This window comes from Diospyros lotus, chromosome 11 (genome assembly GCF_014633365.1).
Source record: "Diospyros lotus cultivar Yz01 chromosome 11, ASM1463336v1, whole genome shotgun sequence".
NCBI lineage: Eukaryota > Viridiplantae > Streptophyta > Magnoliopsida > Ericales > Ebenaceae > Diospyros > Diospyros lotus.
The window spans coordinates 316643-372613 of NC_068348.1; the positions used below are offsets into that span (position 1 = coordinate 316643).

The 55971-nt window shown below is 37.2% G+C and overlaps 4 protein-coding genes across 4 annotated transcripts; 1 reads left to right on the top strand and 3 right to left on the bottom strand.

Moving 5' to 3' along the window:
* The first annotated feature begins 10906 nt into the window (after positions 1-10906).
* LOC127813375 (phospholipase D beta 1-like) lies at positions 10907-32996 on the top strand. The gene is given in 11 exon segments (XM_052354320.1): positions 10907-11405; positions 11519-12560; positions 17209-17325; positions 17785-17979; positions 25896-26144; positions 26231-26299; positions 26401-26548; positions 26846-26994; positions 31413-31589; positions 31705-31902; positions 32411-32996. Coding segments are annotated over 10 exon segments (2553 nt in total). The 5' UTR covers positions 10907-11405; positions 11519-11615; the 3' UTR covers positions 32717-32996.
* Positions 32997-34059: 1063 nt separating this feature from the next.
* LOC127813419 (cucumisin-like) lies at positions 34060-37787 on the bottom strand. Its single transcript, XM_052354379.1, has 10 exons — positions 37677-37787; positions 37480-37571; positions 37245-37342; positions 36975-37121; positions 36777-36876; positions 36159-36669; positions 35787-36083; positions 35532-35660; positions 35199-35412; positions 34060-35022 (listed from the first exon to the last, which is right to left on the bottom strand). Exons 1-10 carry the CDS (start codon positions 37785-37787, stop codon positions 34352-34354), a joined length of 2370 nt encoding a protein of 789 aa, XP_052210339.1. The 3' UTR covers positions 34060-34351.
* Positions 37788-41354: 3567 nt separating this feature from the next.
* LOC127813377 (transcription factor TCP19-like) lies at positions 41355-42963 on the bottom strand. The gene has a single exon (XM_052354322.1). The coding sequence runs from the start codon at positions 42731-42733 to the stop codon at positions 41642-41644; it is 1092 nt and encodes a 363-aa protein (XP_052210282.1). The 5' UTR covers positions 42734-42963; the 3' UTR covers positions 41355-41641.
* Positions 42964-43765: 802 nt separating this feature from the next.
* Positions 43766-50107, bottom strand: LOC127813376 (hydroxymethylglutaryl-CoA synthase). Its single transcript, XM_052354321.1, has 12 exons — positions 49922-50107; positions 49105-49211; positions 48082-48214; positions 47439-47582; positions 46050-46208; positions 45577-45650; positions 45417-45492; positions 45245-45300; positions 45048-45135; positions 44697-44837; positions 44448-44597; positions 43766-44338 (listed from the first exon to the last, which is right to left on the bottom strand). The coding sequence occupies exons 1-12, from the start codon at positions 49991-49993 to the stop codon at positions 44126-44128; spliced, it is 1413 nt and encodes a 470-aa protein (XP_052210281.1). The 5' UTR covers positions 49994-50107; the 3' UTR covers positions 43766-44125.
* Between the last annotated feature and the right edge of the window lie 5864 nt (positions 50108-55971).

Below are 55971 nucleotides of genomic sequence, written 5' to 3' on the forward strand. Positions count from 1 at the left end.
TATCCAGTCAGCGATCTTCTTGTGTCTTTACAGCGAGCCCAGTTAGCATCACAAAAAGTCTTTAGTTCTAATGGTCCTTTGGAAGGTAAAAGAATCCCTTGGCCAGGTGCTTGCTTGATGTACTGCAATACCTTGTGTGCAGTTTCAAGATGAGATTGTCTAGGCTTGTCCATGAATTGGCTTAATATGTGAACAACGTACACAAGATCTAGTCTCGTAATTGTGAGGTATATTAGCCGCCCTACAAGTCTCCGATATTGGGATGGATCATGTAATAATTCACCATTCAACTGTGTTAATGACAAGTTCTGATCATTTGGGAAATGTGAGGGTTTCGCACCGAGAAAACTAGTATCTTTAAGAATTTTCAAGGTATATTTCCTCTGACACAATGTAATACCTTACTTAGACCTTGCAACCTCTATACCCAGAAAATATCTCAATTGTCCCATGTCCTTTAGTTTGAATTGACTAGAAAGAAACTGTTACAAACAAACAGAGATAGCAAAATCTCCAAACACAAACACACCGTCAAAATCTCACACAAATGAACTCACACGATCTGAAAAATTGAACGCAGCCAATATTGACAGTAATTTAAACATAAACCAGAAATATGAGGTGCAAGATTTTATAGTAGTTCACCCCAAAAATAGGGCTACGTCCACTTGAGCTCCGGTGAGAAGAGCTCACTTCCACTAATAGATTCAATCTGATTACAGCAAAACAATAACAAAACAACCCTGATTTTCTAAAACAGTAAGCCACGAAATCACTTACAGATTAGGAGCTTACCTTACACAAAACAAAATCAGGAGACGCATACAGAAGACCAACTATACAACATTTACAGAGAGAATGAGAGAGAGAGAGTAAAAATGAAACCCTAGAAAAATGACCGACCCTCTTCCAACCCCCTCATTCAAGCTCGTCTTCAATGCGATCAGAAAACAGCAATCTCGAGGCGAGATATAATCGAAATGAAAGGCTCGGATTGCCTCAGCAAAAGCAGCGCTGATGGTCTAGATTGAATCGTGCAAAAAGAGCAGCAACAGGCAAAACGACAAGAGACCAAGAGGTATGAGAAACAGGCTTGGCCCAAGCTGGCTGCATCTTGCGGCCCTCTAGTGGGCGCCCAAAAGGGCAGCCCAGGTTGCCACAAGAGGCCCCCCAGACTTGGGCCTCTTTTATGTTTCACAAAATATAACAAACTCCACCTTGAAACATAAAAAGACTAAGTAATCAGATATGAAAATATAAGTAAAGCATGCTACAATTCTCACCTTCATAGCTCTAGATGACCAGGAAATTAGCCATCATCAATATGCAACAATTTTAAGCAATGCTTAAATTTAGTTGCAGTTAATACCTTGGTACCCATGTCTGCTGGATTGTTGGCTGAAGATACTTTCTGAATTCCCATAGTTCCGTTGGATATCATTTCTCTTACATAGTGATACTTCACATCCACATGTTTGGTCCTATCATGATACACAGGATTTTTGGACAAGTGGATGGCACTTTGACTATCCGAGAAAACCATCACTTTGCTTTGAAGCAAGTGAATTTCTTTTAGTATGCCTTGAAGCCATATGGCTTCCTTAAAGGCATCTGTTACAGCCACATACTCTGCCTCTGTGGAGGACAGAGCTACAAGAGGCTGTAACTGAGACTTCCAGCTTATACAATTTCCACCCAAAGTAAAATAATAAGCAGTGGTGGATTTTCTGGAGTCTCTATCTCCAGCAAAATCAGAGTCAACATAACCAGTAAGATTTAAAGTGTCAAATCTTTTCTTAAAATTTAAACCAATGCATGCAGTACCATTTATGTACCTAAGAAAATGTTTTAAGGCATCCCAATGTGTTTTACCAGGGTTAGACATATATCGACTGAGTAATGAAATTGAATATGCAAGGTCTGGCCTAGTGCTTATCATTGAGTACATAATTGTTCCAATTACATTTGCATAAGGGACATTTTCTATTTCTATTATTTCAAAGTTGGATGTGAGACATTGTAATTTTGATAAAATAAAATGTCCTGCCAATGGAACTATGACAGTTTTACAGTTTCCCATTCCAAATTTGTGAACAGCTTTCATCAAGTAATCATGCTGATGTATCTTAAGGCTATTGTTGCTTCTATTTCTCTCAATCTTCATTCCTAGGATTTTCTTAGCATGACCTAAGTCTTTCATGTCAAAAATTGAATTTAACATAGATTTTAACTCATTAATCTTTGACTTAGATTTGCTAATAAGAAGAATATCATCTACATAAAGCAGTAGATAAACAGGAATTTCTGTAAGCATGAAATAGAAGCAATTGTCATATTGACTCCTAATAAACCCGGCCCCTAGAACAAAATTATCAAATTTTTTGTACCATTGCCTTGGGGCCTGTTTTAAGCCATACAAAGATTTTTTCAGCAAACAGACATGATCAGGTTTTTCAGACACAACATAACCATTTGGCTGAACCATGTAAATGTGTTCATCTAGGTCTCCATGCAAAAATGCAGTTTTAACATCCAATTGTTCAAGTTCTAAGTCAAATTGAACTACTACTGCAAGCATCATGCGAATTGTCTTAAATTTGACCACAGGAGAAAAAATTTCAGTGTAATCTATCCCTTCCCTTTGTGTGAACCCCTTAGCTACTAGTCTTGCTTTATATCTAATAGGGTCATCCAGGGATATACCTTCCTTTAACTTGAACATCCACTTACACTGGATCAGTTTATGATTTTCTGGACGAGGGACAAGAACCCAAGTTCCATTTGCCATCAGAGAGGCCATTTCCTCATCCCTGGCTTGTTGCCATTTTTTACTTTCTTTTGAGCTGACAGCCTCCTCATAAGAAGAAGGCTCACTGCTCCTCATCTCAACACCTGCCACTAGGGCACAAAACACCAAATCTGAGAAAGCATACCTAGAAGGTGGTCTAATAGACCTCCTGCTTCTATCTCGAGCAAGTTGATAGTTTTCCAGATTATGTTGAGGGGTGTCAAATTGCTCCACCTCAATTTCTGTTTCATCATTTTGTTCCTCATGATCAAATTCATGATCAGAGGTCTGGTCTTGATTTGATGTAGGGTCTCCTTCAGATTGAAGGACTAGTATAGTTGGAGCATTTGAAGGATTGTTATCTATAACTTGATGCTCCACCTCTATTTGGGTATCTCCTAAACTGGTGGATTTATCTATGTCATCAGTTTTAGATAATTTGCAAAGGAAGACTGATTCATTAAATATTACATCTCGGCTGATGATAATTTTTACACCCTTAGATTGCCTTTCCCATAGCCTATATCCCTTAGTTCCTTCCTGATACCCAACAAAAATACACTTAGTGGATCTAGGTTCCAGCTTACCTTCTGACTGATGAGCATAGGCTTCACAGCCAAAGGTTCTTAAGTAGTTGAAGTTTAATTTTCTTCCAATCCACTTTTCTTCAGGGCATTTTAAATTAAGGGCTGTGGAGGGGCTTCTATTTACTAGGTGTGCGGCTGTTGCTAAGGGCTCTCCCCAAAAGGATTTAGGCAAGCCAGATGTGAACAAAAGGCACCTCACTTTTTCAAGGAGGGTCCGGTTCATTCTTTCAGCCACCCCATTTTGTTGGGGTGTATTCCTAACAGTCTTATGCCTGCTTATTCCTTGGGAGTTATAGAAATCATCAAACTCTTTATTGTAGAATTCTAAACCGTTGTCTGTTCTAAGAGTTTTGATTCTTCTATCAGCTTAGTTTTCTATTAAGATTTTCCAGGTTTTAAATTTTTCTAGAGTTTGATCTTTTGATTTTAATAGAAAAACCCACACCTTCCTAGTATAATCATCAATGATAGAAAGGAAGTACCTGTTGCCACCATGGGTGGGGACTTGGGAGGGTCCCCACAGATCTACATGTAAGTACTCAAGGCATGCCTTCGCCAGGTGAGTTCCCTTATGGAAACTCATCCTGTGTAGCTTGCCAAGCACACATGGTTCACAAAAACTGAGGGTTTCAGCAGACACTGGACCAAGGTATCCTTGGTTTGACAGTGCCTGCATACCTCTTAGGCTCATATGGCCAAGTCTCAAGTGCCACAGATCAGTCTTATCAGTGTTAACATAGCATGCAGAATTTGATATAACAGAGGAATGAAAACAGCCCTTTAAAACATATAAACCATTTTTCTTTAAGCTAGTTAAGATTAATTCATCTCCTTTAAAAACATTCAAGGAACCATTTTCAGCTTTGTATGAGAATCCTAACTCATCAAGTGTACCAAGTGAGATTAAATTTCTTTTAAGATCAGGGACATATCTTACATCAGTAAGAGTTCTAATTTTGTTGTCATGCAACTTAAGAGTTATGTCTCCTCTACCCTGAACATTACAAGATTGGTTGTTTCCCATGTACACTATTCCACTTTCTCTGTTATTAAAGTTGTGAAACCAGTTAATATTAGGACACATATAAAAAGAACAGCCAAAGTCCATAATCCATTCATTTAAAACTGAGCTTGAGGAAACATTAAGCACCTCAGCCAAACAATTAGAACTACTAGCTGCTACTGTTACATTTCCCCCTTACTTTTGTTTTTTCAAGTAATCGTAACAGTATTTCTTTATATGACCTTCTTTCCCACAGTGGTAACATTTCCACTTTTGTTTTTGTTTTCCCTTCTTTTCCTTCTTTTTTCCCTTATACCCTGACCCATTGTGTTGTTCAGTATTCACAGTATAATTTCTTTTATCTGTATTTCCTTTAACAAACAAGTTGTTGCCAGATTTCTTAGATGTACTAAGTTCTAGTTCTCTAGCTTTAATACCAGATATAACAAGTTCCATATTAGGTACTATACCAGTGTAACGTAAAGCATGTTTCACTACATCATAATCATCAGGTAAGGAATTTAACAAAATCATTGCCTCACTAGTATCTCCTAAAGCCTGATCAGTACCTCTTAATAACAAAGTGAGTTTAGTAAATTCATCTATGTTTTCATCCATAGACTTAGATGTATTCATTTTAAAGTTAAACAACATGCCCTTTAAATAAACTAAATTTGGAGCAGACATTACAGAATATAAAGATTTTAATCTATTCCAAAGTTCAAGAGGTAGAGATATACCGTCAACCTTACGGATTACAGAGTCACCAAGATGAAGAAAAATCAGATTAAATGCCTCTTCTCTGATTTCATCAGTTCGGGCCAGCTGCTCAGGTGACCATTTCCGGTCATTTGTCTCAAGTGCTATAAGCACTTTGTGATGAGAGAGAAGAACCCTCATCTTCTTTTTCCAACTACCGAAATCCCCCTTTCCATCAAATGTACCGATTTCAAATCGGGTTGTTGTCATTTTCGTAATACACGAAAAATTTCACAAAAACAAAAAACCCTAGTTTACTGACTGAGACCCGTGCAGCAAACTCACGCTGACAGGCTTTCTTTAGAAAACCCTAGAGTTCTTAAAAAACAACACCGACACAGTAAGGAAAGGAAACCCTAGGTTTTCGAAAAACAGAGTCGGTCGAGATTTTGACCCTAAAATGTTGGATACGATAAACCAGAGAGCTCTGATACCACTGTTACAAACAAACAGAGATAGCAAAATCTCCAAACACAAACACACCGTCAAAATCTCACACAAATGAACTCACACGATTTGAAAAATTGAACGCAGCCAATATTGACAGTAATTTAAACATAAACCAGAAACATGAGGCGCAAGATTTTATAGTGGTTCACCCCAAAAATAGGGCTACGTCCACTTGAGTTCCGGTGAGAAGAGCTCACTTCCACTAATAGATTCAATCTGATTACAGCAAAACAATAACAAAACAACCCTGATTTTCTAAAACAGTAAGCCACGAAATCACTTACAGATTAGGAGCTTACCTTACACAAAACAAAATCAGGAGACGCATACAGAAGACCAACTATACAACATTTACAGTGAGAATGAGAGAGAGTAAAAATGAAACCCTAGAAAAATGACCAACCCTCTTCCAACCCCCTCATTCAAGCTCGTCTTCAATGCGATCAGAAAACAGCAATCTCGAGGCGAGATATAATCGAAATGAAAGGCTCGGATTGCCACAGCAAAAGCAGCGCTGATGGTCTAGATTGAATCGTGTAAAAAGAGCAGCAGCAGGCAAAACGACAAGAGACCAAGAGGTATGAGAAACGGGCTTGGCCCAAGCTGGCTGCATCTTGCGGCCCTCCAGTGGGCGCCCAAAAGGGCAGCCCAGGTTGCCACAAGAGGCCCCCCAGACTTGGGCCTCTTTTATGTTTCACAAAATATAACAGAAACTGTTTGGTGTCTGCGATGTCTTCCAAACTATTTCCTGCCAAGATCACATCATCAACATAAGCCAGTAATGCTATGAATATGTTTGAACGATTTTGGACGAACAATGAATAGTCTGACCAAGATTGATGAAACCCAGCAGATTTGAGGGCCGTTGACAGTTTAATAAACCATTGTCATGAGGCTTGCTTTAAACCGTAAATGGATTTGTGAAGCTTGCAGACTCAAGTCTCCCCCTTTCATCCGAAACCAGGTGGAATCTTCATGTATACTTCCTCATAAAGATCCCCATTGAGGAATGTGTTGTTAACATCGAGTTGGTGCACGTGCCAGCCTTGTAAAGTCATAATGCTAAGAAGCACACGCACCGTAGTTAACTTGGCAATCGGTGCAAATGTTTCTTTATAATCAACTCCCTCAACTTGGCTATACCCTTAGCAACTAATCGTGCTTTGTAATGATCAATCGTTCCATCTAGATTCAGTTTGAGCATGTATACCCACTTGCAACTGATTGGTTGCTTATGAGATGGTAGCGGAACCAAACTCCAAGTGTTGTTTGCTTGGAGGGCTTGAATCTCTTTATGCATAGCTTCTCTCCATTGTGGAACATGGACAGCCTGTGAAAAAGAAGTAGGCTCCTTCTGGATGGAAAGATTAGTGGTGAAAGCTCTATGGTTATAAGAGAGTTGATCATAGGATAAGACTTGGGAAAGAGAGTGAACAGTGCCTGTGTCTGGTGGAGTTGACGGTGCAGGTCTCGAAGGGAGGGCAACCTCAACATGAAAGTCCTGCAAAAAGGTTAGGGTCTTGGTAGGACGTGTCGACCTACGTGGTGGTGAAGTTGGTGTTATTACCTTGGGAGATGAAGGAGGTAAGGCAGGGGGTGATATGGTAGGAGTTAGAGGTTGTGATGGTGTAGGTGGTGGATTCAATGGTGTAGAAAGGTCACTGATGGGATGACTTGGTAAATCAGTAGCGGAAGAAAGATTTGATGGAGTGTTGTCAAGTGGTGGAACTCTAAAGTTGGAAGGAGATGGGACTAGGGGTTCAATATCAGATGAGTGTGACTATGTTGGGGTTTGAAAGATGGATACATCAGTTGGAGAAGTCGAGTAAGGATTGGACTGGAATGGAAAAGTGTCTTCAAAAAATACCACGTCTCTTGAAACAAAGATTTTGTTTTCTGTTAGATCATAAACTCGGTAACCTTTCTAACCGTGAGGATAACCTAAGAAGAGACATTTAGACGCACGCGGATCAAATTTGGTGGGTTTGGAAGGGTGAGTTGACGAGAAACACAAGCAACCAAATACTCGTAAATGAGAGTAATTTGGTGGTTTATGGAAAATCTTTTCGAATGGTGTTTTTCCTTGAAGAAGTGGAGTGGGAGTTCTATTAATGAGATATGTTGAAGTAAGTATGGCATCTCCCCAAAAACGTTTAGATAAGTTGGCTTGAAAAAGAATTGCTCGAGCAACATTGAGCAAGTGCCTATGTTTGCGCTCAACGACACCATTTTGTTGTGGTGTGTTGACACAACTAGTTTGATGAACTATCCCTTTTGATGAGTAAAAATGTTCAAGTTTAAACTTGGGACCATTGTCACTACGCACAACTTGCACTTTCTTATCAAATTGAGTTTCAACCAAATGAATGAAATTGATTAACAGGTTTCGTGTTTCTGACTTATATTTCATCAAGTATACCCAAGTGCTCTTAGTATGGTAAGAAAATATTTTGCACCAGTAAGTGAAGGTTCATGATAGCCACCCCATATGTCAACATGTATTAAATTAAAAGAAGGCACATTGGAGATAGTAAGCAAGGAAAAAGGCATTCTAGTTTGTTTTTGCCAAAGGGAAAATAGGACACTGATTTTCATCACAAGATTTATTTGCAGAAAAAGGGAAATAACAAGAAAACTTTGGTTGAAGGATGACCGAGGCGTTGATACCAAAGGTTGGGTGTTTGGCGGTGAGCTGAGTTGCAAGTTTCTTTCTATATTGGATTGAGACAATAGAGTCCCTCCTGTTCAGTTCCCGTCCCAATCATCTCTCCCAATCATAGGTCCTGTATGAAACAAAAGTGTCTGAGAAAGATAATGATATAAAATGAATCAAGTGCCAATTTACTAATAGAGATCAAGTTCAAATAAAAGAATGACACGCATAGAACGTTGTGTAGAGTAAAATGAGGAGTGAAAACTACTTTGCCAATACGAGTGACTTGAGCTGTAGTACCATCAAGTAATTTGACAAAGCGATTATATATAAGTTTCAAAGAGGTGAGAAGAGAAGGAGCATAAACTATGTGATCACTAGCACCACTGTCCAATATCCAAACATTTTTCTTGCCATTTTGAGTGATAGAAAAGTCTTTACCTAAGAGTTCATCATAATTTGAAACATTACTAGCATGATTGACCTTGACTGCCTTATTTTTGTTTAGTAACTCAACAAGCTCCTTTCATTCTTCCTGTGAGAATGGAAAATTGTTTCCATCAAATCTCTTGTGATACATGGAAGCCACATGGCTCCCCTTTGAACTTCCATGTTCTCTTTCCATGGCAGCCTTTCTTCTTTTACAATAGTCGTAGGTATGGCCCTTTCCCCCCACAGAAAGTACACTTGAGATGGGCCATGCAATTCTTGGTTCTGTGATTAGTCATGTTGCACTTCTCACATCTCACTTCGAACTTTATTGCATCAGAATCATGACCTCCCTTCTTTATAGCAAAAGCTGTCGCCTCTAGTTGAGCAATTGTTTTTCCATTCGAAGCCTCTACCTGCTTTTCATGGCGCAATGCCATTGAATATGCCTTGTTTACATTTGGCAGTGGATCTATTGCCATTGTGTTGCTTCATATTGCATCATAGTTGCCATTGAGTCCCATTAAGAACTTCATGGTCTTTTGGTTCTCCATATACACCTTGATCTCTTTGGCTGCATCACAACTACAAGGCGGAATCTCACAAAGTGCATCTCTTTCATCCCAGAGACTTTTGAGTCTGGTGAAGAAGGCTGTGACTGAGCTAGTGCCTTGCTCACAGCCATGGATCGCATTTTCTATGTCAAATAGTTGAACAGTGTTTGTATGGGAAAAATGCTCCTGCAATTTGAGCCACATATCCCTTGTAGTTTTGCAATGAACCACGCTGCCGAAGATTTCTTTTGACATCGATCCCAGTAGCCATGTCTTGACTAGAGTGTTGCAGCGATCCCACTACTGCTGCTCTTTAATCTTGGTAGTTGGCCTCTGAATGGATCCATCTACGAACCCCTTTTTGTTTTTGATTGTCAACGCCATACTCATGGATTGAATCCATGTTGTATAATTGTCTTCCATCAAAGTTTGTGATAGGAGTACTGCACCGGGTTAATCCGAATGATAGAGAAATAAGGGATGGTTGGGATTCTCCCATGGTTCTGGGACTCTTGAAGGTGCTGCCATGGGGTATTGTGTTTGTGTAGGATTCTAGGTCTCCAAGAGCTTTTGATTGATACCATAAAGAGAAATTGAATATGAAGAATTGATTTTCTTACATTTCACTAAATCAAGTTACATGCTTTATACAAAATGTTTACACATTAGATCCACGATTTATGGCCTAAGATTAAGTCCTACCATATACAAATAGCCTACTAATAGCTAATAGAATCAGTACAAAGATCATGTTGGATTCTTTCTTTTAACATCGTTCCATTAATAAGTTTTAACAGTAAACTAAATTTCCTCCTGTTACTGTTAACATAGACAGTAGAATTAGTGGGTTCAGAGACAAACACAGACCTATATTGAGAGCTTTCACATTGCGCTGTTTCGGATCAATGTCAGTCTAGAGTAAATCCAAGTGTGCAATTTAGCAAGTAACGATGTAATCAATAGTGGGTTCATAAGGAAAATTTGGTGTAACTTTTAAAATGTATGGATAGAGAATTTAATTTTTGATAATTTTAAGGAAAGCTAAGATCTGGAGCATTCCATTGGCTCATTGGTCCCAATTCAACTAACGCCCATTCAAAAGGCCAAAATTCCCACTAAACTTATTGCTAGAAATTTCTCCACTAAAACCTAAAGTCTAAAGATTTCCATCACCAAGACGAATTTGGCCAGCCGGGATAAGCCATTTTCCATGCGGTACCACAGCAGGAAGAAGCAGTCTGGGAGGGACTGGGAGCACAGACTACTCCATTTTGTGGGGGGTGTTGAAGAAGGCCTTGGAGATGGTTGCGAAGACAATGACTACTGCTAGAGCGTCCCAGTTGGGTGTCTTAAACCCATAGATGCTATTTTTTTTTTCCATTAAGGTCTCTCTATCTCTGTCATTCACATTTGCACAGACCAAGGGATTCATCAATGATTGTTGCCATCGCTATGGATAATGATATTTAATTTACTTTCTAACTTAATTGAGATGTAATTAATACCATTAATTAAAAAATAAATAATAGAAACGCACATGGCTGATGGCTCAAACCACGTGAGGTAAGAGGCGTCTACCATAAAAGAGTGCAAATTTACAGACGAATGAACAGTTTCCGCGCGTTGTTCTTGGGAGGTGCATCTGGTTTCTCCTTAGCCGCCCTCCCCACGTCTCTCTCTCTCTCTCTCTCTCTCTCTCTCTCTCTCGTGGAAGTCTTTTTCTGGTCTTCTCACCATGTGGGACATGCGAGTTGGAATTAGGTTATTCAACTCGAGTAAACAAAACCTAAACGATTGCTTTAATTTCTGTAATTCTCCAGAGAATTTTATATCCAATTCCATCAGCGGGTCCATTATATTACAATGTTTATACACGTCAAATTCCAGCTATTCAGCGGACTCGGTCAAAACTAATTTCATTGGGTATCTTCTTTGTCAGTGGTTCCTTCCCATATTTTGTATTTGTATTTTTTTGCAAAATTGCGACAGCCTTTTATCCGTTCAGTTCATATCACTAACCTCTCCCCACACCTCCAAATCTATTCTCCCTTCTGCATTTTTACCGTGGTGGCTCAAGCATTGACTTGCCTTTTTGGTTGCCACCTGCTAGCTGTTTGATCATTTTCCTCTTCGCAGGACGAAACCCAGATTCATATCAGTCCAGTACATCGTCATCAACAAGGTATTGCGGAAGTTATACCAAGAGGGTGTTTCTCAAAATCTATTTTTTTTCTCTCTCTCTCTCTTCTATGCCTGCTGCAGAAGTCATATTTTGACGAATTTTATTTGCTTTAGATCTTCTCGCTGGTGTTAAATATTCATCCTTGCGCAGTTGTGAAACTTGAGAATATCAAGAAACCCGATTTGTTTCAAACAGGACAAGTGTCAGTACATGGCTCAATCTGCGTATGACGATTCTTGGCCGGAAGACTCGCAACATGGTCAGGGCGTACAAAATCTGCCATTTAAGACCTCGAATGCTTCTTTGAAGGTCCGTCTATTGCACGGGAGTTTAGACATTTGGGTGAAAGAGGCCAAGAACCTCCCTAACATGGATATGTTTCACAAGAAATTAGATGAAATGTTCAGCAAATTACCGGGAAAATTCAGCAGCAAGATTGAAAACATGAGCGACCCGTATGTTACAATTTCAGTCTCCAATGCTGTTATTGGGAGGACTTTTGTTATCCGAAATAGTGAGAACCCAGTTTGGATGCAGCACTTTTATGTTCCTGTTGCACATTATGCTGCAGAGGTGCACTTTGTTGTGAAAGACAATGATATTGTGGGCTCTCAGATCATAGGGGCCATTGGGATACCCGTTGAGGAACTTTTGTCCGGCACAAAACTGGAAGGTACCTTCCCAATTCTTAATTCCAGCGGGAAGTCATGCAAACCTGGAGCTGTCTTGACTTTGTCAATTCAATACATCTCCATGGAGAAAAATACCCTTTCCCATAGTGGGGTTTCATCACATCCTGAGTCTCGTGGGGTCCCTGGAACTTATTTTCCTCTTAGGAAAGGTGGAAGGGTTACACTTTATCAAGATGCCCATGGCCATGATGGTGGCCTTCCAAATTTCAGACTTGACCATGATATGCAGTATGAGCAGGGCAGTTGTTGGCGTGACATCTTTAATGCAATCAGTCAGGCCCGTCACTTGATATACATTACAGGGTGGTCTTTGTACCACGAAATTTGACTTGTTCGAGATAATGCCAAAGCAGCAGAATTCACTCTAGGTGACCTCCTTAAAACAAAGTCACAAGAAGGTGTGAGAGTGCTGCTCCTTGTGTGGGATGATCCTACTTCTAGAAGCATTTTGGGCTATCAGAAGGTAAAAATTGAAACCCTCGTGTCATAATTATTTGTACTGTATTGGGATGCCCTTTATGTTTGAAATTTGGTCTCTACTTTGAATAAATGACAAATATTGATTACAAACCTCTATCACTTAGGTTTTATGTTTATGGTTGTTTTTATCTTATGTCAGATAAAGAATACTTCCCCAAGCAGTAGCCCATAACTCAAGATAGCTTGCTACTCAAGTGTTGAGTATACGCTAGTGGTCCCATTCTAACAAATATTAAGCAAATCTTGGCTTCAATAGTCTTTATCCTGATTGAATTCTAACATCCTCTGGAATGAAGGAACTAAACATTAACAGCAGAGATCCTACCAAAGAACATTCGTAAGCATGCTAATGATTAGTTATGTGTTTAAACCTATAACAAAAGGTCATTATATTAGATATAATCACATTTCTTATCTTGACTGAACATAAACATAATAATGCTTACTTCTCTTGTATGATTAACAATGTTAGTCGGATGAAATTCAGTGCTTCCATAGATAGAATATGTGTATTCGTTATTTGTCTTGGATTCTCTCCAATTTGCAATCAAATGCTAAAAGATTTTTTTCCAATCAATAATCACTTAATTGTCTATTCCTTTGAAGTTGATGTTTACATGAAGGATGAGGTCAATTTAGGTTTCCATTCCTTAAAGTCCAAGTTTCTTACCATGTTATGATGTCATATGAGGTTTTTTTTGCAAGCATTAAACACCCCCCCAGGGCATTGATAAGCTACCTGAGATAGTCTTCCTACTATTTTTGATATTAGGGCTCCATAATAATATAATTCAGTACTTTAGACTAAGAGTTGTGTGTGTGTGTTTTGTATTAATTTTTATTCTAAGCATTTATTCATTATTTTTTTATATAAGACTATTTACTAGGTGATTATGTTAGGCACTCAATAATCTCTGCAATTTTGTTTATCTTACAACAATCACAAGCCATAATCCTACTATGTGTGATTAGCTACATGGTTTCTAGATCTCCTACCATCTTTATCCATGGCCATATCCTCTATAAAGCCATTATATCCTATTTCAGGTTTAACAAATTTCCACCAAGTTTTTGTTAGTCTTCCTTTGCCTCTTCTGTTACAAACTTCCTTTATTTATCCACTTGCCTCATAATTGCATCTACTGTTCGTCTTTTCACATGTTCAAACCATTTTAATTTTGACTCACACATGCTATCTTCAATAGGTACCATCCAACCTTATTATGTATAATTCCATTTTTAATTTGTCTTTTCCTTGATGGTTGCACTTCTATCATAATGTCCTGATTTTATTTAGGCTCATATTTTGCATATATTGGTACTTAAGTGGCTAACATTGGGAGCTGTACAATGAAGATGGTCTTATAGTTAATTGTTAAAACTTTTCTTTTAGCTTTAAAGGTGAAGCAAGAGCTTCATGATGGAAAGAGAGAGAAGAAAATCGAGAGATAGAAAAATACCTCTTGCTGAACTTGAATTAACAAAAAATGATTACAAGTTATAGAAATCAGTTGTGAGGCTAGTTTATATACTAGCCTCAACCGCCTAACTAAACAACAATAACCTCATAACTATACGAAACAGATTCTCTACAACAGCATGCATAACTATATCAACACAACCACTGCTTAAAGCGGTTAACTAGACACTGATGCTTCCAAAAGGAGTCACCTTGTAGCATGATGAAACTTTTGATGACTTTTCTTCTTAATTTTTGGGAATGCCAGAATCCATGTTTCTCTTTTGGGACTTTAAGCCACTTGAATAAATAAAATAAAGGATGGAAGCACTTGATTGAGTAATATAAGGGATCAGCCACTTGAAACAATAATAGATCAGGGACTCGATTGAGTAAGATAATGGATCAGTCACTTATTAATTAATTCACTAAAGTCCCCTGACCCCTTGAGCAAAATTGCTTTCATTGTTATCTAATTGAAAAAGGTGGAAATTGAAAGCAACCATTCAACATAAGAAGATTTTTCTTTGTTTGGAATAATAAAATTATAGAGAAATCATATCTCCTCATGAGTAGTGTGACATGAGGTTGATTGAATCTCCAATTGAGATTTTTTTTTAACTCTTTTTGGATTAGTAAAAACCAGATCCGGCAGAGATAGATTTTCTTCATTGTGTTGATACATCTGTGATGGATTAGTAGTAGTGATATAGTCCATGGCCCATGGGTGGTTGTGGTTGTTCTCCCCCTCAATCCAGCTTTTATTTATATTTTGTTCCCATAGATGGCACCACTTGATGATACAAAATCTTGAACCCTCACGACCTAGATCGATGGAGAAGAGTTGCCATGGTGGATGAATCTGTCTTTGGACTTGCAAAATAAGTGAAGGACTGCCTGAGCTGGACTCAAAACCATGTCTGATGCTTAAGTTAGCATGAGGGAAAAATGTTGACGCATGGCCGTAGGCAGAATATAGAGGGAAAAGTTAATGAAGAATATAGAAAGAGATCAGTTTTTTAGATACCATTATGTGTTGTGAGGGGCTAATATTTATAAGCTTAAGAGTGCTCGATTGTAGGGCTTCTGAATTGTTATGGAGTTTCACAATATGGCATGATTAGCTTCCTGATATGGCGTGATATAGAATATATTCTGATCGAGGATGAAATCTTGTTAAGATGATAATCAAATCTGTTGAGATTACAATTATCTGAATTTCCTATTTGGTGATAATCTCCTTTTCCATAGGGGGACTCCTTGTGACCTTATCAACCACCTTTGACCATATTGCCACATAAGGAGCTGATATATGTATGAATGGGTGGGCTGGCCTTAGCCATGTGTCAAGTAATATAGTGAGGTGGTTATAACTGCATCACCTTGATTTTTTCAAAGTTACCCCAAAGACAAATTGAACTTTGTTTGCAATTAGTCCAATTTTCATTCAAGTTTCGTTGCATGAAAATCAAACTGGGTTCAACATTGTCCAACTTTGTTCTATGTTAGTTGAGGAAATTAAGGTTGACCAATCCAAGGACTCAAGTTTGGTTAAGTTGGTGGACTTAGCACATGAAGGTAAGACCAAGGAATTTTCAATGGACTCTGAGGGAGTATTAAGGGGCTGGACCCACTTGCGCATTCCGAATATCTGTAACTTAAGATCACAAGTACTCAGGGAGGCCCATTAGATCGTTTATATTGCAAATCTAGGTGTGAACAAAATGTATCAAGACTTGGGAACTTTTTATTGGTGGGATGGAGAACACTATTCGATAACAACAGGTAAATGTTAGCTGCTGATTCGCCATGTACTACCCTAGTTAGCAAGGGTGTTGATAACTCAGTGTGTAGCGCACCACATGTGGATCTGTTATCTATGGGGCTATGAGGTGTTTACCGCTTTCTTTTAGTCCATCTTGTTCAAGATTCTGGTTCTTCTTGCATAGTCCTTTTATGTGCAGCTCTGTTTTCTTGCATTCTTTATAACTTGATTCCTTTTTCCTGTTCAGATTGATTATCCTTGTGCATTATTTGCATTAAATCTTTTGCTGCATTTGTACTTTCTATACAACACTGACTTAGACTGACATAGGATGGTATCTCACCTATTCATTTGGGGGATGTATATATACGACTCATTGACTTTTGACCAGACACATGATGTGTTTATGTGATTAGTTTAGTTTCAGGTTCTGTTACCTGTTCTGATTATTCTGTGAGACATCTTGTAATCTTGTTCAGAGAATTCAATATGTGTTTTTTCAGTTCAGACACTGTCTCCTTTATTGCTTTCAATATATTATATGATGATCACAATTTGGCATCCTTTGAGGCTTACTACACCCTAGTAGGGGTAGTGCCCGTCATGGCCCCTACATTTGGGTCTTGACATATGGTTTACTTATAAAATTTTTGTTCTACATTTTAAAATTCAGTGCTGTAGTAAAGTGAATGCATTATTGTTTTCTTATTGGTCTTAATATTGGGTACTAGGATTCTGATATAACAAATTCAGGTCATGCTTAAGGAATTTTCTTGTATCAGTGCTTCAAGCTATGCTTTGAAATAAACATAAATCTCCTGCAAGTTCATGTGCTTGCTTCTCCTTGCTTTGCTCCACATTTTCTTTATTGGTTGATCATTTTTCCTTTCCTTTGTCTAATCAATTATTTATATTACAATCCATCTTCGTGTTATTTTATTTTTGTTTTTTTATCATCGGAGGTTTGGAAATATCTGGGGATTCAACATTATTGACATTATAAAATTGATTGTAGCCAAACTATCTTCTGTAACCTGTTGCTTCAAGATGTCAGTTATCTTGGTTCCTTATTGTGTTCATTAAACCCTATACCTTCTTGTCGTTTATTGTTTGAGTAAAGTATTATACTGAAATATCTTTATTGATCTATATGTTTTTGGATAAGGCTTCATTGTCTAGAAATAGTACAGTGGCCACTGTCCATGATATCTGTTAATTATAATTACCTTATTTGTTCTGTTTCTTTCTTTCTTTCTTTCTTTTTCTTGATAACAGAACTTACATCACCAAATCAACAAGCACTAACACAAGCATCAACTGTGGTGTCTACACTAACTTTTTACCCCACTGCTTGTTAACTTGATCAAAGATTCAAAGTATTTATCACCAGTGTTATATTCCTACTAGGATGGAATCATGCAAACCAATGATGAGGAGACTCGACGGTTCTTCAAGCATTCTTCAGTGCAAATTCTGCTTTGCCCTCGATCTTCTCGTAAAGGCCATGGCTGGGTCAAACAACAGGTCAGATGTAATATCTTTCCATAATGTTTCGATATCTCTGAAAATGCTGTGACTTTCACCTTGACGCTGCTACCTCTAGGATCTGAAGTGAGCATTCAAATTTGTATCATAGTCAACTAATGCAATTCCTGTTACAAATTGTATTATCTGAGGAGGAAGACTATTTAATTGTGTATATCAATTTAATTGTAATATATCACTTTAACACTCAAACTAACTAGTAGCGAGTTTAACTAAATGTGAAGTTTGGACATGTTGGTTTCTGCGGTCATACGTATAATGCATTATGAACAAATGTTCCAGGGTAAATTGAGATTTATCATTATTGAGACATTTTTTTCGTAATAGTTGCTTGTCTTGGTTGATTCTTTGAGTCATAATGGTTGATTCTTTGAGTCATAATCCTGGTATACCTTTTCCTGATGTGACATCTGCTATTGATTGCCTTACTGTTATCAGGAAGCAGGAACAATCTACACCCATCATCAAAAAACTGTGATTGTGGATGCTGAAGCTGGTGACTCTAAGAGAAAGATCATAGCATTTGTTGGGGGGCTAGATTTATGTGAGGGAAGATTCGACACTCCAAAGCATCCTATATTTCGGACATTACAAACTCTGCATAAAGATGACTACCATAATCCTAATTTTGTGGTAATCATTTGATCAAAATTCTTCACTGCTATTGGAATTAGAGACCATTAAGACCATGACCTCCCATGACTTACACTCAGTATCTTGAATGTAAATTATCATTATTGCCTTCTGCCAGTTGCAATTTGTTCCATCAGATAAGGCTAGGCATTCAATATCTTGAATTTAAATTATCATTCTTGCCTTCCAATTGTTGTAATTTGTTCCATCAGATTAGGATGGGCAGTTTCTGGAAGTCCCAATTAATCTACGCTATGACAGTAGCATCTAAAACAAAGAGTCCAAACTTAGCTACCAAGTGTTCCCCAGCTAAGGCAACCTACAGCTTTACTCGAGGAGTTATAGGATTTTCTCCCTAGTTTTTGTTGATTATCTCTGTCATAGCCGAGAGATAAGTGATAAGGCTGTTGGGAGTGTTTCAAATTAAAGGGATAAGGAAATAAGAGATAAGAGAAGGTTTCAAGGTAAGATGATAAGGTAAGGTTGTTGGGAGTCTTTCAAAATAAGGTGATAGGAAATAAGAGATAAGATAAGGTTCAAAAAAGGGGGGATTAAACAGTTCATGGAAGATAATTCCAGCAAAGATTAAAGTTTAAGTTTTATTATCTTTATTCAAGTGTATTCCTATATTTTAGGAGATATTTTAGAGGTCTTCGTGTATATATATAACACACTTGTGTTCAATAAAAGTTAGAGAAAGCATTCCTATTTAATCAAGTATTCTTTCTTCCTACTCGAGTGAAATATCCTTCATACTCAATTAATTCCACTAAGGTACTCGAGTAAAGCTTTCCTCCACTTAGGTTGTTTTAATTTTGTTCAGTTTTTCTAGAAATTAAGCTCAAGCTAAAACAAATTATGCGAATAAATTTCAAATTATATGATATTGAAAAACCATGTGGCAATAAACTAGCAAAGCAAGTAAATAATAATGAGTTAGTAAAGGGAAAAAGAGACAGGCGCCCAGTTTATACTGAGAGATCAATTTTGCCTAATTTGCAAAGGTTCCTCGAGATTTACTATTATCCAGAAATAGCTTTATTCCAATTTGATCTGCATAGTAGGTGGCCGACCTTTAAACATATGCAAAACACTCAAAATGGCGTCTGTGTAACACACTCAAAAAGTTGTCCCTCAGAACAATCTTGGTTTTGAGTTAGGGAGAAAATCCTCTTTGTAAAGAGATTTTTGAGTTTCTCTAATACAATAAACAAGGGCTAGTCAATATTCAAATATAATATGTTTGCAGAATAAAAGCTCACAACCAATAAGTCCCATTGAGTATATGAATGGAGCTCAAAGGTATAAAAGAGATAAAGAACTAGGCTTAGAAGCTTGGGCCTTCACTTTGAAACTATGATCTATTTTTGTAGATGAGCCCTTTTTTTTTTTTTAAAAAAAAAAAAGACATTTTTATAACTTTGGGTCTCAAGTGTAGTCATTGGATATCATTTTGAGAAGATCTAGCTGTTATTCTTTTAGGTTTTTCAAATTTTGTTATGGTGTATGAACTTTGTTCCATGGTTTTGACCTTATCTCTTTCATAACTTTGACATTTACTTAATCTTAAATTGTATCAAGACATTTATCGTGGAGCAAAACCATATGTTTGGACTTTATAGAATTGATACTGAGGTGTTTCTAGTAGCAATCTCTTATCTCTTTGCTCTGATGATGGATGAACTCACCAACATATCCTAGAAGAGGTGGATTTGTGTGTGTTACTTGTAGATGACATTGTCTTGGTGGATGAGACAGAAAATGTGTAAATTTTGAGCTCAAGGTATGAAGGGACACCTTAGAATCTAAATGTTTCAAGTTGATCATATCGAAAGTCAATATATGGAATGTAGGTTTAGCAAAAATAAAAACAGTGAGACTTGAAGATCAAATCATTCCAAGAAAAGATCAATTCAAGTCTATTGGATCAGTTATCTAAAAAGACAGAGAGAGTATTGAGAATGTTACTTATAGAATTAGGGCATGATGGTCAAATGGAGAAGTGCTTTTAGCATATGATGTGATTATAAAAATCTTTAAGGCTTTAAAAGAATTTTTATCAGATTGTATTACAAAACACACCAATATGAAAATACAATGATACCTCAATCTTCTCTAATTTATATACAACATCTTATATACACACAAAAAGATAGAAAGGCAAAACCCACAAAACAAGGATACATGTAACTCGTGAAACATGGATACATGTTTCCTCAATTTGTGGGATCCCATAAAGTATGGATCCATTGTCTCCATTTCCTTCATTTCTACACTCTCCCTCAAGCTGGCTTGAAGATATCTTCCAGGGCAAGCTTGCTCACTAATTTTTCAAATTGATTTTTGTGTAACCCCTTTGTATGAACATCGGCGACTTGATTAACTATTAGAATGTAGGGCATACAAATTATCCCATTATCAATTTTCTCCTTAATAAAGTGTTTATCCACCTCTACATGCTTTATCTTGTCATGGAGTACTGGATTATGGGTAATGGAAATCACAGTTTTATTATCACAATAAAGCTTAGCTGGTAAGGGAATGTAGACCTTTAAGTCCTCTAGAAGTCTCTTTATCCACATGACCTCACAAATCCCGTGGGCAATTGAACGAAATTCAGCTTTAGCGCTACTTCTGGCCACCACTTTTTGTTTATTGTTCCTCCAAGTGACAAGATTACCTCTCATAAAGGTGCAATATCTTGATATAGATCTTCTATCAGTAACACTACCTGCCCAGTCTGCATCTGTATAAGCTTCTATGTGAAGATGTTCATGTTTTCTGAAGAGCAAATCTTTTCCAGGAGTTCTTTTTAGGTACCTTAGAATTCTATAGACAGCTTCAAAATGTTGTGAATCTGGTGAGTGCATAAATTGACTTACTACACTTATTGCAAATGCTATATCAAGTCGAGTGTGGGACAGATATATGAGTTTGCCCGCAAACCTTTGATATTTCTCCCTTTCTACCACATCTTTGGCTTTGATAGGTTGAAGTTTCAAATTAGGTTCGATGGGAGTTTTAGCTATCATACACCTGAGTATTCCTGTTTCAGCGAGTAAATCCAGGACATACTTACGTTGGTTGACAAAGATTCCCTCCTTATATCTTGCAAACTCCATCCCAAGGAAGTATTTTAGGGGTCCCAAGTCCTTGGTCTCAAACTCATATGCTAGTTTCCTCTTAAGTTCTTCAATCTCTCCCCTGTCATCACCAGTCATTATTATATCATCCACATAGACAATTAAAATAGCTTTCTTACTGTCACTAGAGTGCTTGAAGAACATTATGTGGTCCGCTTGGCTCTGAGTATAACCATAACTTTTTATCGCATTTCCAAACCTTTCAAACCATGCTCTTGGAGACTGTTTCAGACCATACAAGGATATTTTTAAACTGCATACCTTGTTAGTGCCAAGGCTCTTCTCAAAACAGGTGGGAGGACCATATACACTTCTTCCTCTAAATTGCCATTTAGGAAGGCATTCTTTATATCAAGTTGGTGTAGAGACCAATCTTGGGCTACCGCGAGAGAAAGGAGGACTCGAATAGAGTTTATCTTTGCCACTGGAGCAAAGGTCTCTTGATAGTCGATGCCATTTGTTTGAATGAGCCCCTTGGCAACAAGTCTTGCCTTATACCTCTCTATGCTTCCATCTGCCTTACATTTTACAGTGAAGACCCATTTACATCCTACAGTTGTCTTGCCTCTCGGTAGCTCCACAATTTCCCAAGTCCCATTTTCTTTAAGAGCATTCATCTCATCCTTTACGGCTAGCTTCCAATTCAGATCACCTAGAGCATCCCAAATTGTTCTTGGTACATGCAAGTTGGAAATATTTGAAAGAAATGCCTTGTGGCTATTGGACAGTTTTTGATAGGACAAGCATTTGGCAATAGGATGTTTAGTACAAGATCTTACTCCTTTTCTAGTGGCAATGGAGACATCAAGATCAGACAAATCAACTGAGGAAGAATTTAAAGGAGTAAGTGTAGAATTACCCTGAGTGGAAGAAGGACCATCATCCAAAGATACCAATTGCTCAATTACTGGAAGGATATTCGGATCAATAGCATTTCTCTAAGATTTTCTTCTGATATAAAATTGAAACTCAGGTTTCGGATTACTTTGATCCGTTTCTAGTAATTCTCCCCCTGGTTCCGACTCCATTATGCTTGGCACCTGTGGACTAGACGCATCCTGTTCTTTATTGTTTTGAGCACCAATTTCCTTGTATCGTTTATCAGAGTGGAGTGGAGTGTCAATTATATCAGACATATTTGGAAGAGATTCAGAAATTTTCAAAAAATTATCTTTATCTTCTTCTACAGGTTTAGAAAAATGATCTTCTTCTACAATATTCTCCCCTTGAACATGATTTTTGGTAAAATAGGGTTGATTCTCCATAAAACACACATCCATGCTTATGTGAGTTTTTTTTATCAAAGGATTAAAGCATTTGTACCCCTTTTTCTAGGAACATAACCAACAAAAACACATTTTTCAGCCATTGGATCTAATTTGGATCGAAAAATTTGTGGAATGTAAACAAAGTAAGTGCATCCAAAAATTTTTAAAGGTAGCTCAGAGTACAACTGACACATGGGAAAAGTCTTTTTTAAGGAATTTAAAAGTGTCTCAAAGTTTAAGACTCGAGAGGGCATCCTATTGATTAGTTAGCAAGAAGTGAAAACAGCATCTCCCCGGAGATATTTTGAGATATTCATATAAAACATAATAGCCCTAGTTACCTCAAGTAAATGTCTATTTTTTCGTTCAGCTATGCCATTTTGCTAAGGAGTTTCATGATATGTTGATTGATGTAAAACACATTTTTTCTTTCAAAAAACCCCCTAAACATTTATTGAAGTATTATGTTCCATTATCAGACCAAAGAATACAAATATTTGTTTGAAATTGGGCTTCGATCATGTATAAGAAATCTTTAAAAACACTTGCTATGTCGGATTTCTTATTAAGCAACTAAACCCAACATAGTCTAGTATGATCATTGATAAAAGTTATAAACCATCTTTTACCAGATAAAGTGGTAATTTTTTAGGGTCCCCCAAACATCACTGTGAATCAAATAAAATGGTTTTGAAGGACAGTAAGGTTATGGAACAAAATTAACACGATGATCTTTAGACAAATGACAGTTTTCACATTGAAACTTAGAACAATTCACTCCTTTAAACAATTTAGGAAATAATTGTTTTAAATAAGGAAAACTAGTGTGGCCTAGCCTGAGATGCCATTGCATTATTGGATCAGAAACAGAGATTGAACTATTACCACTTAATCCATGAGCTTTTTTATTACCGAAGAAATCCTCATTGAAGTAGTAAAGTCCGTTTATCTTTCTAGCATTGCCAATTGTCTTCCCCGAGTTTTGGTCTTGAAATAGGCAATAAGAATCAAAGAAGATAATGCAGCAGTTAGAATCTTTTGAGAGTTTACTAACAGACAAAAGATTACAAGTAAGTTTAGGAACATGAAGTACTGATTGAAGATCAATACTTTCAGAGATTTTAATGAGGCCTTTGCTAGCAATAGAGGAAAAACTACCGTCCGTTATCCTTACTTTCTCACTACCTGAACAAGGAGTATATGAATCGAAAAGATTGGACAAGCTAATCATGTGATCAGATGCCCCTAAATCAATAATCCATGGTACAGATTTAAAAGAACTTGACAGGGCTAAAGTAGTTCTACCTGAATGTACCAAAGAACCATTAGGTGTACCAGGTAACGAATTGGTTAGTAACAATGTCGAGAATTGATTGAACTGCTCTTTGCTAAAGGAACCAGATGTGGAGAGAACGTCCGACATGGTGGCAGTAGGGACTGATGATCTGTTGACTAATAAGTGACTTCACATTGCAGATCCAGTCATCCTTTGCCCTTTAATTTGAGTTAGCTGGGTTTGCTGGATCTGTCTGACAGATCTGATAGTTGGATCTGGCCTAATGAGTCAACTTGGTTGACCAAATTTGAAGCGGGGCGGATTTGACCCAGATTTGACAATGATCTGAATTTGCTTAAAAATGTGACTAACAACAATGGAGAAATCCCACCAGTAGTCACAGGAGAACTGACCAAGTTGGACGTCGACGAGTAGTGGCCGATGGCGTCGGCAGCTACGGCAGTCGGCGATTGGCGGTCGGCGGTAGCAATCGGCGATTGGCGGTGGATAGCGACAAAAATACAGGGATCTGCAAGATCTGAGAGAGACAAGTCCAATGGTGGTGATGGCGTCATGATTGGAGTACTGGAGAGAGAAATCAGAGCAACAAACAGTGGCGGTGGTGAGATCTGATGGTGGCGCGTGGAGACAGCAATGGTGGCCGAACTTTGGGGTTAGGTCGACCTAGGTCGGTGACGTCAATGGCGGTGGTTGCAGGAGCAAATGATGGCTGGAACAGGCCTATAGTAGATGGTGGGCGCGACGGTGCCACTGGGAGGAAGAATTGGGGCTGCAGCGCGTGAAGGCTCAACGGCGGCTGTCCTTTGAGGGGGTGGCCGATTTGATGTCGGCAATGGTGATGGTGGTGGTGCACGACTGGCAGGCGACGGTGGGCAGGTCTTGGCCGTTGATGGCAGAGGCTTGTTGTGATGGAACTGGAGATGAACGCAGCCTCTGGAAAACAACGGACAATAGACCCCTTGTCTTCTCCGCTCTTGGCGCTCAGTGGCGAGTTCGTCTGCTCGAACGATGGCAGATCGATGGTGGCAGTGTTTTGACAGCAACGCCAAAACTTCTTTGTTCCTGGTGTTTTGACAGCAGCAGCCAACTTGTCTGCTAGAAGAATGGTAGATCACTGGCTGCTGAATTGAGCTCTGATACCATATTACAAAACACACCAATATGAAAATACAATGATACCTCAATCTTCTCTAATTTACATACAACATCTTATATACACACAAAAAGATAGAAAGGCAAAACCTACAAAACAAGGATACATGTAACCCATGAAACATGGATACATGTTTCCTCAATTTGTGGGATCCCATAAAGTATGGATCCATTGTCTCCATTTCCTTCATTTCTACAGATTGCTATAAGACCAACTCTGTTACATGGCACAAAATATTGGGCAATGAAACACTAATATGTGGAAAATATGAGAGTAATTGAGATAGGGTCTTATGATGGAGGTGCTGCCATACCAAAAAAAAAAGAAAAAAAAGAAAGAAAAGACAATTAGAAATGAAGTTATAGATTGAGATGGCTCTTATTGAGAATAAAATGAATGAGATGCGATTAAGATAATTTGGTCATGTGAGTAGAAGACCAATAGATGCTATGGAATGGAAGAAATTTGTAACAAAAAGAGGTAAAGGAAGACCAGAAACAGTTTGTTAAGAAACTCTTAGGCATGACAGTGCATTATAATGGGATAATGCTAGAATCTTTGTGGCAGACCTGACCTCATGGGATTAAGGCTTAGCGTGTTGTTTTTCTAACTTTTGGATCATATTTCACCTAGAAGCATTCAATTCTCAAAGAGATTATTTAGTAGATCTCCAAGTGTTCTCTGGAATGGCACAATGTTCATGTTAATCCATTGTCACAATCAAAATTCTCTGCAAACATTAGTGAGTCAAATTTTTGTTCACTTCTCCTTAACCCAAACATCATTTCAATTCAAAAAAGGAAAATATCGTTAATTGTAATATGAGCACAAAAAACATCTCAAATACTGTTTCATATCAAAAAAGAAAATGAGATGCTTTAAAAGTTATTTGTCAAAACATTCATCCAATATGCCATCATCAAAATTAATTGTAAAACAATATGTACCTTGGGGTTAACAGTATGGATTAGTTACATGGGCTCCATTTTAAAGTGTGTGTGACACTAATTTCTCTTGACCTTTCTTTTTCACAATCTTTGCCATTACCTGAATAGGGGCCTACTGTTGGATGTCCAAGAGAACCTTGGCATGACTTGCACTGTCGAATTGATGGTCCAGCAGCATATGATATCTTGACCAACTTTGAGGAGCGTTGGACAAGGGCTTCAAAGTACCATGGACTTAAAAAAATTAAAATGTCACATGATGATTCTTTACTCAAAATTGATAGGATTCCAGATATCCTAGGAATAACAGATGTTTGTTGCTTGAATGAGGATGATCCAGAAGCTTGGCATGTCCAGGTATATTATTTCAAGGAAGCTTCTTAAATTGGGTATTTCAACTTTTTAACTCAATTTCTCTTGAACGACTTCTTGAACAACTATAGGTTTTTCGTTCGATAGACTCCAATTCTGTTAAGGGTTTTCCTAAGGACCCAAAAGATGCAACAAGCAAGGTGAGAAAAAAATTACTAGTTTTTGGCTTTTACCCTTGGTTATTGGGATGTCCATCTTATTATGAGATGCTTATTCCTAATATCTTACTATATTATTACAGAACTTGGTGTGTGGGAAGAATATCCTTATAGATATGAGTATACATACTGCATATGTGAAGGCAATCCGTGCTGCTGAACATTTCATTTACATTGAGAACCAGTACTTTCTTGGGTCATCATATAATTGGGCTAACTACAAAGACTTGGGTGAGCAATTCTTTTTTGTCTTTTTTATGGATTGGAAGGGGACAAAACAAAAGGAGATGCCATTCTCACACCTTTAGAAAATGTAATGGGAAGAGTTTCAAGTAGAGAGCTGCTTGTATCTGGTTACTTCCTTGACCTATATTCAGTTCCCCATTTTTTATGCTCTTTGATTGCTGAAAAAATTAAAAGAATTGGAAATTGAAAATTTTTAGGAAAAGACAGTGTTAGGAAACTCTTGGTTTGATAAGCAATTAAGACAAGCATTTTGAAGTAATATATTTCTGTTTTTACATGCAGGTGCAAACAATTTAATTCCAATGGAGATTGCACTCAAAATTGCAAATAAAATCAGAGCAAATGAGAGATTTGCTGCATATATTGTCATCCCTATGTGGCCTGAGGGTGTTCCTACAAGTACTGCCATCCAAAGGATTCTCTTTTGGCAGGCAAACTTCAACTATTATCTTTAAAATTCCTGTTATGTACCATTTCTTGAAAATTTCTTAAAGCTCTATCATAATTGCTGCATAGCTGACTATCCAAAGAATAAAGAGTAAAACAATATACTGTTATGTGACACTAAATTCTCATGCTAAATTCATGAAATAAACTATTACCGCTGTTCCTATAAAGGAATGTCTGTATTATTTGCAGAAAGCCATCAGATAAAGAGCTACTTCAATTCCCTGTTCAATAGGAAGAGGGAGACTAAGGAAAATCTAGTAGGTAATTCCTAGGCATGAAATAAGATACATTGGCCTTACAGAAGTATGGTCATGGATACAAATGGCTGGAGAGCTAGAATCCATATAACCGAACCAACCAATTGAATTAACTCATAGTGTGTTGTTGTATATAGGTTTCTATAATTGAATAGTGCATGCTGAATAACACTATTATAGGTTGATAACCATTTTAAGGAACTGAATGGAATGTTTGGTTTTGTTGTGATCAATAAAAAATTGGTGTAGCCAACAGCTGTTGATACTGCATAAGTTTAAAAGGTACATTATCTGGAACTTTTTTTTGCCCCTCCTAAGACTTACCAATATGATTTTTATGTATTTATTTATTTATTTATTTGGTATTTTGAGGAAACAGTCTACACTTGGAACCAAAACTGATGCTGTCAATTAAGAATAAACTACATGACTAGCTTTGTGGATGGGAGAAAAGGGAGAAAAAGAAGACCTCATTTTTTTTGGTGTTTGGTTAAGTTTTAACATTTTTTGCCTCATGTACTTTATGCTTCTATGTATCATTTTTTACATCTGAAGTCAAAACCAACTCCTTTGAGCTGCTAAGATGAAAGATCTAAGAGTCAAAACCTTTTGTCATATGAAATTTATTGTTTTGCTGCATGGTGTACTTAAAACTTCATTTGGTATAAATAGTTCACTGATTAGAGGCTTATACCTACCTTCTTCTTTTCAATTTTCTCCATCCAATACTATATCAACATCAATTGAACATAAAGCCAATTGTAATCCTTTGCTCAGAAGTATGAAAAGATGCATTGTGTTTGAGATAATATTGAAAAATAAACTGAGTGGAAGTTCTAATGGGAGGAAATAACTTCCATGAATTTCATTAATCTGTGAGATGTAAATATATACACAAAAGTTCCTAGAAAATCTCCTAAAATTTAGGTCTTAGATTACAACAACATATTTTCATTTGTTTTAAGGAATATCCTTCTCTCTTTATCTCGAAGTCTTCTCTTCTTTATCTTCTCACGTGAAACTTGAATTCTTCCTCTTTATCTCTCTAACACTCCCCCCAATCTGGTGAATAGATATCCATCATTCCCATCTTGCCTCTAATGGACTCAAATCCTTGCTTTTGCATAGCTTTAGTAAGGATATTTGCTTCTTGAAATTCAATAGGAATATGAGTGAGACTTATACCTTCTTTCTCTATCTCTTGCTTAACAAAATGTCAGTCAATCCTCACGTGTTTCATCCGGTCATGTTGAACCGGATTACTCACAGTACTATAAAGAATTTTTGGAGAGAGTATTGGTAGGTGTAGGTTTTCAAGCATTTTTTCCACACAAATCACTTCACATAACCCTTGTGCAATAGCAACCCTATACTCTACTTTTGCACTACTTCTTGCAACCACTGATTGTTTCTTACTTCTCCAAGTTACCAAATTCCCCCATAATTTTGTAAAAAATAGGGATGTAGATCTACTGTCCTCAAAAGAACCAGCCCAATCAACATCCACAAATGCCCTTATTCCTCTATCTTGACTCTTCTTAAATAAGAGTCCTTTTCAGGGGTTCCTTTTAGATACCTTAGAATATGATATGCAATTTCAAGATGTCTTCTTGTGGGAGAGTGCATGAATTGACTTACTATGCTTATAGCATATGCAATGTCAGGTCATGTGAGTGATAGGTAGATCAATTTTCTCACCAACTGTCGATATCTTCCCTTGTCTACTTGGTATTATGTTCTGCTTTCTTCTTTGTTCTTCCAATTAGGCTCCAATGGAGTATTAGTTGGCTTACAACCAAGTTTACTAGTTTCTTTCAACAAATCAACTGTGTACTTCCTTTGAGATATAAATATTCCTTCCTTGCTTCTTGTTACTTCCATTCCAATTTCCCATGAAGTATTTTAATTCTCCCAAATCCTTTACTTCAAATGCAGCCCTTAGTTGCCCCTTTAGTTTCTCAATTTCTAGAACATTGTTCCTTGTAATGATAATGTCATCTACATAAACAATAAGGATTGTCTTTCTGCCATCAACTTCAAATTTTGTAAATAGGTTTTGATCAGCCAGCCCTTGTTTGTATCCTAATTGAATAATAGTGTCACTGAACCTCTTGAACGAAGCCCTTGGAGATTGCTTAAGGCTGTATAGGGACTTTTTTAATTTGCATACATTTCCTCTTGTGCTCTCTGTTTCAAAACCTGAGGGAATCCTCATGTACATTTCTTCTTCTAGCTCCCCATCTAGGAATGCATTCTTGATGTCCAGCTGATATAGCTTCCAGTCCAAATTAATAGCCAATGATAATAAAATTCTGATAGAATTAAGCTTGGCAACTGGAGCAAAAGTCTCTTCATAATTAGGCCCTTGGGTTTGGGTAAACCCTTGAGCTACTAACCTTGCTTTGTATCTATTAATGCTTCCATTCGACTTGTACTTTACTGTGAATACCCATTTGCTGCCAACAATGTTCTTCCCTTTTGGTAGATAGACAATATCCCATGTTTTATTAGCTTATAGGGTATGCATCTCCTCCATTACTACTGCCTTCCATTTTTCACCTTGCAATGCATGATATATATCCTTAGGGATCACTATATCATCAGTGCTTGCTATAAAGGCCTTGAATTGTGGGGATAGCTTTGTATAACCCACATAATTTGAAATAGGATTCTTAGTACGTGATCTCACCCCTTTTCTTAGAGCTAGTGGAACATCAAGATCATCAGCCCTGCTAATTTCCAATCTTTCCATGCTGCCATTGTCATCAGTTTATGGACATACCTCCGGATTTGACAATGGGTTTGGTGCACGAGGCCTTCTAGAATATACCAAAAAAGGTTTAACAGAAGTAGGATTGTCTTGATTTTGATCTTCTTGATCTCCTCTTGAATTAGGTACTGAAGTTTGAATTAAAGGCTGAGGTTCCAGAGCTGTCTCATTAGCAAGAGAAGTTTTCGAATTTGAGATCATAGGTAGAGACAAAGTGGAGTCCCACTGCTCCTCTGCATTAGGTACTTGCCTCTGCAGAGAGGTGGTTTGAAAAAATTATTGATTTTCTATGAAGGATACATCACAAGATATGATAAATTTTCAGGTAGAAGGGTGACAACATTTGTATCCTTGTTGGGTAGGAGAATAGCCAATGAATATGCATTTGAAAACTTTAGGTTCAAGTTTGGATTGAGAAGGCTGATGTTTATGAACAAACACAGTACATCCAAATACTTTAGGAGACAGAGTTTAGCACCCTAGTGTGATGGGGATAGAAATCAAGGAGGACACTCAAAGGAGTTCTGAAGCCAAGAACTTTGGATGGGAGTCGGTTAATAAGGTAGGAGGATGTAAGAATAACTTCTCTCCAATATAAATTTGGAACCAAGCTTGTAAACATAAGTGCCCTTGCAGTTTCAAGGAGGTGGCAGTTTTTTCTCTTTGCCATTCCATTTTGTTAAGGATTTTAAGGGCATAAACTTTGATGAATGATGCCATGTTTAGCTAGATAATGACTAAAATCATTGGAAAAATATTCCTTGCCATTATCATATCTTAACACATGGATTGAGGCTTGAAAAACATTGCTTATCATTTGGTGAAACCTCTTAAACACAACATGGGCTTCATATTTGTCTTTCATTAGGAACACCCAACTAACCCTTGTATGGTCATCTATGAAAATGATGAACTATTGAGTGTTAGTTAAATTAGGAGTCTTAGCTAGTCCTTAAATGTCACTATGAATAAGATAGAAAGGTTTTGTAGGTTTATATTCATGGTATCAGAACCGTGAATCTGATACCATGAAAAATAAACTGAGTGGGAGTTCTAATGGGAGGAAATAACTTCCATGAATTTCATTAATCTATGAGATGTAAATATATACACAAAAGTTCCTAGAAAATCTCCTAAAATTTTGGTCTTAGATTACAACAACATATTTTCATATTAGGATTAGCATTATTATAGGATTTACTTATTTGTTTTAAGGAATATCCTTATCTCTTTATCTCGGAAGTCTTCTCTTCTTTATCTTCTCATGTGAAACTTGAATTCTTCCTCTTTATCTCTCCAACAAATATCTTGTGATAGATGGATGGGCTTTTGTTTCTAAGTGACTTGTTAACCTGTGATGTAACTTATGCAGCATAATACAATGCAAATGATGTATGAAATAATTTACAAAGTTTTGGAAGAGGTAGGGCTTGAAAAGAAATATGAGCCTCAAGACTATTTAAATTTCTTCTGCCTTGGCAATCGTGAAGCTCAAGACAGAGAAGACATTTCAAATGCAGCAAATACCACTGCCAGTAATACTCCTCAAGTAAATTTCTCTTCTACCCTACCTGCCCTTTTGCATATCTCCTATGTGCTACCTATTTTAAAACTCCTTTATATTTCCATTGATCATCTGCTGCTTGCATCTCCTTTTTACCCAGGCACACACCCAAAAAAACAGACGTTTTATGATATATGTCCATTCAAAAGGAATGATTGTGGATGATGAGTATGTGATACTAGGGTCTGCAAACATCAACCAACGCTCCTTGGAAGGTACTAGAGACACTGAGATTGCAATGGGAGCATATCAACCTCACTATACTTGGTCAAACAGAAACTCCATTCCACGAGGGCAGGTATCGTCTCATATATAGTATTCTGTTCAACTATTTTGGCTTAAGATTGGTGGTTTCCCACGGACAACAATTCCAAGACTAAGATAAATCAAGCTTGATATCTTCCTATTATTTAAAATAGATAGTGCATCTAAATCTGGATTTTCTCTTTCTTTTCTACTGCTATTTTTCTATATTAGTGAATGTCTTCACTCATATGGATAAGCATTTCAGCTTCAAATTTTCCCTTTTCTCAATTTGAGCAAAGCTGTTGAGGTGAAACTGAAATGGACATAAAGGGCTCTCTCTCTTATCAATGTTATATGGCAAAGTATTTGTGAGAATTTTGTGTCACATGTCTAGGCTTGTGTACTTTTAAGTAATTTCTCTAATACACTCTGCAAAGTTAATTATCACTTCTGATGCATAGCCTTGTCAACAACTCTTAACACGTGTCTATTTTTATTTACATGTGTTGAACCATGCCAAATTTGTGACAGGCAACTCTTTTGTTACAACCCATTTGCAGGTCCATGGATATAGAATGTCATTATGGGCAGAACATATTTGTGCTGTGGAGGAATGTTTTAGACAACCAGAATCTCTGGAATGTGTGAGGAGGGTTAGGTCAGTGAGTGAGCTGAACTGGAAACAGTATGCAGCTGATGAAGTGACAGAAATGAAGGGCCATCTTCTCAAGTACCCGGTTGAAGTTGATCAAATGGGCAAAGTGAAGCCTCTTCCGGATTGTGAAACTTTCCCAGATTTGGGTGGGAAAATTATTGGGAGTCTTGGGGTAGGACCTATCAACATAAAAGAAAATCTCACCATCTGATCAAACCAAGCTTCCCGGCCACCAGCCTCATTCAAATCCATTATGCTAACACTGCACAAGATGTGCCTCTGTTCAAGTGCAATGCATGCCCAGTATTCATTCTCTTTTCCTTTCTTTTTTTTTTTCGTTTTTGTTTTACTATTATTAGGTTTTTTTGTGGTAGTGAAATGACTAGTGAAAGCGTTTTAGACGTGAGTGTAGGAATTCTTAGAATTCTTGTATATTTACAGCACATATTTACAGTTATATTTATGGTGAGTCTTGACACCTTGCAAGGAAACTATCAATCTATCTTCTAAGGAAATTAGCTATTAAGGAAACATAAACAATTAGGCAGCTAATTGATACAGAAAAAAGACTAACTGTACATTCTATATCTCCATTAGAAAACATAATTTTCTGCATTCAATGGTGAGCCAATTAGCTGAGTAAGTCTTCTATTTTTTTTATTCCAACAGTGACTCCTAAGCTTGCTTGTAACTGTAAGTTTCATGTATGAAACCATTTTTGAGTAGCTGATTCATTTTAATCCTCATGGTATGGAGAGAGATCAGCAACATTAAATGTATCAGCAATATAATAGTTTTAAGTAGAAATTAAATTGAATCTCACATTGGATGGGGACAAAGCAACACTCTTATTTGGAGCACTATATAAACCCCAGATACAAGGTTTTCTTTGTTATTATCTTTTCTCTAGTTGCGAATTCTCAAGTGTGTGGGTGTTCTATATTTTTGAGATGGTGATTTGGCCAATGGTAGCCGTAGTGGGGTTATTAACCTCGCCTAGATCGACAGCCTTCTAAGACGTCCCTGCATCACATACTTATGAGATCAGTCAATGTTTTTCAATAGGTATGTGAGTTTTGTGGCCTGGTTATACAATTGATCCTTCTGCTTTGGCTTTCTGGGTTGACGGATTTCCTTTTTCTTTTGTTGTGTCTTGTACTTGTAACCTGGTCTTCCGGTTCGTTTGGTTTTGGGGTCGCTTTGTTTTCTTGGTTTTACTTGGTTTGCTGCTGTTATGGGGGATTTTTTCTTTTTTCCTGGTGCGCAGGGGGTCTATGCAGTTTGGCGATGGTGCTAGGAGTTTGGTTTGGATTTCTGGTTCTTGATCTGCTTTGTTATTTGAATGCAGTTCGTTTTTGTTGCATTTGGGATCTGTATGTTAATAATGGTCATCAGCTGTTATTTTGAAGCCTTTCTGGAGGGCAGCTTCTGGGGGTTAAGGGCAGTGGGGCGGTGATTGATTAATAATAACTTGCTCAAAACATCAGAAAATGGATGGATTGCTCCTCCGTTGAGGCAGTTTGTGTAAAACAATTGCGTGTGGCTTTATAGAAAGAGGAATTAGTAAAGGAATGAAAATGGAAGCAGCAAGGTCGGCCTTCAGTCCGGAGTAGTAGTTTTATTAAAATATCAAAGGGTGTGGCATTGCCGGCGCCCACGCCATTACCACACTTAGGCGTTTTCTCCTTGGACGTGGTTTTTTCCAGTCCTAGGCTCCTAATTTACATGATTGTTATTATCATTACTGAAGACGTCCTCCAACTTAATTTAGGCAGCAAGAACAACTTCATCATCTTCTGCCATAATTGAAGCTCCTCCATCTGTGTGCAGACTGCAGAGTAGTAATTCAAGGGTGGTGCGATTTCATAGCTCCATTTCCAAAGATGTCATTCTTGTGGCTGAAAAAGGAATTAGAACCCTGAAAACTAGGCTTCCTTTCAGAACTCAACTCGGTCGTGGATTCACTGTCAAGATTGTAAGGAGCACCAGGGACGTAGTTATACACCACGAGCGGGGTTCTCACCACGTTGGCTCCATCTTTCCAAGTTATAGCACCCGATATGATCGGCTGCTGTGAAATCTTCGGCCCCGTCACCTTCACCGTGAACGATTTCTTCTCTCCGACGGCAGAGAAGGAGAGCACCGACGGCTCTACCGACACACTGATACTTGTGGGCATGTACATGCTAGCCGTGTAAGTTGAGTTGGGTGCCCCCACATTGGTCACTGTCCTGGTGAACACTCCGTTGATCTGCTGGCCATCCTCGACGTACAGGGAGAATGAGGGGTAGTTGAGGTCCCAACCTCTTCCGGGCTCCGTGCTGTTGCAAGCGCTGTCATCTCCAGTGACCAGCCGGAGAGTGGAAGTGTTGTAGCCCTGCTTGCAGAGGAAATTCACGAAATCTGCCTCGGATGCATCGAATACGAGTCCCGGGTTTACTGCGGCAGTGGGGCTGATCTGACCAGATCCATAGCCAAACTCAAGGTCCTCCTGCTTCCTTGGGTCCATTACCGAAGCTGACGATGATGATGATTACATACATATAGAGATTCGATCAAATTTTAGTTATATATTAAGAAGGGTGTTGCATGGTTTGATGATCAGCAGCAATTAAAAGGGTTCATTAAACTTGGTGAAGTCGTGATGTGATAAGAACTTGGCATTTCTGATGACATGATGGATGATCGCCTACCTGTGGTCATGAGGGCAGATTTAATGGCGGCCGGAGACCAGTCTGGGTGGGCGGCTTTGACATAGGCAGCGGCGCCGCTGGCATGGGGGCAGGACATGGAAGTGCCGGAGATTATGTTAAAGTAGGTGCTCCTGGTGTCATAGTAGGAGATGGAAGGTGGTGCTACCGGCGACCAGCCGGCAAGAATGTCCACGCCGGGGGCAGTGAGATCAGGCTGCTCATCCGTCAGTGCGTATAAGAAATCAACACCAAAAAAAGAACAGATCATCTAATCTAAAGAAATATATATATCAACAATGAAGCAGCAGCAAATTGCTATTATTAATTAATCACCTTGAGAATGTCCGGGCTGAAAGGATTGGGCCCTCTGGAGGAAAATGAAACGACAATTGGTGCCATGATATCCTTTGGCGTCTCGCTGACCAAAATGGTCGCCACGGGGTTGCTGAAAGGTTTAATTTGCTCATATCAATTAATTATATAATTAATTGCTCTAGCCAGCTATCTAGTAATTTAAGATAAATAAATAAATGTATATGTGGGATGTATCTTCTTCAATTACTCGGTTGTTCTGATGTAATCCAAAACTGTAAGTGCATCTTCTGGGCTGATAACTGTTGCTGGTAAGGGGTAGCTGAAGGCGAAATCGGTATAAAATGCACTGGACATGATGGTGCCGATGCCATCAGCCAATAGGATTCCAGTAGATCCGCGGAAGCTTTGGCAAAGAACAATCTTTCCTTTAACAATATCTGAATTCATGGCATCCGCAAAGCAGTAACTCGAAATTTCTGGATTAGAACCTATTGTGTAGTTCACTGCATCACCTCCCCAGATCAAGGGATATGTGGTGCCATTCAGATCGAAGCTATTGATGGACAGTCCCTGCATATATATATAAATGCATGTTAATCAATACATATAGTATATGATGATGGAATGAATAAGAATATTACGTACCGAAAAAGTTTTCCCATTGCCAAGAACAGCCTCAGCGACGAACTTTCTGTCAATGGTGCTGGCGGCAACAGTGAGTATCCAAGGTGCAAAGTTGGCCACTGAGACAGGGTAAGGGCCAAAATTCCCCGCAGAACAGGAGGTTAATATCCCCTTCCTGAAGGCGTGGAAAGACCCAATGGCGATCGGGTCCTCAAAGTATGGGTATGGCCATCCGGATCCAAGGGAAACGGAGATGATGTCGACGCCGTCGGCAATGGCATCGTCGAATGCAGCAAGGATGTCGGCGGTGGCACAGCCGAAGTACCAACAGACTTTGTAGACGGCGATTCTGGCATTGGGGACTCCACCTCTGGCGGTTCCGTTGGCCAGCCCAAAGAAGCTTGCGTTAGGCACCTCCCTGCCGGCTGCAGTTGAGGAGGTGTGAGTGCCATGTCCGATGGCGTCCCTTGGGGATGGGAAGTCGTCCTCGTAGGAATCGAAGCTGTTGTAGTATCGCGCCCCAATGATCTTGCTGTACGTGCGTTGCGTTACAGTTAACTATTGGTGATTCATTCATTCATTCATCATTAATTAATTCATAGTAGCAGCAGCAGCAGCAGCAGTAGTTATAGTACATACTTGTTGCAGGTGAAATTGGCGCCCTGGCATGTCCCATTCCACTTGGCAGGGGGAGCGCCCATCTTGTCGTCGCTGAAGCTAGGATGTTCCGGCCAAATCCCTGGATAACAAAACTTAAAAAGATTTAAGCCTTGGCCCAATTTGTTCAGAGCTCTAATCTCTAATTTGATTTGGTTTTGCTATATAATTATTAATTACCAGTGTCTATAAGGGCGACGATGACATCTCCTTCCTGGGGAGGAGTGCCAACAACACTGCTGTTACCCAAACCCATGAAGTCCCACGACCTTGTAGTATGCAGCTCAAAGACGTGGTTTGGAATCACAGATATTACTCCTTCCATTTCTGCCCCGCCCACAATAACAGTATTAATTAATTAATAATGAGTAAAGAGTAAATTCACACACACACATATATATATATATATATATATTAACATGTATAATTCCCAGGTCGCTATCATCACACCTGAAACCTTTGCTACTTCATCGGCTGTCAGCTTGGCAGCAAATCCATTAAAGCTCCTGCCGTAGCTATAGACTAGAGACTCTTTGGCAGAACGAGGACTGCATGCGCGTGCATATGTGTAGTATGCAATCCCAATTAATTAGTTAATATATATCGCAATCGAACAAATGCTTATATAATTAATTAATTATAATAATGTACGTAGCAGTGGTGGTTAATTTAATTGAAATTGAACCTTCCAAGTGCATCCTTGAGCATGGCATGGTGGACGGATGCAAGAAGAGGTGCATCTCCTTGTGGCCTCTCCCCCATGTACACTATGTGAATCTGGTGATGATCACACACGAATGTTAATAAATTAAATTAAAAATATCCATCGCCTAAAACCTGCATTAATTGCAGCTATCCATATATATATATATAGGTACCTACCTTCTTGTTCTGTGGGTCTATGCAGTGGCATTGGAGCACAAATAGTGTTGCTGCAAGCAATAATAGAGGGTAGAAGATCAAGGTAACTAAAGACGACTGTGTTTTCGCCATTGGGAAGAACTCAACAAACTCTTAATTCCAATCCTATTTGCTCCCACGAGCTTCTGCTGTCAGGTATGTGCGTGCGTGTGTGTATATATAGTATGTACAAACCAGCTGGTGCCTGCCTGCGATGGATCGAGGCTTGGTAATTTACGCTGATCAGCATATACATATATGTGCTCCTCGGTATCTCCAGCTTACAACGACAAGTGTTGACAACCATCAATGGATAACTCCTATGTGGTATCAAGCAAACTAACAAATCCCATCCATAACCTGCGACATGCTTTTCAAAGGATAAAACCATATATATATTTAATAATGCTACATATCTAATCTATATATATGTACGTTCGTATAGGCTAGGCCGGCCATACATTGGTAATGTTTATGTATGTATAACTCATGCAAGGGAACTTCAAACTCATCAAGGGTAGTGGCATCCTTGTGATGAGTTACTGATAGCGATTAGGTCTAAAGGAATGAAAATTTCTTTTAATATATGATTAGTAATGAATCACAACATATATGAAAATTAAATTGCATGTATGTATATATGTTGTTTTATATTTATAATAATATAATAATATGCCACTACTCTTAAAAACATATATGGGTAGGAAGGAAGGAAGGAAGGAATATGTCGTTGGGCTTGATGTAAATGATTGGTGGGCCACAAATTCTATATTCTCTAAATTTGATCATTTATGTGATATCATTTTAGTTTATATTGACTCTTCAACTTGTCAATATAAAGATATAGTCTTCCAAAAATCAAGTACGATATTTATTATATTATTATTGTATTGTTCTTAAAAAAAATGACTGATTTAAGTATTGAAAAATTTCTCTAAGTATTAGATTCTGTACTCTTTTTATAGGAAGAACTAGTTTAGATAAGTTTGGATTTAAAAATTACTAAGACTATCTTAGAATTGAAAATAACTTGAAAAGAGCACACTATATCACGGATTAAGTGGTGATCAATCTTAAAATCCTCATCATCCATATATCTCTTTAGTTGAAATATCTTGTATTTTGAAAATCGATAAATCTATTTGGATAGAATCTATCCGGATAGAAAGACATTTAATACTTGTTTTATATTATTTTAATTATATTAAACAAAATAGAAAGACAATTTTAACCTTATAAAAATTTTAACTCTTCACTCGTCTAAAACTCCCGCCTAAAACTACTGCCCAACATATTAAAGTTGCACATTTCCAAAGTAAAAAAAATTTAATTATGAAAATGAATAATGACAAAGCAAAAAAAATTAGTTATAAAAATAAATAATGACAATCATCTGTGTTGAAGTCCACCCAATGTGGGCGGATTACATCTTAGATGCAGCCCGCTACTGTATCATGCAGCAGGCGCAGCGGACTGCATGTTAGATGCAGTCCGCTCTGCATCTTAGGAGCAGCGGGCTGCATCTAAGATGTACTTCGCCAGCATTGTATTTGGCGGACTGCATTTAGATGTAGTCCTATCAGAAATTGGGGGTTGTTTGAATTACTGGACGAGTTTCATTACTGATATTTTTGTTATTTGATGTCTTTAATGATCTCGTGCGTCAATCAATTCAAGCAAAGTAGAATAATTTGTATTTAAAGCCATTATGACTCTTGAGATTCTAAAAATTTATTAACTCAGGTGAGAGACTAAAATTTAAATTTAACAAGGAAGAGAGAGATTGAAATTTTGACTTGTGAATAGAAAAGGTATTGTTGGTAAATAAAATATTAAATGACATTCTTATCCTAACATCAATAATTGAAATGACAAAAAAGACAATTTTACCTGGACCGATTCTATCCAAATAGCAAGGCCCTTTGAAAATGCCCCCACCCCATCTTGACTTGGCCCATCCATTTCTCATTTATATATACTATGTTAAGACACAAGATATTGATGTAGAATGTTTTCATAAATGTCAAAATTTTAGGCTGCGTTCTCTTTACTTTTCAATTTTCAATTTTGAGTTTTGAATTCATTTTCAGTTTTCTATTTTGGTAGTTTATTTTTAGAAAATTGAAAACGCGTTCTCTTTGTCATTTTGAAAAACTATTTCTTAAAACAGAAAATTAGAAAACACGTTCTCTTTGAAATTTTGAAAATAATTTTTTAATTATATTTTATTCAATAAATTTGATTATTTAGTAAATTAAAAATATTTAATGTTTATAAATTATTAAAAAATATCTACATTTTAAAGTTAATGAATTTTGTAATATTTTTTTCATTATAATAATAAAATATGAATAAATAAATAAATAAATGTATTTTAAATTTTGAGTTTATTTTGGATGAAAACACTCAAAAACAACTTTTTATTGTTTTGAGTTTTCTTTATAATTTTTTTTTTGTTTTCAATAATATATTTTAAAAAACAGTAAGGAGAACGCGTTTTTATTATTTTAAAAAATTAAAAACTAAAAATAATTTAAAAACAATAAAGAGAAGGCAACCTTAAGTGTTTTTAAATATCATTTTCAAAATTCTTATTATGCATGACAAACGGAAATGACATTTACACCCTGTGGTCAGGCAGAAGACAAAGCATAAAAGTATCAGAAATCAAAGGTCGGACCAGGCCCAATCAATCTGCAATACTTGTGATGTGGAGTTAATTTGATGGCACTATGGAGCCCATTTCCCATTAATTAGGAAGTGGGGGTGTTAGGTTCTAACTCACACAGGGCATAATATATATTCCAATTTAATTCTTCCTTTCCAACATTAATACAAATTTAGATTAGTTATCTTATATCTCTATATTTATCTGCGACATAAACGCACATTAATTATAATTATAATTATAATTAATTCATGTTTCTTTAAACTGATGAAATCATCTAAATTACCCAACCTACTCAACTATGATTTGAAGAACTCGTTATAGGTTTATAACCCGATTATTCAATATCAAGTGAAAGTGGGGCCGGCGGCGCCACCAATCCATAAGAACCGTCCGTTGGTGGTGCAGAAAGAACGACTGGCTTCTTCATTTTTCTTCTTCTGCTTTTGTGTTTGGTTGGGCGAGAACTTGGTTGGGGGCCCACCAGCTTTTCTGGTTCCCGGTATATGTGGGCCCACATCCGAAAATAGTGGGGGCCCACCAGATAAAGGGTCTTTTGGGCCCCCCACTCCCAGGCCCAATCCTCTTCTTGACAGCTGGACGTACGTTCGTTGGAGAAAGTTTTGCTTTTTTATTATCTTGCCTCCAAGCCCAAGCACGTGCGTGTTGCCTCTCTCTCTCTCTCTCTCTCTCTCTCTCTCTCTCTAATTGGGTTTGGGTTGTGTGGAGAAGAGTAGGTTTGGGGTAGGGAGTGGGGACACCCAACCCACTACCGTCCGTTCCCCATCTAACACGTGCTTCTCGGCCTATTCTCACGTGCCTTCTTCCCCACCCACCCCGCACGCCCCAATGGATCCCAATTCCCATTTATACATTTAATAATTTCTAATGAAAAGAAACCAAAATTAACAACAAATTTGTATGCATTTGGAGTTGATAAAGAAAAAAATCAAAATCTTTTTATTCACAATTACATGACAGGACAAGGTAAGGAAGGGAAGGGAGGACATGGTCAAAGGATAATCTTTTCAGCTTACAAATTACATTTGAAAATTTCATCTTTACTAGATATAGCTGTAGGCTATAGCTAACCACCTACTTGGGACTTGGAGAATTGAGTCGAGAAACTAGCTAACAGTAGAAGAATGACCCCCCAAAAAACACAACATGAAAACAAACAAAATTAGAGAGAGAGAGAGAGAGAGACCCAACCCAACAGCTGATAATAGATGTTTTCATAGCTTAATAATTTTGTTATTAGTATTAATTGTTAATTAAATTAACTAATTGAGGGTCTTGAAGAAGAAGAAGAAGCAGAAGCAGAAGAAGTGGGGTGTGTGTGTTGATTCCCCCTTCCACCCATAAACTGAAGTTCCTTCTTCTCGTAGATCTCCAACGAGAAGTCCCTCAGGCTCAGCATCTGACTCCCCGAGCTCACGCTTGCCGGAGCCATGCTCGATTTCTTCTTCCCCCCGCTTTTCCCGCTCCCGCATACCGCTCCCGACGACGACTGTGTCTGTGCCCCCCCTGCCACCAACGAAGAGATCGGCCGAGCCGCCATGTTCAAGACCGGCGTCACGCCCGGTGATATTGTCCATAACTGTGGCTGCTGCTGCTGCTGGTTCAATCCCGACGGAACCCCTGCCGCCGCAGGCATCATCCAGAAGGCGTTCGAGGGTATCATCATCCCGGCGTTACTCACTGTCCAAATCGGGACCAACCCTTGAGGCGCGACCGGCGCCAACCCAGCCGCCTGGGAAACGCCCTCGCTCGCCGGGGCTACGTCGTAAAACTCGCTATTCGACGGTCGTCGCCGCTTCTTGTGAGCCGTAGAACCTTCGCTCTCTTGGTTGGCCGAAGTCGTGGGTATTTTGAGGGTTCCGCCGACGGAGACGGCGATGGCCGGGACGGTCCCCGTCCCGGTGGCCTCGATGATCGCTTGCTCGGCGTGTTCCAGGAGCCACCGAACGGTCTCGCCGTCGGACCTGTGACCCAGTTCGCGAGTCAGCTGGAAGATTCGGGCCGCACACGTGGCGGGAATCCGGATCCTCCGGCCGCGGCCCTCCACCTTGGTGTGGCGGTCCTTGGTGGATGATCGCCGGGAGGTGGTGGCGACAGGCATAGGCATATGCATCTGCATCAGCGGCACCATCCCAATCGGCGGTTGAGCTGCTTGTTGTGTTGGATTGGAGTTGTGGGGTTTGTGATCCTCCTCGTGTTCTTCCTTCAGAACCAGTTGGCGGTCCAAAGACGAAGCCTTTGCGACTCCACTGGCGTGGCTACTGTCTTCAGGCTCGGCGGCACTGTTGCTGAGATCAGACGTACCGCCATCGTCATCCGGTTCAAAGTCGGGCTCTGGAAAGGACGACATTAATTGGTAAGCCAATAATAGGATCGAAGAAAGATGGGAAATTAGGCGGAAAATCAGTGAGGAAGTGAGAGAAATAGTTCCGGATTCGTCGGAGGAGGAGAGGAGAGCAGTGGGAAGGAAGATGGAAGAATCATGGAATTATCATAGAAAGGTAGGGCAGCCAAAAGGTTTATAATTGGAAAGAGCCAAGCCCTAGAACCCAATTCCTAGGATACATAATAGAGAGGGGGGGGGGGGGGGGGGGGGGGGGGGTAAATTTCATTTCTGTTCTTTTCTTTCCTTTCCCATTGGGTTGGGTTGGGTTGGATTGGGTATGGCATGAATCGTGTATGACGGGGGAAGCAGAGATCAATGGTTGAGGGTTGGGTGATGCAGGGTATTGAGCAGTGGGATGATGACGCGTGTAAGATTGCAGTCCGGGATGCCCTTGTTTATGTGCTGTCCTTATCATCATCATCGTCTAATAAGACGATAATAAGGGTTGGTGTGTGGGGCTCAGCCATTTAGCTTCTACAGTGTGTCAGAAAAAGTGTGGGAAAAAAAGTGTTTAACATTTGTGACGAAATGAACGGCTGTGATTGGTAGAGACCACCCGTGCTGGGTGGTCCATGCACTACCCCAGTGTTACAGTTTGTGAGAGTCGGGTTGGGCTTTCTTGTCCAACACAAGGCCCAAACAAAAATCTTGATGAGCTATGCATTTAAAGCCCGCCATCCCTTCCAATTATTAATAACATATAATATAATTTTTCAAGCCAATTAACCAAACGTGTTACTCTTTTGAGTCTCTAATTCTAAAACAAAAGGCTAACTTTAAAGGCATAACCAAACATAGGTCCTGTTCTTGATCTCAACCAATATAAGGGTAGACTTGGGTTGGGTGCTTGAGTCTTGAGTAGCACAGAGGAAATCAAATTTCCACTTCATAATATTATGGCGGTGGCCACAGGCCACCTTGAGTCTTGAGTAGATGCAGAGGAAAATAAGAACAGATAATATATATAAGTACCAATCTTCTGTGGGACTTGGATGATGACGACTGAATCAGTTTTGATTAATAATCAGAATGAAATATTCATCCTCAGAAGTAGAAACTAGAAAACATTGAGAATGGTTACAATCTGACATAAATTTAAATCCGATTAGCACAGAGATGGGAGGGATTACATATGACAAAGAAACTGACACTTTCTGCTGGACAAACCATATATATATATATATATATATTAGCAATACCTACGCCTACACGCATGGAACAAACACTTTTTATCTTATGGAGGCAATGGTGACTTCTGACTGAGTACCTGATGTGCTGCTCATGGCATAGGCATAGTCTAAAGAACAGCTGAACCAACTTCTGGAACACCATTCTGTAAATGCATACCCCCCTAATCTAGTGCCCATTAGCCACTGATCCATTTTCCTGGCTACTGCTAGTGTTGGCCCCTGACTTCTTTGCATAGAATCGTCGGTACATGGAGTCAACTTCGGTGAGATAGTAGGTGCCTGGAGATAAAAGGCCACAATCTTTGCTGGTCACAAAGTCCTTGGCCCCATACCTGTGCTCCATTAGCTTCATGATTTCGACAAATTTTTCCGGATGGAACTGCCCATACCAAAGCATGCTTATCAAACGGATACAGCAATACGCAACTAGGGCTTTGTAGATTGACAACATCATATTGTCATGACTGGAACTAGAGAAAGAAAAATACCTCGTGCCTCAACTTTAACTTCGTATCCACGTTCATCACGTTTACGATGTTTGACAAGCTGAAAGGATGTTGACCATCACGAATTCGGAAGGAAAACATAGTGGCAGTTAAACCACTGCCATATGAGAACATCACAACCCGCTGACCTACCTGAAAGTAACAAAAGTTGATACTTTATTATGATGGAGATATAAAAGTTTTTGCTTCCATGGCTTGGCCCCTATGTAGAAACAAGTCATAAGGATTTACCAATGAGCTATCCCTATTGTGAATAAGAGATGCGAATGCCGCATACAGAGATGCTGTATACATATTACCAACTTGCTTGGGTAACAACGTGCCCGGTTGCACCTTGGCATCATAAAAAGGCTTTGCGACTTGCTGGGTTGCCTGGAGATTCATTGACGATACCAAGCCCATTATAAGAGAGGCCAAATAAATAATTACATGGTTATAAGAAAAGCACTCCAAGCAGGATTCTACATCTTTGAGCTTAAAATTTGATTGCTTTCTTAGCCAATACAATGTCAAAGTCTAGCCAAAGTAAAAGTATGGAAGCAAGCATAAGATCAGAAATGCACATCCTGTATAAAGGAATACCTTCTCAAGATCACGGCTTTGGTAGCTTTCATCCCCAGTTAGAGTTGAAAATGGTTCTAGTTTTTCCTTCGCAGCCTCATCAATAGAGCTGTGAGTCAAACCAAATAAGATAAATGACTACATATTACGTACACGTGAATCAAGTGAACAAGAAATGGCGAAACTTTATATTCTTCTTTCAGAGGGTTGAAGAAAACCTTGCATTCCTCAAGAAATCATTGAATAGTAATCGAGCAAAGCTCTTCTGAACAAGCTGCAGTGATTCAAGTGAAAAATTCAAACATGACTTTTTCTAAAAACTGTGAAGCTTCTAATGGTGAAACAGATAGAGAAATAAATTGTACATTTTTTACACTTCAGATAAAGTACCTTGTTATATGGCGAATGAAACACAAAATAATCAGCATCAATGACTGAAAATTGCTTACCTTCCAATTTTTCATACCTGGAGATGAGCAAGGACGGTAAGACATTCACATGGAGCATATAGCACAAACCAAAGAAAAGAAAGATGGTAGTGGCAGCTTACTTGTGGCAAAAACGTTTGTAACAAGAATCAAGCGCCATGAGATAGCAAGTTTGTGAGAGCTTTCCATCAACGACCTACAAAAAGAAGTTCAGGAAGGATGAAAATCATAAAAAAACTACAATGAGACAACAAGATGCCTCCAAAACAGCAAACAGCCAAGAAATTATAATGCACTAGGGCAATGATTTTGTAAGATATGCTATACCTTAAAAATATATGCTTCACAAAGTAGAACAAAACTCTTTCTAGAAAAGTTGTCTTAGGACATAACAGAAAAGAAAAATATTTAGAACTTCAATGAAGTTGTAATTGCTACTTATGACATATGCCCTGATGGTAGCTTCTACCTTCACATTTTCATTTTGTGGATCAGAAAGTATAAAATTACGATCACAATGTCTATGTTATTGTGGAAGATAGTATGAAATTATATGAAACGAGATGGAAGTTAAAGGAAGTTCAGGGATAATTACCGGGTATTCACTTGCAAGGTTGGGTTTGTAAAAATCATAGGCATGAGACATATGGCTAGCCCTGAGTTTGCTTTCAAATGCTATTGGAGCATCAGGCCCTATAAGCATGGCAATAGCAGCTGCTCCTCCAGTGGGGCGAGCTGGTCCCTCTGCATATACCTGATTTGAGAAAAGAAAAAAGGAAGGAAATAAAACTTCATTGCCCATGAGTAAGTTGGTTAAGATCTAACACTACTTAATAATGATAAGAGCACATATTGAAGGACTTTGATGTAACCAAGGAACTAAGAAGAATATATTTCAAAAATATTTGGATACAAGATAGTAGAGACAAGTCAATAATAAATTGTACATCTAGCATGTATAGATGGATATAACTCATAAAGGGCATCCCTAGTGCAGGAAGCACCCCAATTTGCAAGGTTTAGGGGAGCATCATAGATGTATACCTCATATTATATATAATAAAATTAAGTATATGATCAAGGCTTTATTAATTCTTTAGAACCCCATTCATAGAACATTTTATGAATTCAAATTATTAAAATGAAAAGTTTGTAGGAGGACTAATAAATATGAAAATATAGGAAGAAGACTAATAGAAGCACGTGTGAGGCAAATAGATGAAATGGAGGAAATATGTAACAAAGAGGGAAAGCCGGAAAGGAAGAAAAGACTTGGGAAAAATCCTTAAAATATAACATCGGATATAATAACCTTGCAAAAGCCATGGATAGAGATAGATGGGAACCTATTAAGTCCTACAGTCAACCACCTTGGTAGGATTAAGGCTTGTGATTGTTGTCATTGTTGTTGTAGTCTTTATTCCAAATTTATTTTAAAACCAAAACTTTTGATATGGTATTCGTTTATTAAAGGGCAAGCTTTGGTAGAAAATGTAAAATTACTCCTACATGACTGGAAGGTCATGGATCAGAATTTTGAGAACAGTTTCTTTGCTATGCAAAAGCGAAGGAAAAGCTCCATACAAAGATGACCCTCTCCCAACTCTCACTAAGTGAGGAGCCTCATGCACTAGGGATGCCCTTAATAGTTGTTTAACACAATGTAACACCTTCACGTAACCAGAAGCGTCTATGCTTCTTAAGTTAGGACTCTACAATTTCTATTTGAAGCCATACTATAAATGATCTATATCAACATTGGAATATGCAATCAATCAGTAAAGAACACAATATCTTATTAATCAAATTATTAATATCCACATAGCCCAGTCATCTCACTTCTTTGTGTTTTCCTTTTCCATACTTCTGTAGACTGTAGGAATAACACACTTAAGTTCAAAGGTCAAGCAAGCATTTCAGCAAAACAAGTTCTAATGCATTAGTGGCATTGACGGGTCACCTAAACCAAAAGAGATGACCATACCGCACTATCTGTGCAGACCACAAGCCCATAGCGTCCATCCCACGAACTGCTCTCTATCCAATTGACACAATTGAATAAAGCTGCAGTTCCCCCATAGCAAGCATTGGTTGAGTCAACACCTTCAATGTCAGTATTTCCACTTTCCTGCTTGTGTCACATGATGACAAAAATAGTAGATTAATTATGACAGAGAAAGAAGGCACGTTGAACAGAAGTACAGAAATTCCCAAAGGTGAAATCTACAGCAAATTAAAGCAATCCAGAAATGAAGTCACAGAGTCTCAAACTAAAGAACTTTTTCATGATACAGAGCATGCAAGAGAATAAATCAGGAAACCGAACCCCCTAACTTGTGAAATCAACCAAGTGTCATCAGCTGTCAAAAAATGCCTCATAAATCAGATGTCCTACTTTTATAGGTAATCTTGGTTGTAAAACCAATTGATTCAATTTATGAAACCATCTTGCACCACAAATTGATTCTCTAAAACTTTTAAAGGGACGAAGTTAATTATTTATATTGTCAATACATCTGAGAATACATTATACAGCTACAACTCATTATCCAGTGACACAAGTAACAAAAAGAAGACGGGATAGTTTTGAACGAGAAACACCACTCTCATCATGAAAGGATTGATACCTCAAAGATTTGCATCAGGAAAGTCTTAATGGACTTGCTCTTGTCTATGACAGTCTCACTGCCCACTTCAAGCCGACCAATTTGCTTTGGATCAATTCCATACTTCCCGAGGAGGGAAGTAACAGCTGTCAAGCTGGACATCACAGAGTAAGAGTAAGACAAGGATAAAATCAAGAACATAGTTGTTGTTTTTAACTAAAAAAACAGAGACCTACAGAAATGTATGAGATTTATGTCATTTACCTAATCATAATAGTATTCAAATTATCCAAAATGAATGAAAAATATACTCTCTTAAAAATTGAGAATAGCAAGCTGGTGTTGCAAAAACAATAACATTATTCAATTTGCTTTATACAAAGAATGTAGAGAAAGACACAAGATAGAAAATCAACACACAAATAAAATCAATGATACTTTAAAATAATTTGGTGCAAAAGGACTGTTAATAGTTCTTTGGTTAACACTTAATATCATCAATCCTAACGCAAGTTATGCAACACAAAGACAAAGTCTTGACAAATTTTCAACCATGATGGTCCCTCATTTTTATCGGTGCAGGTGTACTTTCAATAACAGGTTTTCAAGTTGATACCAGGTTGTGAGATCTATTTAAGATAAAGCGGAGAATAATTGCTAAAGACTGTTGGCGTGTGACTAGTTATTTAACTACTAACTAGACATTATGAAAGTGCTTCAAAATTAGGTAGCTTCACTCCCAACAGAGATTCCTACAAGGCCGGTAAGATTGCTAAAGAACTTGTAAATTTTTCATATCTTATCAGACAAGATTCCTAGAAGGCTGAGTTTATCAAAGATTCCCAGAAGGCCGAGCACATCTCTGGGAAGACATCTTGTAGACGTGTGACAAACTAGTTCTCCCTCCAGTTTTTATTAGTGCAGCAACTACTCAAGCACTGCTCCACAAAGTAATTATCACTGGCCGATGAGTTGGATAGCAGGTGAAATTAATGTTGCTCACACAATCATTTATATAGCAACAATGAGAGACAGAGTCCAAACCTCATGGAGATGACATCTTCGACCTCTGTACAAAATGCCATGCAATCTTGTCCGAGTCCAATAGTGTATTTCCCTTTACTTGCCCCATCGTGGGCCTCCAAGGCTTCCTTCATCACATTAAAAGTTAAAAATTAGCACTTCCGTTTGTTCATGTGTATGGAACAAGTGCACAAGTATACAACCAGAATAATCAACAGAGAGTAGGAAGGCTAAATTGCGCAACTCCATTAGTTTCACCAATAGAATGTCGATTGACAGTTTTATTCACAAACAGAGACGCGTGAGAATAGGCAAGTAGAAACGAACGGGTCTGATGAAACAGACAAATTTTTAACTCTCCCAGTAGTAGTAGGTTAAATTCGAATCAACATAATCGGTACTACAAACGAACATCGGCAAAGAATAAATCAGTAAGAGCATAAAAACAAAATTGAAAGAGGAAGGAATTGAAGTTCGGAAATTTGTGCCTGCGGGATCCATGTACTATTATTAACAATAAGATCTGGAAAAGGATTCAGAAGCTAAAAATCCCTCGAAGAGCAAAATCTAAGCGTCCAAGAATGTTCTATTTAGCTTTTTGTCAAGTTCCAAGAAAATAATTTACAACAGCAAGAGCAACCATCGATTGCATCACTCTGTCCGCGCAATCCACAACTATATAATATATGCGCATGCATCATATTCTGTGCAGATACAGATACATATATTTTCTTCAAATTTTCAAAAATCTAATGAATGCGCGGGGTTTAACTTTTATGTAGAGATCAATTAAAAAAATCTAGAAATGAGAGGCTTAAGTGTGTAGGTAGGTATATACCTGCTGGACACAAGTAGGAGGAAAGTAGATTTCGACTGCAAGAATCCCGACATTCTTGAGCTGCGAAGCCATCTCTGTGGTGGTCTTTCTCGGCTCTGCAAATTCAAATTCTCGGGAACCAAACAGATCAAAATGGCAAGAGGAAGGTGGAGGCTGGCTGCGAAGGATCGCAGGTTTCCGTTAAGACTTAGATATATATATATATATATATAGAGAGAGAGAGAGAGAGAGAGAGAGAGAGAGAGAGAGAGAGAGAGAGAGAGAGAGAGAGAGGCAGAGTGACAGAGCGAGCGGAGCCCTCTGTCAGACTGGGAGCCCCACTTTGGCCCCCTTTTTTTTTCCGTGTTTTTACAGTTTCTGCCATTATTGTAAAACTATTTTAAATCTATAATTTTTAAACTAGTTTTACAATTATATTAAATCTCATTTTATTTAAAGTTTAATTGGAGGGCTTTAATAAAATTTGAATTTTAACTTTGATGCTTTTTTTAAAATAAGAATATCATTAAACAAAAATAACTACAAAAATATTTATACTTTTAGGTTAAAACATATCCGTCACAAGACAATAATAAAAAGGAAATAAATTAAATAAATGAACAAAAAAATCTTCCAAACAAATAAACAAAAAAAAAAATAAAATTATACAACTATGTCCAAGTGTAAAGGATGTCTTCAAGTCTGCACCAATAAAACTAAATCTCAATTGTTTAGAAAACCACTTCTCTAAGTATTACTTTAGTTTTGGACTCTAGTGTTATCAATAATATTGACAATCCCAGGTTACTTAGAGTGTCAAGAGTATACTCAACACAAATCACTATTTGACGAGAGAGTTAAATACTTGTGATGTTAACTCTCAATTACTAAGGAATTAGAACCACAATAGTAGACGACTGACATATAAAAATACAGTCAATTCATGTGTTTTCTTTAAGGATTGGTTTTGAAGTTTGATACAGTCAATTCCTCAATCATCTTTATCATCTTCTTTGAAAAATCAAACCACCTTCAATCGAATAAAAGTCTATCACATCATTATCGCCAATAATGAAACCTTGTTCAATTACCTCATTTTTTCCCTTTATTTTTGCCCTTGATATCACTAATCAAACTCCCACTTCATTTCTATCAACCAATTAATTAAGTTGACTTGTTTTATTGTTTTTTTTCTTCTTTCTTTGTCTACTTTTATGAAAAACAAATTTAGGTTGTGAACTCGTATATAGTTTACGTTACCCAAATTATGAAAGATACTAATTTATGCGAAGAGTGCATAAAAAAATGCAACATTTAATTCTCCATAGTCAATGCTACTCTAACTAATGAAATAGAAAAAATAAAAAATAAAAAACCAATAGTCCAATAGCATGTCTTCAAGTCTACACTGAAAAGGCTAACACCCAATCGCCTAGAAGACCGCTTCCTTAAACATTATTAAGGCTTTGAACTCCAATGTTACCAATATTGTTGACAACTTTATATTACTTACCAAAATAATAACTTAGAGTATTAAGAACATATTCATAATGTAAGTCACTATTTAACGTAAAAGTAATTATTTGTAATGTTAACCCTTAATTACTAAGTAGTTGGAATGAGATGAATCGACAACGAACATATCAAAAAATCGTCAATTTTTGTGCTTTTTTAAGGATTATGTTAACTTTGAATTTTGATACATTCATTAATTGAATTTCTCAATCATCTTTATTATCGTCTCTTTTGAGAAAACTAGACCTATCTTCAATCTAAAAAAGTCTTTCGCATCATTATCAACGATAATGAAACCTTATACAATTATCTCATTTTTTTTCTATACAAGTGGTGAACCCGTGTGATACATGGAAGAATTTAATTTAAAAATAAAAAATTAAATTTTTTATTTTAAATAATTTTAACAGAATTGATAATTATATATTTTTTAATCTTCAATTATTTATCAAAATTTAAGTTTAATTAATTATTTGCTATTCAATATGTTAATAGAAAACATTTTTAATTCAATGTAATGTCATTCAATGTGCTAAAGAATAATTAACACATTAAGTAAGTAACTTGACAAAATACTTATAAATTTTTTTATTTATTATATTATATTTATTTATAAATAAATATTATAAAATCTATAATATATTCACTCAAAAATGTTTGTTATTTTTTATTTATTATATTATAATTATAAATATAAATTAAAACTCTTAAATATGAGTAAGAATAAGTTTTTTCAATAATAACAAAATTTTAAAAATAAGAATTTTAATTTCTTCCATAGTCTTAAAAATGTGATACCTTAAATATTAATTAGTATTGAAAAACCCTAGCATTTAACAACCTTAAATAATTTTTTATGAATTTGTTAAGATATCACATTTTCAAGACTATAATATAATTATTAAAGTAATTAATAATTAATAAATCACTACCTTTGATTTAATGCAAGTTTTTAAGGGAAAAATTCATCATTGATTGACACTTGGCAAAATACTTTGTTTGATTATCATATTTTAATATTATATAAATATATATAGAATAAAGTTATAAAAATAATATTTTAAATAAATAGACAATTTCCTATGACTTAATTAATAGTTTAAGTTGTCTATTAATATTTCTCATAAAATCCATGCAAATTTAATATAAATTTTAAAGGTAAAAAATAACTTGACAAATTTTTGGAGGAAACAAAAATTTGCAAATTATTCTACTTTAATATAATATATTATATATTATTATATTATACAAAGATAAAATTTTATTTAATGAATAATTTTCTGTGACTTAGTTAATACTTTAAGTGTCTATTCATATTTCTTATAAATAATATTTATTTTTGATTGATTGACGGATTAATTGATGAGAAGATCTAACATAAAATATTTATTTTTGATTAATTAATAGCATTAAAAAATTCATGTAAGTTTAATACAAATTTTAGATGTAAAAAATAGTTTGGCAGATTTTTAAAGGGAAGAAATATTTGTATACTATTCTACTATAATATATAATATTTATATTATATTATATAAAGATAGAATTTTATATAAATAAATAATTTTCTGTGACTTATTTAATAGTTTAAATGTCTATTTATATTCTTCATAAATAGTATTTATTTTTGATTGATTGACGGATTAATTAAATATTTAATATTTACATAATAATATATTGGAAAATCCATTATTAGCATTAAAAAACTCGTGTATTTAAAATTTATTATTAATTTTATAATAATTAGTATATATTATTTCAAAACAATTGAAAAATTTTAATTATTAAAGCAAATTACAAAATATAAATTATTAATGTAATAAGTACTAAATGAAAATTATTAATGCAAGTTTGGGAGGGAAATTTTATTACTACTTATTATTTCAAAGCAATTGAAAGATTTAAATTATTAATGTAAATTACAAATACAATAAATATTAATTACAAATTATTAATATAAGTTTTGAGGAGAAATTTCTTTTTTCAAGACTATTCTACTTTTATATATATAAAGATTTTTACCCTTAATACCACCGATCAAACTCCAAAATAAGGAGAAAAAAGAAAGAAAAGAAAAAGGGTGAAAATGGTAATTTGATTTTGGTACTAGTGAATAATAAAGGGCAGCCAGGTGAGTAGCTAAAACTTTCATTCATCATGAATAGCCGCTTTTGTTGGGCGAAGCCTTTCTAATCAGTATTGGAGTGAGTCCACTAATTATTTTCACCAAGTTAGATTGATAAATACTAGTTAGAAAAGAGTGGAGAAGAGTGGAAGTAGCCAAATGTGGAATTAGCCATGCAAATAAACAAGAGAGCATAGCTAGACATGGCCAAAATTGAACCGGACCGGCGGTTCGAACCGGAACCGGACCGGCCGGAACCGGACCCGGAACCGGCCGAACCGGAACCGGAACCGGAACCGGACCGAACCGGCGAAATTCGGTCCGGTTCCGGTTCAAGGTTCCGGAGAACCGGAACCGCCGGTTCCGCGGAACCGGAACCGCCGGTTCCGCGGAACCGGAACCGGAACCGCCGGTTCCGGTCCGCGGAACCGGCCCCCCTCCCCCCCCCGTGCGCGTGCGGCCGCGCACGGTGCACCCCCCCTCCCCCCGTGCGCGGCCCCCCCCCCTCCCCCCCGTGCGCGGCGCACCCCCCCCCCCAACGGTCCAAATTGGACCGTTGGACAGCCCCCCCCCCCCCGGGCCCCCCCCCCCCAACGGTCCAAATTGGATTGGACCGTTGGAACCCCCCCCCCCTCAAACTTTTTTTTTTTTTTTAAATTTTATAATTCCTATCTATATATACCCCTCCCTCCCCCACTCATTTTTCACACTTTCTCTCTATCTCTCTCTCTCTCTCTCAAGTCTCAAGCTATTATTATTCTCTCAATTTTGTCTCTCATTTAATATTTTAATTTCAATTTCTTCAATCTTCTCATTTTGTTATTTATCAATTTATTCAATTATATTATTAATTATTTATTACTTGTTACTATATTATTTTATCATTATTATATTTTTTTATTATCATACTTTTTTCAAAAAAATGGCAAGTGAAGGTAGAAATGTTGAAAATGTTGAGTTTGAAGCTCAAAATTTTCAAACACAAGAGAGTGAAACTCAACAAAAGGGAGGTGGAAAAATTTCTACTTCTGATATTTTTAATATTCATTTCAAGAAAACACCAAAAGGAGATGGTAAATTTGATGTATCTTGTAATTATTGTAATCAAGTATACAAATTCAAGCAAGGAGGTGGATATGGTACTTTCGCCCGACATTTGCAAACAAAGCACCCGCTCAAGGTTGGATTGAGCCGCGATCAAACACAAATATCCGGGTTTGCTACCTCTTCAAACTCTCCTCAATTATTTCATTATAATGAAGCTAATTGTAGGTCTGGTTTAGCTGAAATGGTAGCAATTGATCATTTATCTTTTAGTTTTGGTGAAAAATTAGGTTTTACTCGATTTTGTCAAAACTTTGTTAATCCTAGTTTTAAATCAATTCCTAGAAATACTTTGAAAAGGAATTTGTTAAAATTGTTTAAAAACTCAAAAATTGAATTGATAACATATTTTCAAAACAATAATATTAATGTTTCTATTTGTAGTGATATTTGGAGTGATCATTGGCAAACTCATTCATATATGGGTATTACTTGTCATTGGGTTGATGAAAATTATGTTTTACAAAAAAGAATTCTTGCGTATCGATGTTTTGATGAAAGTCATAATGCTGAAAATATTTGTAGAATAATTCAACAAATTTTACAAGAATATAGATTAGTTAATAGAATTTTTTCAATTTCTTTTGATAATGCATCGGCTAATACTGCTTCTATTAATGAATTGAAAAGAATTTGCCAACCAAATTTTGGTGGAAGATTTTTTCATGTTAGATGTGCATGTCATGTTTTAAATTTATGTGTTCAAGATGGTATTAAGTCACTTAATTCTTATTTAGATCCAATTAGAAATGTTATTTCTTATATTTGGGTACACCCTCGAACTGCAAAAGCATGGGCACATTTTTGCACCTCCAATGGTCAAACCCCAAAACGTTTTTCAAAAGATGTCCCTACTCGTTGGAACTCAACTTTTAAATTACTTAATCAATCTTTTGAATATAAAGATTTATTGTGTTCTTTTGCAGCAAATTATATTCCACAATATCCTATTTTTCCAACTATGTGGAATGTTTGTAGTTCAATTTTGAATATTTTACGAATTTTTAATGATGCTACTCATACACTTAGTAGTGTTTATAAACCAACTTCACATCAATTTTTAATAGAAGCAATGAATGTGGCCGGTGTATTAATGGAAGGAATTAATGTTGAAGAAATTTGTCATGCTGTTTTAGAAATGAGAGAAAAATGGTTACGTTATTATCAATTTATTCCTGAAATTTTTCTTGTTACTATGGTATTTGATCCTAGGTGTAAATTTGATGGTTTAATTGAGTGTTTGTCTAACTATTATTCGTTGTTAGGATTAGAAAATAATGAAGAAATTGATGTGAATATTATAATTTCTAAGGTTAGAACTTTATGCAAT

Coding starts and splice junctions, on each gene's coding strand:
- LOC127813419 (XM_052354379.1), bottom strand. CDS start 37,787: ATGGCGAAAACACAGTCGTCTTTAGTTACCTTGATCTTCTACCCTCTA. Junction 36,670..36,776: donor GCCAATTTCACCTGCAACAA/GTATGTACTATA, acceptor ACGCACGTACAG/CAAGATCATTGGGGCGCGAT. Junction 35,413..35,531: donor TCAGCCCGGACATTCTCAAG/GTGATTAATTAA, acceptor ACGGATGAGCAG/CCTGATCTCACTGCCCCCGG.
- LOC127813377 (XM_052354322.1), bottom strand. CDS start 42,733: ATGTCGTCCTTTCCAGAGCCCGACTTTGAACCGGATGACGATGGCGGT.
- LOC127813376 (XM_052354321.1), bottom strand. CDS start 49,993: ATGGCTTCGCAGCTCAAGAATGTCGGGATTCTTGCAGTCGAAATCTAC. Junction 45,493..45,576: donor TACAAACGTTTTTGCCACAA/GTAAGCTGCCAC, acceptor GCTCATCTCCAG/GTATGAAAAATTGGAAGGTA. Junction 45,136..45,244: donor GATTTCTTGAGGAATGCAAG/GTTTTCTTCAAC, acceptor TTTGACTCACAG/CTCTATTGATGAGGCTGCGA.